This window comes from Trachinotus anak, unplaced genomic scaffold (genome assembly GCF_046630095.1).
Source record: "Trachinotus anak isolate AG129_WGS33_773 ecotype Australia unplaced genomic scaffold, CSIRO_AGI_Tana_v1 ptg000039l, whole genome shotgun sequence".
Classification (NCBI taxonomy): Eukaryota; Metazoa; Chordata; class Actinopteri; order Carangiformes; family Carangidae; genus Trachinotus; species Trachinotus anak.
This window is the reverse complement of record NW_027273890.1, coordinates 1398864-1469088: the sequence shown is the minus strand read 5'-3', so window position 1 is coordinate 1469088 and position 70225 is coordinate 1398864. Positions and strand designations below refer to the sequence as shown.

At 44.0% G+C, this 70225-nt stretch overlaps 4 protein-coding genes and 2 long non-coding RNA genes across 9 annotated transcripts; 3 read left to right on the top strand and 3 right to left on the bottom strand.

The window, feature by feature from the left end:
* Positions 1-745: 745 nt before the first annotated feature.
* On the bottom strand, positions 746-17826 carry LOC139614851 (integral membrane protein 2B-like). Of its 2 annotated transcripts, none has more exons than XM_071472493.1 (7): positions 17606-17826; positions 5227-5409; positions 4039-4107; positions 3420-3569; positions 2478-2588; positions 1824-1974; positions 746-1573 (listed from the first exon to the last, which is right to left on the bottom strand). In XM_071472493.1, exons 1-7 carry the CDS (start codon positions 17687-17689, stop codon positions 1485-1487), a joined length of 837 nt encoding a protein of 278 aa, XP_071328594.1. In that variant the 5' UTR covers positions 17690-17826; the 3' UTR covers positions 746-1484. The 2 variants fall into 2 exon arrangements, with proteins under 2 accessions (XP_071328594.1, XP_071328595.1); XM_071472494.1 differs by having other exon boundaries at positions 5278-5409; positions 17606-17825.
* Positions 17827-19117: 1291 nt separating this feature from the next.
* Positions 19118-25968, bottom strand: LOC139614849 (uncharacterized). Of its 3 annotated transcripts, XR_011687150.1 has the most exons (8): positions 25855-25968; positions 25418-25578; positions 23577-23771; positions 23143-23305; positions 22194-22694; positions 20554-21699; positions 20055-20098; positions 19118-19430 (listed from the first exon to the last, which is right to left on the bottom strand). XR_011687150.1 is itself a non-coding variant. In XM_071472490.1 (7 exons), exons 2-7 carry the CDS (start codon positions 23769-23771, stop codon positions 19379-19381), a joined length of 1023 nt encoding a protein of 340 aa, XP_071328591.1. In that variant the 5' UTR covers positions 25418-25578; the 3' UTR covers positions 19118-19378. The 3 variants fall into 3 exon arrangements, 2 of the variants coding, with proteins under 2 accessions (XP_071328591.1, XP_071328592.1); XM_071472490.1 differs by lacking the exon at positions 25855-25968 and having other exon boundaries at positions 20554-20621; XM_071472491.1 differs by lacking the exons at positions 20554-21699; positions 25855-25968.
* On the top strand, positions 25886-29277 carry med4 (mediator complex subunit 4). Its single transcript, XM_071472495.1, has 7 exons — positions 25886-26023; positions 26184-26250; positions 26345-26515; positions 26654-26711; positions 26805-26891; positions 26974-27105; positions 28161-29277. Exons 1-7 carry the CDS (start codon positions 25950-25952, stop codon positions 28331-28333), a joined length of 762 nt encoding a protein of 253 aa, XP_071328596.1. The 5' UTR covers positions 25886-25949; the 3' UTR covers positions 28334-29277.
* A 1549-nt stretch (positions 29278-30826) lies between these two features.
* On the top strand, positions 30827-46341 carry sucla2 (succinate-CoA ligase ADP-forming subunit beta). The gene is made up of 11 exons (XM_071472570.1): positions 30827-30943; positions 34305-34497; positions 35315-35414; positions 35993-36155; positions 37232-37360; positions 39128-39266; positions 40340-40501; positions 41516-41658; positions 41770-41890; positions 42920-43008; positions 43956-46341. Exons 1-11 carry the CDS (start codon positions 30827-30829, stop codon positions 44028-44030), a joined length of 1431 nt encoding a protein of 476 aa, XP_071328671.1. The 3' UTR covers positions 44031-46341.
* Positions 46342-50534: 4193 nt separating this feature from the next.
* On the top strand, positions 50535-68043 carry LOC139614854 (uncharacterized). Its single transcript, XR_011687154.1, has 3 exons — positions 50535-51299; positions 52354-52463; positions 65643-68043. It is a non-coding gene; the product is annotated as an uncharacterized lncRNA (long non-coding RNA).
* LOC139614959 (uncharacterized) lies at positions 53816-56925 on the bottom strand. Its single transcript, XR_011687188.1, has 3 exons — positions 55171-56925; positions 54632-55039; positions 53816-54456 (listed from the first exon to the last, which is right to left on the bottom strand). It is a non-coding gene; the product is annotated as an uncharacterized lncRNA (long non-coding RNA).
* Positions 68044-70225: the final 2182 nt, after the last annotated feature.

Sequence of the window (70225 nt, the reverse complement as noted above, 5' to 3'; positions counted from 1 at the left end):
ACAGATGTTTTCACTTTTTTATCAGTGTGTTTCTCCTCCATGTTAATTTAAGTTGATGTTCATTTGGCAGATTGATCCATCACAAGAGCCACGTCATCAAAACATGCACTGCATTTTACAAGAGTCAGTTTTTAACATGTAACCTTTGTGAAATTTTGACTCTGCTGCTTCCTGCTCAGCGAACGCCTCACAGGAAGGCAAACGTCAAAGTAAAATCTAAAATCTCAAACCCTCATCGTGAGCAGTGAAGTCTATTTTGGGGGGAACAAGTGCCTGCAGCCGTGCTAGCAGCTCTGAGACAAATGCTAGCGTGCACGCTAACTGCTGATAATACAGCTGCACAGAAACTCATTTAATATTTCTGCTCAGCACATTTCAGAGGGACAGGTTTTTACTCCCCACACTAATCTGACAGCTGTAGCTGCAGTCACTTTGACTTCACACACAGGGGATCAGCTTCTAAAATATGATCCATTATACCATCCACGCACACGCACACACACACACACACAGGTGTGTTTCAGTTATTGTGGCTGATCAGACCTCAGGCTGGAGTTATGTTAAGAACCACTGGATTTATATAAATAAAAATGATTTCATGTGTTTTTCATACTTAATATCTCAAAACACTGATTGAATATATTAACTGTCACTGCACGAAAATGAAAGAAAATGTGTCACAAAAAAAAAAAAAATCCAAGTCCTTCCTTTTACCGAGTTCTTGGATGAATGACGAGTCAGCAGCTGTTTTTTCTGTTTTGTTTATTGTGTTGGTCTGGTCATATCTTTAAAGAGATTATATACACAAATTAGTACAACAAGAAGAGTTATCCAAAAAATTACACATTCAAAAAAAGACAGACAACCCCCAAGAAAAAGATTTTAACACAAGTGTGTGTTTGCAGTGAACTCTCTCTGCTGTGACTTTTCATTTCCTGTTTTCTTACTCAGCTCTTCTATAAACTTATTTTTAAAGCTGAACAAGAGAGACACATGTCCACACTCTTATTTTAAGACCATTTTCCAGTTAAGCACAGGTGCAGTGTATTATTAGCTACAGCAGACAAAATACAAAAAAACAAGTCTCCCTGGAAAAACCAGGACGAGTGGTACAAAAGTCACCCTTCTCTTCAAATTTATGTTGAAGCAAACTGTAAATTTACCCATGTCTATTAAAATATATGTTCATGCTCTAACTGCAGTTATTTTGATTATAATAATTTACTCTTTTATACTCAGCTTGTTATTTTCTAAAAAGCTTCTGAGAAGACCCCCGAACAGAAAGTGGAAAAATACATGACTCTTCACCTTTTTATTTCACAATCAATGAATATTTACCAAACAGCTTCACATTTCACTCCTCTCACTCACTCAAACTACCTGAAGTAAAGGACAGAGGAAAAAAATACAGGTGAGGATTAAAGACACAATCTCACTGCACGCCAGTGACTTTAAGAGCAGTTGTGAGGCGGTGACGCGGCGTCTTAAGGCTCACAGATCAGAGTCTCCACCACGAAACTGCTCTCGAAGTGACGGATCTTGTGGCAGTTCAGAGCTTCACGTTTCTGCATGCCTGTAGGACGACCACAGAAAAACCAAGTCAACTACAAGCTGGGAGGCAGCTGCACAAAAAACAGCTCAAATTAAGATTTTCCTTTGAGTCTGAGTTAAGGATTCTTACCAAATGCGACTAATTACACATCTCAGAGGAAAAATAATCTTTCAAATGCAAAAAGTTTTACTTGAACTCAGTGACTCCAGCCATTTGTGACATGTCACAATAATGAAGATAATTAAAGGACTGAGTGGTCTGAGGTCCCTACCCAGAATCCTGTCTCTGCGCTGCAGCTTGAAGGTTTCTTTGCCGCGGCACAGGTTGTAGATGAAGTAGCCGAGCTGGTCGACGTGCTCCAGGCGCTCGGTCACTATCATCTCCTCGTGGACCAGGTAAGACTGAGGCAGGTAGGTGCCGGCCTGGACAGAGGGGGGAGCACAGCACCAACATGTAATCACCACTGATACCTGGCTACCCTGCTGCGTTCAGGGCAGGTACGGACTCCTCAGGTCCAGGTTAATGTCCTAACATCTCAGTCTTATCTGCTGGGTCTTATCTGTTGTAACCATAAGTTTCTCACTGCTTTTATTGTTATCGTGCGTTTCTTTACTCTCAGTTTCACTTTCTCTCAGTGGAAGCAGATTCTGATTCATCCTCACCACCACAGGAGCCTGTTTACTGTAAACTGAGCTCAACAGGATCTTTTTCTGATTCTCAGAAAACCAAAAATAAAAAAAATTAAAAAAAACTGTGAGAAAATGAAACCAGGTCCACAACAGAAGTTACAATACAGACTCTAAGTGATGACAGACCTGAGCTGTCAGAGAACCACAGTTGAAGCTGTGCAGGTGAAGCTCTTCTGTTTTCAGTCTGGACTGAAGCTGAGACGTTGGTCTGACAGGTGGAGGGAAGCTGCTGTTACCTTGATGTTGATGAGCAGCTCCAGGAAGTCTTTGGGGGGCATGACGATGGAGGTGTTGAGGGGGATGACGTAGCACTTGTTCAGACTCAGATCCAGGTAGGCGGTCAACCTCTGAGACAGAAGACAAGAAAACAACCCGTCTTCACAAAGCAGCACTTTGTTTCATTGTAAATCCTGTAAAACACTGTAAATCCTACAACAGTGGCTTCACTATCATGTATGTTTCCCCAGAACAGAGTCATGTTAGTCACCACTGCTCACTTAGTAGCTGTACTGCAGTAGCTGTACTAGACTTCAGACAAAAAAAAAAAAAAAAGACTGAACCAGTGGTTCCTCCTTTCTGGTTTGTGGCCCCGCACAAAGAAGCCGTGTCTGCTTTGGGCCCTTCATCCTCGTTGGTTTCATTTAAGTAACTGTTCAATACTTAACAGAATCTGAATCCAGATCAGTGAATCTGAACATAGTTTCTTCTTCTTTCCTCTCTCATGAATCATCTGATGACCCCTCACATTTATCTGGTGACCCTTTGGAGGGGCCCGACCCCTACATTGGGAACCACTGGTCTAAACTACCTAACTGTAGTAATATAAAGAGGTTAAAACCAGCTCCACCTGGAGCAGCTACAGCTAATCTGTACTTATCCAATAAAAAGCTAATCAGAGCATCATGGTTATCTGTACTTTAACTGAAGGAGGATTTTAAATGAAGTGTTTATTAGCGACCACCTTTGTTAGCGCTGGCTGTTGTTTTAGACTCGTTATTTGACTGTTGGCCTTTATGAGAATTCAGAATCTGACTGTAATCTTTCATACAGACTAAACATAATCTACCTGCTGTATTTACATTAAAATACAGTTCACATGAATGTGGTCAGCTGACAGCATCAAATCAACACAGAAACTTCTGACTTCTTCTGAAAAGTTATGAAAACTGCATCCTTACCCGCTGGAAGTCATGGACGATGTCAGCCGGGTCTCCATCATCGAACTCTGGCACGGGGACGTTGATGAGCTCCACCTGCTCTCTCTCCAGCACCCGGATCCTCTCCTCCAGCTGCCGCAGGTGGAACTGGCTGGGCAGCTCCACCTCCACCTGTAAACCCGTTAACCAGTTAATCATTTGATGCTGTGATGTTACGGCTCAGTCCCAGGTTTTAACCGTTCAAATACAGATCACATGCTGTGTGGCGGTTGTGGTTGTGTGTGCAGCATGAAGTCAGACAGAGGTTGTGATGATCTTTGACGAGTTTGTTTGGCTGCACTGGAAACAGAAACGTAGCCGTTGGTTTCCATTCATTTTCACATGATATAGGAACATATTGACAGACTCTCCAGGCTTGTTTGAGGTGTGTCAGTCCCCACAGGGAACAACACATGTAAATGTAGTGATGTGTTCGACTGACACTGAGGGTCAGTCAGTCAGTCAGTCAGTAACTGGGGTCAATCAATCAGTGACTCAGTCGGTAATGACTCGTTATGCTGGAGTTCATGTCACATGTACTGAACACACAGTTCACTGGTGTCAGTGTGAACGTAGGTGACGGGGTTGTGTCGTGTCCTACCTCCTCTTCCTCCCGGATCATGAAGTCTTCCTCACGGTAGTTCACCCCGCACACGAACACCCGACCCTCCTGCAGGGACGAGGAAGAGGAAGAGGAAGAGGAAGAGGAAGAGACAGGTAAGAGAAAGGACACAGCCTGTTGGAACTCAGGAAAACAACTGACAGCAGCAGGGACACAGATAAGGAGACGATCACAGTGGGCTTCTTCATTGTTCAGTCAAATCTCAACACACAGACATTTTAGACTCAGTGTGACTTTAACTCTCTGAGGATATAATTATAAACATCCATAAAACTCTTCTTTTAACATCAGAATTCATCTGAGAATTGTTAAATCTTTAAGTTTCCTTCAGTATGTGAGTATTGCAGTGACAGCTGTCAGAACATCCACAGGTACAGATCAAACAGCAGCTGCTAACAGTGAACTCAGTTCTTCATTTCCCAACATGTAAACAGATTTAAGCTAAAAAAACAAACAGGGCTCATGTTGTAGCCCAGAGTGTAACTCACTTAATCCATGTCAACATCCTTCCAGTTTACAGTAAAAGTTTAGATTAGATCTGTTCATACGTGAAGACTTTTAAAGCTCCATGTTTTATCTGAAGTGTTGATCTCCATCAGAAGATATATCTGTGGTTTAAGAACAAAAACCATCTCAGTGTAGTTTTACATCTCCTCTCTCAGGCTTCTCTCTGGAGCTCTAGTAACAACAGGTCAGTCATCCAATCGGAAGAGAGGATCTGAGTCTCTCCTCTGATTGGCTCAGACTTGATTGACTACCTCAGTCGCTTCCTTATAACCTACAGTGAAGCTTTAGTGTCTGGATGTTTTAACACAACCATTTAATACAAAACTATAAATCCGGCTTTAGACTGAAGGTTAATCAGATAACGAGGTGACCTTTCCTCTGGCAACACGTCACGTCTGTTACAAAGATCCACACTCAGACAAGTTGTCCTCACATTTTTCACCTATTCATGTTTTGTTCTCCAGAGTGTGATGAACATGGAGCTGGTGAGGCCTCAGACTTGTTCATGCCTCAAAACAGATATAAGATAAGATATATTTTGTTCAGTTCTAGGTCGACCTGGCTAAGACTAACAGTCTAAATCTTCTTCATGACGGTTTTAATGTTCAGTTTGTGTTGAAAATGTTTCAGCTTCACAGTTACTGTTATCTCTCATTTTACCTCACTGCTGTCGGGGATACTTTCCCACCCTTGTCGGGGCTGGCTGCTCACCTCCAGGATGTAGTAGCGGTACAGGTAGGCTCCTCCCACCACCACTCCAGACAGCATGAGGGCCAGACCCAGGCACATGCACCAGCACCAGGCCCGGGACTGATGACGCATGGGGAGAGCCGCCTCTGCATCCTGCAGCAGAGAAGAAGAAGGCGGTTAGACGGGAAGGTTCGAACAGTTCCACCATATTCATTCATTCAGAGAGGATGTTCTTCAGCCACATGGTGAAAATTAAACCCTGATCAACAGGAGACAATTTATTTATTATTATTATTACATTCACTATTATTATCATCACTATTACTTCCTGGTATTTCTCTACTTTGACTCATTTAGCTGCAGAAAACAAACACCTCTTCACAGCCCATATTTCAGCTGATCGTTTCCTAAACTCCTCATACAAAATGACACAGAGTGGTGCTTCCTCTCTCACGTGAACATCTTTGGCAGAGCTCCCTCAGCGCTAACTCCAGTCTGCAGAGAGCATAGTTGACCAGACATCCGTCAGGACGCAGAATGAATGTTCATTAGCTCAAATGTTTTGATGCAGTTGCTGAGGTCAACAGTTCTGACTCAAACTGTCTCTGGACACTGATCAGCACAGCTCATTAATTATTCAGCCCTAAAATTAATCACTGGCAGCTTCATTTGCTTCTTCTTACACTACAGACGTCTGCAAAGAAAAAAACATGGTGACGCACAGGGCTGCGGCTAACAATTATTTTCCAGATCAATTAACCTGACAAGAATTTTCTTGCTCAATTAATTAGTGGTTTTGTCTGTAAAGCCAAAGCTGACGTCTTGGTTTGTGCAGCACTCAAAGATTCAGTGGGACTTGATGCACAAAGAAAATCACTGAATCTGCACGTTAAAGCTGGAACTAGCAGATGTTTGGTTTCACTTGAATAACACAACACACAACAAGTTTAACAATTAAACAATTAAGTTCATTATCAAAATAGCTGCAGATGAATGTGTTTCAGCTTTAATATTTACTGAATGACTCATATTATTTCCTTTTATTTCTGCAGCTGCTCTGTGGCTCAAGTGCCGTACAAAGGGAAATAAGGACAGTCCATATTTTTAGACGAAGACGTTTTCATTCCTCATCAAACAAACTACCTGAGAAGACTTGAATAGTGGATCCAGACCTGAATTCAGCTGTGATAAAATACTATCAAACCTCTTCCCAGAGGAGAACAACATGAACCCAGAGCCACAGCAGCCAGACCTGCCAGGAGCCTGGAAACTCTCCAGAGCCACCACAACCAGAGGCCAGGGTGTGACGTGTGTGTCTGTGTGTGTGTGTCTGTGAAAACAAAGGCTTGTTTGGATCAGATGAAGGAGGCTCCACATCTCTTTTCAGACAGACAGAGTAAGAGGGTGACTCATCACGATGCAGAGCACAGAGGGAAAACAGGGACAGACTGAAAATGTGAAAAACATTGAACAGGAAAAGAGAAAGTGAAGGTGTGTGAAGTGAAGAAATCTGGACAGTGCTAACAATCAGCTTCTCCTCATGGTAGCTGCTGAAATATGACGTGTGATATGAAAACATTAAGGTGACAGGATGAGAGACAGCAGGTCAACTACAGTTGTCTTTTTGTTTTTATCAGATTTTACTGGAGTCAGGTTTCACTCTGCTTTTTATCATTGTTGTGTTTCATGTGTTTTCTGGAGTGAGAGGTGCTCTACTGATACGGCTGCAGTGACTAATTAAAAGAAAGTTAATCAGCAACTATTCTGATAATTGATTCATAGTTTGTGGTGTGTGTGTGTGTGTGTGTGTGTCTAAACCTGGTCTTTAGAGACTTTAGAGCTCACTGTGTGATATTTGAAGAGCACAGAGGAAACTGGCTCTTATCAGCCGTGGACTCTGGCCCGGTGCAGAACAACGCAGCGTCTCTGAACAAGCCCCGACACGTCCACACTTTCATCTCCTCCTGTTAGAAACCAAAGAGCTTTTCTCAGAGCGGGAGAGACTCCGTCTGAGGTCGACCTGAAGGTAAACAGCCAGGAATCATTAAAGTGAGACTCTGCTGTGTTGTTGGTTTCCATCAACGACTGCCACGTCTTTACTGGTGACAGGTCTGAACACAGAACCTGTGGCTTCCTCACAAACTGACAACACACACACTGCTGGATTTACTTCAGCTGCTTCAGTTTAAGCATTGATCACTGCTGCAAGACGACATCTTCTCCTGGTTGAAGTCAGTGAAACAGAGCTGCAACTATTGATTATTTCTCTTCAACTAAACAATTTTTCAGTAAAAGGATCAACAGAAAAAAACTCTCAGAGCTCCAGTTAGAGAAAAGAAAACAACCTTTTGGAGGAATAAAGAGATTTGATCAGACTAGACTGTCCCACTTCAAAGGCTCCTTTTAATGAGTCGTGGCCCAACTTATCCCAAGATTCATTGGAAACAACACCGACCGAGAGCCTGAGGATCACACTTTTAAATCTAAGTATTGTGTTTCAGCTCAGTTCAACAGCCAACTGTGCAACTGGTAAAACCAACGGCCTCTGAGCCTCAAGTTCTTGTGGAAAAGTTAGGTGTTGTCACGGTTGCTAGGTAACAGGAGCCACTCTTTACAATGGAACCGAAGGGCGGGAACAGCTGGTGATGCAAGGCGAAAATCCTCCATAGACCAGAACGTCTCATTTGAGTTTTGCCTCCGTGGTCTACGACGGCTGCGAAGGGCCACAACTTCATAGACCACGTCCCCTGAAGGATGTGGCCCCTGAACAGGACACAGCTCAGGTGATTTAAGACATGAAGCCAAACCCAATGAGCACGTGTTGTCATTTCTGCTGACTGAATTCAAGACAATGAACATGATAAAGAACATGTTTTAAAGTCTTGTTTGTGTCTCTGTGATTTTGTGTTTCATCACAGAGAAAAGGAAGGTACTCCTGACATCAGCAGACAGGTGACCCCTGAGTTTAACGTCCATATCTAAATGTCCTGGTTGGTAAAGAAATACCATCTGTCTCAGTTTGTCTTGACCAAAGTGGGCTGTGAGTCAAACAAGCACCTTGTGTACAGGAGGAAACCTTTTTCAGCTGGGCAGCTCTTTCTCACTTCTACAGAACACAGAACAAAACTCCCTCCGTGTTGTGTAACGGCTGTGTAGAGGGCAACATGGCGGCCGAGCGAGAAGGAACGCTAAGACAAGAGGAACCAAACAGTTCATGTTTTAGCTGCTGAGACTAAAATATGAGAAAACCCAGAGGGAGTGAAGCTTCACAGAGGCAGAGGTGGGTATGGGCTGAAACACTCCTGGTGTTAGATGTGGAGTCTCTGACAGGGACAAACTAAAAGGGAACATTTCCTGAGGCTTTTCTCCATCAGCTGTGAAGCTCGACTTCAGTCAGGCAGACGTTTGTTCCAGTGTCTCCGGGTCTTTTGACTTCAAGGGAAGAAAGGAGGAAGTGAAGGCCAAACAAGGCAGAAAGCAGAAGAGGATGTTTCCATTGACTGAACATCTTCAGCTCACCATGGACACGAGAATATTAAACAGCTGAGTTCAGAGACTGTCGGCCCTGAACTGCGTCTGTCAGATCCACAATCTGAATTACGAGTCTCTCCACAGATTGAGCTGAACTCATGAAGAGTAAAATATTAACCTTTCAGGGTTAATTCATCATTAAAATAATTTCCTTATCATCTTCCTTCAACTGATTGTTCTGTGACCCTCCTTAGTTCTTGGCTCATTGGAGCCTTCACACTCAGTCAGATGGTTTTCAGTGTTGCTTCCTTTGTCCTGTCTGACACCTGTGATGGAACATGAAACAAGCGTCCAGGTTACTTGTCTGGTATATGCGCAGTCTGTGTGCTCACACTGCAGACAGTCTGCGCAGACTCATTACTGGGTTGAAAGTGACTTTCACGTAAAGCACTTTGAGTTTTCTCTGTTTGCTCTATGAATAAAGCTGCCTCCCTTTAAAAGTGCCAGAGGGAACCTGTCCTGCAGGTCATTGGACAGGTTTGACCCTGAGTCCTGGATCATCTCCAGTTGTGTCAGAAACTCTCTAGAATCGGGATCTTAGTGCACAGATCTTCCTGTTTTACAACACTCAGCAACCAAGACCCAACAGGCCTTTACACGAGCGTTTCATAACTGCTACACACACACACACACACAGTCTGTCAACACGGTGAGGTATGCCGACGTCAGGCAGAGCAGGAACAATATGTACAGTCAGAAAGGCAAACACCAAGAGTTAAAGATTTTCATTGTGATTTGATCAGTTTGGATCAGTTTTTGTATGATGAGGTTTTTATTTTAATGTTTCTATTCAAATGTGAAAAAATGTGTTAAAAAAAACGCAAAAATATCAAGTTTCCAGAAACAAAGATCACATCCTCAAACGTTTTCTCTGACCAACAGAATCTACTTAGGGCTTCAACAAACACTGACATTCATTATTGCTTATTCAGCTGATTATTTTCTTGTTTAATCAATTATTTTTTGATAAATTAATCAAATGTTTTAGACATTGCACCTAAAAATGTTCCTTTAGTTTCCCAGAGACCAATGTCACTGATTAATATTAGACCTGGGACAACCTGTTATTTCTCTTATCAATTAATCTGATGATTATTTTCTTGATTAATCGATTAATCGTTGAGTCTATAGAACATTGACAACACTGACGGCCATGGTAACATCCTCATCGTCTTCTCTCGATCTGCCTAAAGACACAAAACTGATCTGATCCTCATGAAGGATAAAATGGAACCAGCAGATTAATCGTTAGTCTAATTAGTTGCAGATACATTTTTTGCCGATCAGCTGTTCTGCAGATATTAAAGTTTATCAACTGAGGAAGTTACAATTTCTTCTTCTGCAGCCTTATATAAACGTTTTATGCACTGGTCACTTCCTGTTTCAGCCTCGTTTCTTATTTTTTATCAAACAGTCGCAGCTGTGTCGAGTCTCTTCCCGTTTCGTTCTCACGTCACTTCTGCTTCGCTCTCTGAGCTTTTGCTTCTTTTCTTCCATGGGAAATTATTCTGAGTGGGGTTTATTAAAACTGTGGCGGTTGGTGGCAGAAATCTCAGGGTGGGCTGCTGAGGAGAGGATGGAGGGTTAGGGGAAGATGAGTGAGCTCAGCAAATCCACACCTGACAAACCAAGTGAACCAGTGAAAGTTTGATTCCTGATTAAAAAACAATTAATAATCGAACTGATCAGCTGACTAGTTGTGCTGAGTTTCAGGGGAATCACATCATTATTATGTGATTTTATTTTTATTATTCTACAAAATTTCCTGATGATTTCAGTCATCATCAGCCCAGCCAACATTAAACAAGGCTTTAGTGCAGTAATAAATGTCATTAAATCAAAATCATTACACCTTAATATCACCTGTCACTCAGACTCTACACCATTAAATATTAATTACATCCTGTGTTTTGACATATTTTAGTTCTTCATCTCTGCACTTTCCACTGTGAGCAACGATTATTTTAATTATGGATTATTCTGCAGATTATTTCTTCAATTAATTATTTGGTCTCTTAAAAAAACAGCAGAAATATTTAATTTTTTTATATTCTAAGAAGAAATTTCTCCCATCTGAAAACATGGAGACATCAGGTTTGACATTTTTCCTTATCTTGAGTGCAGATTAATTCTTTTTTCAATCGACTAATTGATTTATTGACTGATCATCACAGCTCTAACTGAATTCTGCTCCCACCCTCACCAGTATTAATCAGTTGTGTTTCAGTATTTTGTGTTGTCAGATGTTTGTTAAAAGCTTTTTTGACTGAACAAACAAGTTTCTTCTTCTTTGTTTAGATTTTAACTGAAGCTCATTTCATTTTTCAGAGTCCTGTTCTCCACGTCCCCTGATCCTGAACACGGCCCAGTCTTCCAGTGACGGTCTTTAAGCGGATCAGTCCTGAACGTCAGTCCACCTGAGAGCAGCTTGTGTTTGTGTCTCTGTGGAGACAGGTGAGTATCAGTGTCCAGGACAGGTTTAGTTTCAGTCTGCTGAAACTCCATCCTCCGCCCTGAGCCGCACACTGAGACGCTGAAGAGCTGAAACACTGTCAGAGAAAAAGAAAATACTTTGCCCTCTGCTCCATGAATATCTGCCTGCTCCGTTAATCCTCTCTCTTCTTGAGTGTTAGTGGCCGGTGCCCTGTGGGGGGGCAGCTAAAGCTTCCCGACTAAGTCTCTATCTGACTGATTATAGACTATAATCCTGTCCAGGCAGTGTGCACGCCTCAGACGACACACACACACACACACACACACACACACACACACACAGCAGTGTGAAAAGATCTGTTATGCAGTAATAAACCAGTGTATCTGAAGTTAGCAGCTGCTGAACTGTCACCACTGTCACATGACCACTTCTTCACCAACACTTCCTGTATTTATCTCTAAAAGAAATCAGCTGATACAGTTTGGTTGTATGTTTTGGTTTGAACCAAATTTTTTCCAGGCATCAAGCCGAGGTGGAGCTGAGTGATTTCCATAAACAAAGTGTAAACAGAGATAATTTCCATGTATTTCCATGTCAGAATGAATCAGCTGCTAACTGCTGCAGGTACAGGCCCCACACCGTCACACAAGCAACAATATTAAACACCACAGAGACGTGTGCAGCCCAAACACTGTTAAAGCTGCAGTTCACTGCTGTTTTATCATCAATTAACCTGCTAATTATTTTCTCAGTTAATCATTTAATCTGTGAAATATCAGAATTATGAACAAAATCACAACCTGCTGAAGCCCAACAAGCCAAATGTTAATGTTGGGTTAAGAAAAGCAGCAAAGCCTCACAACTAGTTATTAGATGAACTGTTTCAGCTCTAAACTGCGTGTAGCTCGGACTTGTAAAAATATTGTTCCAGTGATGGATTTATAATGTAAAATTGTACATTAGATTGCAAATAAAGGACTTTGTCTCCTTGTCTTTACAAAGACAGTGACAGCTCTCCCGTCCTTAAACACAACTCCGGTTTCTTATCGTCATCCGGATGATCTCATTAGCGAGTAAGGACCTTTTACTGAGTCCTGAGCAATAAAACATGGACTCTAACAGTAATGTGGTGTAGTGTACCAGAGCCTTAGACAAACACAAGGCACGAGACAAAAGACCAAAGACAACTCAGACTAGCTGCTCCAGGATTAACAACTGACCCAAAACTGGCAAATCTTGTTGCTTTAGGGCCTGAAGAAGCTTTGCCTTCACTGCCACCATATGTTTGTATGAGATCTGTTCAGAATGACCCACATGAAGCTGCTGATGAGCTGTGGATCACCAACAGCAACCTGCCAATACAATACTCACAGACAAATGTTTGATTTATAATATCACTGTATCCACAATCTAAATGTCCAGTAACCAATCTGCTGCGTTTTCTGTGGAGAATAAAGATAATCAATCTATCAAAACACACAGTTTTACACCAAATAAATAATTTGGTGACATAAACAACCAACAACCAACTAATTTTCCTTAGACACATACAACACTGTTCTTTCTTTCAGTTCAGACACAGATAAAATGAAAGAGTCCATTTTTATAAATTGATCATCAGAAATTAGTGCAACTGCCGAAAAAAAATATCAATAAATCAACAAATCTATTGTGCTTCCAAACATACAACACAACAGGACATCTGGCTGGATGTTTACGATTCAATGACCCCGTGCTTCAAAACATAAAACTTTATCGATCACAGTCTAATGTAGTCAGCGACACGAGGTTCATGAAGGAAGCATCAAATGCAGCAACACAGCAGCAAGTGTGTGAATGCAGCTCTTAATGCGGACATGTAAAAATAAAGTGTCACTCCAACGCCCTCACATTATCAGCATGGTGACGTGTGAGGTCAGCTACAGCCGGAGCCAGAGCGTCTTAATAAAGCGTCTTTAGCATCTGCGTTCACAGCAGACTGTCTCTGAATATATCCCCCTCCTGCTCCAGTGTTTCAGCTCATTTACATTTATAGTTCAACAGTCTCAACACAAGCTTTAACCACCAGCCACAATTCATCACATCATGTGAGAACTGAGTAGAGAAAATCAACCTTCTAGTGAGCACCACCCACACCTGACCGTCATGTACGGACACAGGCTGAAGGTTGCCCTGCAGCAGGCCGTGATGTGATCCCACTGCACAGAGCTGAGGGCACAGTGTGACATGTTACTGTGCTCAGGTGTTCCTAGGTGCCAACGTTCACCTGAGCTGCCCACATCTGAACTGCCCACGTCTGAATGCCTTCATCCCCTGTGTGCAGCACGTTCAACCTCCCTGGTGAGAGGTCAGTGTCATCAACATCTTTTTTTGTGTACTGCTGAAACAATTAGTGAACAAATAAACCAACTGTCAATCAACACAGAATTGGTCAATCAATCATGTTGCTCAAGTCACTTAAAATTTCCAAACGTTTCCTATTTGCAGCTTCTGAAATGTGAGTATCTGCAGTTTCCCTTCATTTCTTATCGTTGTAAATTAACTTTTTCCAGCTGCTCAGAGTCTGGACTTTAAAAACATCACGTGAGTTCAGTTAACTTTGTTGATGGGAATTTACGCTGGTGAGCTCACAGTGCAAGAGGACAGACACCACAACATTCAGCACAACATACACATAATGAAACCATCAAATAAAAAGACACAAACTACCATAAATGTCAAAGACAAGATGAATATGATACCCAGTGTGTCTGCTCCTCACAGGTTCAATAACCTGAACAAACTAAAAACAAAATGTGTCTCAAAGTTCCTGGAAGACATCACTCCGGGCTATGTTCATTCATTCTCCAGATGTAAGGGAACAAGATTGTTTGGTACAAGATCCAACAATAAAACACATCATCGTCTTTTTGATATTTTTTTTCAGTGAAAATTAAATGTGAAAATGATCATTCTGACTGAAGTCGCTACTCAAATCACAATATCTGCCAAAACAATCAGAATATGATTCAGCTCTACATTCAACACTACATCACTGAACAAATAACAGCAGCAGATGAACTGGTAAAGGTAAAATAAAGCAACACACATTACAAAAAGCCAAACAGAAGATTCTCAGACTTCTTAATGTTTCCTAGCATTAAAACAACCCTGCAGGTTTCTATCTGAGCAGAGTCAGCAGCAGGAAACCAACTGTTAATCTGCAGAAAGTCCAACTGTGTTCAGTGAAGATCAGACACTGATTAAATCTATCTAATCTGATCTGAGTGCACAGCACAGACAGACCTCATGTTATATGAGAAAAATGTGCAAAAGCTAACAAAACCTAAAGTTTGGACAAAGTGAAGTGAAAAAAATGTAATATTCCACCACAAGTCTTAAATTTTTATCGCATGAAATGTGAGGATTTTCTTTATCATGTGTGACAGTGAACTGAGTAACTGTGGACTGAAGATGGAAAAAACAACATTAGAAGGCATCACCTGCAGCCACTTTATTATTTTCTGACATTTTATAGACAAAGGAATAAGAGTTTAATCAAGGGGAATACCGGCAGGTTAATCAGATTAGTTTCATTGGATCTTCCTGTCCAACAGGAAACAACCTACGTCCCTGTTTGTCTCCAGAGCTGCTGGTTAAACACAGCCAATAAAACTAATTCAAGGATAAGCTGAGTATGTGGACATGCTGAGGCTAAGTATTTGGCTTGGTCTATTTTGTGTCTCTATAAATGTCTCAGTGACAGGCTCGGGGTTTAGCTGATTAGTTTCCTCTCTGTTTAACCTGTTAAAAACTACAAACCGCCTGCAGGGCAGCAAAACCATCACAACAGTTCAAAAACAGGAAGCTGTACGTGAGGCAAATAATAATTTCAACAGTTTTAAAGAGGAAACAGAGACATTAGCTTCTCAGCTGTTATTGTTATTTTAACAATTATTTGCCCTTTTGCTGTGTGAGCTAAAACTGGACGTGGGAATTTCCCTGAAAAAACACCAAAGATAAAGAGAAAGAAACACAGAAGAGCGAGACAAAGAGGACGCCAAACTAAAGTGAAACAGAAACTATAAATCGATTGAGTTTCATTTCACTGGGGGTTTTTTACTCAATGTGAAATCGTAGCAGATAATCTCAGGTAGCAGCAGCGCACCTGTGCAGGTGATAAAGTTCAGCATCATCATGACATCTCAAGCTCTGCTCACACAGTGGGCGACAACCTTCCCTCAACGCACCAACAGCACCACAAACTGCATCCTCCGACATGATCTCACAGCTCTCTACAACAGTGTCGACACAAACTGAACATTACAACCTTCGTGAAAGAGGAGTAGTTTCATCCAGCTGTTCCTGATAAAGTGTCAGCTGAGAGGACGCTGCTCTGTGTGACTCTGCTCTGGGTTCAGTGCTGCAGCTGAAACCAGGAGAAATCCCCCAAAACAACACGAGTAAGGAGAGAATCTGCTGCGTTTGAGCCGACTTCAATACCCAGAAGAAAAACATTCGGCTGCGATTATCACGATAAGAGTCAGCCATACTGAAACTCATGGGGGGGGTGTAAACCAACCTAGATAACCACTGCACAGCCACAGCCACAATAACCACACAGATAGACTGTGTTGATGCTGTCAGCAGCGAAGGTATTAATCTCATCACAGATCGAGAAAACAGATACAAGTCAGGACGAGAGATCCCACAAACTTTATAAAATCCTTTTTCATTCAGCTTCTACCTCTCTCACTGTCACAGAGCATGCATCCTCCTCTCCAGAGGTTATTCTACAGAATATAAAACCTACAGCTCAGCTCTCCTGACTCGTATTTATGCAAAGAAAAAAACCTGCCCAACAATCTGCAGACAGAGCTGAAACTTCCTCTGTGGGAAACAGCTTTCACAACAGGGTGGAGACTGAGCGAGCAGAGTCACGGGAGGAGTTTTTACCAGACTTCACCCAGAGAGACACAACACGCCCCAGCAGACTGCCGTTTAACACCCAGAGCTGCTTTACAACACTGAATTATTCCAATAAAAAGCACAGAATAAACTTTAATTGGAAAACTGAGTTTGGCTCTCCAGCACGTTACTACAGCACGAGAGCACAACACATAAAACATATGGAACAGCAGTGGCAGCAGGAAACAACAGAGACAGAGCACTAGTGTACACTGCAGTGTGCAAGCAAGACAACTTCTGATAAGAGCAGAGAGAGAACATCTATAATAAGATTACAGATAAAATAAAACTGTGGAGCAAGAACTCTAGCTCAGTTCAGTTCAGTGCTCTGCTACACAAAACAAGGTTTTTCATCAACCATTGCAGGAACCACAAACCTAGAATTACTGTTCATGTGTAGGTGATTTTCTTTTAAATTACATATTTATATTTTCAACTTCAACAGCTTCTCCAGGAAGCCTCCATGAAGGAAACGTCTTCTAACGCACAGGGGCCGAGGAACTGAGAAACTTCTCTGTCCACTTTAAAGCTCCATGTTTTAACTGTGTTTCATCTGAAGTGTTGATCTCCATCAGAAGATATATTTTATTGTTTTAAGAACCAAAAACCATCTCAGTGTAGTTTCACATCTCCTCTCTCAGGCTTCTCTCTGGAGCTCTGGTAACAACAGGTCAGTCAGCCAATCAGAGGAGAGAATCTGAGTAACAACAGGTCAGTCAGCCAATCAGAGGAGAGAATCTGAGTAACAACAGGTCAGTCAGCCAATCAGAAGAGAGGATCTGAGTAACAACAGGTCAGTCAGCCAATCAGAAGAGAGGATCTGAGTAACAACAGGTCAGTCAGCCAATCAGAGGAGAGAATCTGAGTAACAACAGGTCAGTCAGCCAATCAGAAGAGAGGATCTGAGTAACAACAGGTCAGTCAGCCAATCAGAAGAGAGGATCTTGACTGTTTTCTGAGTGTTGTGACATCACAAAGTCACAGAAGTCCTGACGGCTGGTTTTAAGGCTCAGTGTCTGAATACAGGCTGTGTGCATTTCTCTGTGGACTGAGACTTTGATACTTTCACAGTATTAATATAGAACCTGGACCTGCTCTATGATCAAATAAGACTTTATACAATATGAGACCTTTAAGACCAAACTCTTCACTTCCAGTGGATCAGGATGTCAGGTTAAAATAAATTCAGGTGCAGTTAAACTGAACATGGAGTTTACCTGTGAGCAGCTGATCAATAACTGTAAAACTGAATCAATACACTGTTAATCGAAGGGGGAAACATTAGCGGCAACATGCGGAAGAAGCCAAACGCACACATTAAGTTACACAACTATCAAAAACACTGGTGACCCTTCTTGGTTAACGTGAGCAGCATCAGCGAGCGCTGAGGGCTGAGCCGCGTCCCGCTCGGAGCTGCGTTAGCCATTTTATACTCACTTTGTCCTCCTCGGGAATCAGACTTTCCGCGTCCTTTTTCGCATCTTTCTGGGCCAGGGCCGAGTTAAAAGACACTTTCACCATCCTGGAACAAGCGCTGGCAAACTCCACCGAGGGAAACCAGGCGACACAGCTGTGAAACAGACAGAACAGAGAGAGTTCGCTCCGGAGGAAAGTCGTCGCACTTCTCTCCGGCCAAGTCTGGTCTGTTGTGATCACGGCGCGGCTTCCGGCGGCGGCTTCAAAATAAAAGCATAACGATCAAACCTGGCAACGTATCTGCGGGCAGCGGGGTACACATGTTGATGTTTATCATTCAGCTTCAGTTCATTGATGCAGTGTCAGCTAAGGAGTCTCTGCACACCTGAAATATTAAATAGGAATAACAGACATAGAATTACATTGAAACACACACACACACACACACACAAAACTGACAATCGAGTGACATATAAAAGTAAAAACCTAAGAATAAAAACTATTTATCAGCTCCATTTTATTTAAAGTGCAACATCGCCCAAGCAGTCTCTGCAGACTTTGCAGACCGATGAACAACACAAAAAATGAACAGAATGAAACAACTTACAAAATATAAGTTACACAACAACAACTACATCAAGTCAGTTTTATCTTTACCTGAGCAGTGAATCCAGTTCTGAGTCTGGATTTATTCCACCTCTCTCCCCCCGTGGATTTTTTACTGAATCTAGGAACAATTGGAAAAAAACATCCAGCCCTACCTGTGCACATTAAATATTTTTTCTCCATTATTAATCTTTCTCCAGGCCTTTATTCATTGTGTGGTTAGTGAAATGAATAGTTCCCAGTTTGGCCTGTGAAACTTTGGCAGCTCTAGACTTGAAAGGAAATAAGCCACAAGTGCCAAGGAAAACACAGAAGTAGGAATCACCACAATGAGTATTTCCATTATATTCTAAGCACAGGCCTCTTCTCCACTGGTTCCTAACAGAACCTCTTCTGGCTGTGGAAGAATTATTTCCTACATTCAGTGACAAGTAAAATCATACGTCCCTTCTTAATATGTTCCTGTAAAGTTTTGAAGAGTTGATTTTTGTTCATTCATGATGGTGTCACACAGGGAACATGAGTGTTGACTAACAGGTAAACTTTAGGATAAAAATGTTCTGGTCACATGAAGTTAAATGAGAAATTAAAACTTTGCTTCCACTTTGCTATTCCCGAACAAGCTCTACTTTTATTTTGAAGTTGAACACAGTCAATTTCCGGAACACTCGTCCTTACCTGTATCTACCTTGTTGTCTCTCCACCAAGAGAAAGTCAACACAACTCCCCGACCACTGGGGATGGTTGCCAGGTCCAGGCTGTTATTCCGCGCTCTACCTGGATCCAGTAAACACTGTCCTGTTCGTTAGCAGCAGCTTCCCCGCACTAAACATAACACTACATCTACTGTGTTTCGAACAGGGCCTTTTACTGTAACTGACAAAGTTACTGTGGACAATCACAACAATCAGCCAGTGACAACGCGTTAATTCAAAATGTTTTATTTGATGTATCCAGTTTCCTAAGATGCAGAGAAAGGAAGATGTTCGCTTTAAGAAGCAGTTCCATAAAAGAGCAGAAGAAGTGATGAACATGATTTAAATTATGACATTAAAAGGCATAAATCTGATGTGAAAAGGCACAACCTCAGTCAGTCTTTGTAAATGTCTCAGAACACAACAACAACAACAACAACAACAACAACAACAACAACAACAACAACAAAGCACAGATATCTTGGCGATGACATCAACTTAAAATATTTTCTTTTGGTTCCCAGGTGTTTTTCCAGTTTGCTCCACTGTAAGACACAAAGACGCACAACTATTATCCACTGTCACATTGTTGTGAACGCTGGAATACACACAACTACACTGATGCTGTTTTATTTTATATTTAATACACTAATGAGACTAATAATGTACACATGCGATATTCTGTGCATTTATGTGAAAATATGAGTTATGCAGACAGAACTATTGTGCAGGGCCAAAGTTACCAAATAAAGTAACATTTATTTGCTGCAATCCATGCATTTATTTTAAATTCTCCACCTCACACTAGCATTGTGTCTGACAGGAAGATGCTGTTGTGTTTTACAGCATGAAACTATCTGGACCTTCAGCTATCATCGCGTTCATGGATGTTATCGGTTGATCACAGATTAAAGGTCCAGATTCACACTTCTCCAATGTTTTATTGGAAGTGTTGATATCCATAAGAAGATATTTTTGTGAAGAACCAAAAACCATCTCAGTGTAGTTTTACATCTTTTACGAATTAGAATCTGAACTTCATTTAATTCCAAACCCGACTACAGTGTCAGAACAGAGTCAGTCTCACTGATCAGGCTGCAGTCACAGTTACTGTGAGCTCTCTGCCTCCTGCTCCATCACCTGCTGTGAACTTAGAGGAACACACTCACCATCCAGAGCAAGGATACCACTGCACCAACACCTCAGCACGGCCCTTAGTGAAGACAGAGACACACAGGTCAGATTCATCACATTTTCTCTGAACAAAAGGTGAGAGCAGGCAGACTGATGTGCATGCTTTTCAACTACAGCATTAAATCCTAGTGGAAACAACCAATAATAGTAAAGTAGGACTAACTGAATAAGACATAAAGTGCTCAGAAGTTGCGGTTTATATAAATAAACAATGTTTTGATAATGATGTAGAAACTGAATTTTTAAATTGTGAAGCTTTACATGATAAATCCTCTTCAACCCAAATGTTCTGTATATTCTCGAATGTTTTCATTCAGTCATGTCTCTGGTCAAAAACTAACTAAACCCTCTTTTAACACAAAGCACAATGACTCCACAAGGTTTATTCCTGCTGGACCATGACTCCACAGAGAGAATCTTATCATCACTTTGTGACACTTAAAGTAATTTCAGAAGCTGGTCTGGATTACACACCTCCCTGATTCTTTCCCCTAGTATTTTTTTGTAGGGGAAACTGGTGGACCGTTGATGAATGGGACATTCTGAAACAAATCGAGAGATGTTAATAATTTGTAGGTTCAGCTGATATTGTCTAAACATGGACCATGAAGGTCACAGTTAAAGGAACAAGACAGAAATGAAACTGGAACTTTCCATGTAATCAGGATTACTGCTAACACCAACAGCTTCTGAACAGGACCTTTTCCACTGATGTTACAGGACTAAAGTTTCCCACAGTTCACCACACTGGTGTGTTCTCGAGGATGGGTTCTTCATTTTTGTCAGATCTGTCTTAGAACAGTACTTTAGTACCCATGTTGAATTTACAGAAGCCCTGAGAGGCAAGTGAATGTTATTTTTCTTTAGGGAAGAAATGAAAAAAAGAAAAAAAGAAAAATGTCTCCCAAAATACTTTCTTCACCTGCCCCTCTCGTGGGTTGTTTTCACAGATAAAAACAAACAAAAAAAATCTAAGAAATTGAAAATGACCTAGAAAAGCTGGAATGCTTTTAGTCTGATTTGGATTTCAGACTTGAGTAGTTGTGCACTTCACCCTCTTGTGGCCAAAATCAGTTTTACAAAGACAAACACCCAAAAAAAAAAAGATTGATGAAAATTTTTTTTCATTGTAGAATTGTTTTTTTCTCTTTATTCATCTGAAAAAACAACCAATGTGAGGCAAGAGAAAAAAAACAACTGTCCTTTCAGGGCTTCCGTAAGAATTACTGGTGTCTGTTATGATTTCTTTCTGTAGACACCAGCCACAGATCCCTAACTACACTGGTCCTAACATATAATATCCACATCTCTGTATTTCCCAATGTGTGTTAAACAAGTGATGTAGAAGCTCTTTCAGCTGGAGCTCGGAGCAGAGCTGCTCATCCTTCAATTCAAAAGGAGCCCGTTGAGGTGGTTTGGGCATCTGGTTAGGATGCCTCCAGGGCACCTTTGGAGGTTTTCCAGGCACATCCAACTGGGAGGAGACCCTGAGGTTGACCCAGAACTTGCTGGAGGGATTAAACATCTTATCTGGCCTGGGAACGCCTCTGGATCCTTGGGGGGGGGGGGGGTGTTGCTGAGGAGACGGACGTCTGGAATACCTTGATTCACCTGCTGCCACTGAGACCCCCCCACAGACAAGAAGAAGAAAATGGACGGATGGAAGTGAAAGTATCTGAGTATTTCAGTAGTGACTCACTGGTTCGATTCCCAGCTGGTTAGACCACTTGCTGCATGTCTCTCCCCTCACCTCTGACCCCACATTTCCTGTCTGTCTCCGCCTCCCTATCACTTAAGCTGTAGTCACATTACTGAGGGACAGTTCATGGCCAGTGTGATAACAGCAACAAAACCATCTGTGCATGTAAATACAGGCATGTGAGTATCAAGTGTGTTAAACTGACAAGACTAGATCTACTCCGTTGTGTTACTGCTGTTTCTTAAGTTTTCATTTTTACAAAAACACTCTGTTTAGACGCTACAGTAAACGATCCTCATATTCACAAATGTTATTTTCCAAACACCAGTGAGACAGGTCCTGTTCATGCAGCTGGGAGAAGACTGGGATCAGGCTGCAGTGCTGATTTGAATGCGGTGATAGAACCCACACATACCACTGGGGTCTAGTCTCTGTCTTTCTTGTGTCCTGGTCCATGACGGAGATCCTGAGCCTGGACTGTCCAGCTGAGTGGATGCAGGAGAGAGGGAGGGTTTGGGAGAAGCAGAGAGGGTTGGTGACACAGGAGGAGCCAGAGAGGAGGATGGTGGGGGGGAGAGGGAGGACACAGGACGGGTCAGGGAGGAGGAAACAGGAGGAATCTGGGGGGAGGAGGATGAGGATGAGGAGGAGGAGGAGGAGGAGGAGGAGGAGGAGGAGGGGGGCAGGGCAGAGGCCAGGGACAAGGACCCGGGAGTCACTGCAAAAGTGAAGTGAGTGTCGAGCTGTGGGCCGAGCCGAGGTGTGGACATGGACTCTGATGCTGGATCAGTTGTGCTGTTAGAGGGGGGGGCATGGGGGTCTGGAGGTGGAGTCTGTGTGTGTGGGGCTGAAGGCTCCTCACTGTCTGTTGCTGCACGCTCCCCCGGCCCCCCCGCTGCTCCTGCTGGTAGAGCCACTGCAGGGAAACAACAGGCTGTGTGTAAATACCTCTCCATAAACTACACACAACCCGTGTTTATATTCAAACAATGATCTGATCCTTTTTCTATTGTTTAAGATGCACGTGGTCCACAGCCTCAGCTTCCTGCTCCACCTCTACCTGCAGCATCTTCTTTATTCTTTATTCTGATTTCTTCTTATTTCTTAAACACTTTCTTCTCCACAAAGGTATCCCTCTTTGAATTTTACTGTATTGCTCTTGTTATATATTGATATTATTTGTATATACTAGATATATTAAATTTGAAAACTATGTAGCATTGAACTGTAACAGGTTGCAACTGAGGCGAGACGACAGTAAAGTTGTGTCCTGTATCTGAATGTTGGGCTCTGGGTAAAACCAGTTTGTTGTCATTAAAGAGACTCTTGGGTGAAAATATAACACACGTGTTTGTGTTCATTACCGTTGAGAAGACTTTCATAAATCCTCTTTATCGCGGCGAGGGCGTCTTTACCATCCTCTGCGTTCATCTGCCACGGACAGAAACACTCAGCTAAAAACCCGCGTGTCGTTCTCCGGGCAAGAAGCAGCATCGGGTGTCGCTCCAGAAGTTCCCATTTGTGGAGCTGGAACAAAATCGACACAAAATCATAATGAATCAAATCTGGGTGAACTGCACTGACTGACAAAAGGCTTTAAAACACTCTTTGCTTTGATGTAATGACAGAGCTGCTGTCAAACAGACCTGGATACTGTTTGAATTCAGTGACAGAGAAACAACGAGCTTGTGTGGATCCAGCCGGACAAACATTCGTCACACAAACCGACAAACCAGGATTGAAACAAGGATGAATGTTACAGTGCTTATGAAGTTAATGGACAAAAACAACAACCCACCAGTAGATTTGTTGCGTCATATACTTTGTTGACGCTGCTGTTTTTCTTCTGCCTCTCCTTCCAGCCGTGGGACAGTTTTCTCTTTATGTTCTCCAGCTTCTGCTTGTACGGCTGCTTGGCACCACAGTGAGCACACGTCTTACTGGCTACTCCGATTTTTTTCTTACAAACGTGGCATTCCTTCTGAGTGGGCATCTGAGGAGGAAACGCAAATAATGATTAGAGCATCACATGACGTGTTACCAGGGGTGAGAGGTTTCGCCTGTGGAGGAGGTCTGAGATCAAACACTGTGGGAAGCAGCCTTTATTTGCATGATTGCACTTTTGTTTTTACTCCTGTTTTTCATGACTTGAAATAAAAGATCTAAGATTTTTTCTACACACATTTTTATTTCTCTTAAATTTTCCTCAAACACTGTCTAAATCAGTGTTAGTGAGAATTTCTCCTTTATCAAGATCATGCCTCCACCTGACAGGTGTGGCACATTCAGATGCTGATTACACAGCATGGTTATTGCACAGGTGCGTCTTGGGCTGGATGCAATAAAAGGCCACAATAAAATGTATAGTTTTATTATGAAAAAAGACTTTTACTAGGTACTGAACTGTGGCTTTCACATGACTTGGGCTACAGGTGTGCATTTCCTTTAGGGAGAAGGTTGTGGATCAGGAAAAGAGTCAGTATCTGGGGTGGCCACTATTTGCCTCATGCAGCACGACACGTCTCCTTTGTACAGATTGATCAGGTTGTTGATTGTTGGACTCTGAAGCTCTGGTTATTGGCAGAACCTGGATCACAGATCCAGAGCATCTCATCCGCGGGGGAGAGGCTGGTTGGATGTAGTAACACTCTCAGAAAACGACTTTGATAGTGAAGTTACTCTTCATTTCATGGGCAACAGCTCTGGTGGAGATTCAGCAGCCAAATGTATGCTGTGGCATTGTGTGGTAAAACTTCACATTTTATAGTGATGCATTTCTACTTTTGTTCAGTATATTTAACAAATGCTGAGAATAACATATAGGCGCACACACAGTGTCAGGTGTGGCACCATCTTCTGCAACCCATCTGATTCCAGCATCTACTGACACCGCACTGTGCTTTACTTTGACAGCTGTCACCAAACAGACTTCAGATAAGGTCAGAGGTACTGATGGACGTACAGAGAGGGTCACATGGTTAAATAGGGCTGTCTGTTGAACACTCAGTCCTGCAGTAAATCCCTCCTCATGAAGGTTATAATGTTCAGTTTATGTTCAGCCTGCACAACTGTTCCAGATGTGCTGATTTAACGGGGTCTTTCTTTCTTTTTAGAGGATGGAGTATGTGCTGCTGTTGAGCTATGGACAGGTGTTTCCAGTATTTTGTCCACTCTATTTATTTCAACTAGAGTAGGATAAAAACTGTTATTCAGGAGGCGGGCTGGGCGGCACTGATTCACCCAGCAGAAGGTGAGTGCAGCCGATCAAGAGCTGTTGACTGAGGGGCTTCCTGCTGCTCCACTGGCAGCTTTAAGGTGGAGAGCAGGTAAACCGATACACACTGGGGGTCATTTAAATCCACGTTTTATTCAGTAAACAGTTGAAACAGCCAGTCGTTGACAGTGACAGCGGTCTGTGACAGGACGAGGTCTCCCGGCGGCTAATCCCTGATACTGTGGAGCTGTAACTTTCCCAAAGCTAACTGTTGGCTAGGTTAGCTGCTCATTAACTAAACAAGCCTCCATAGGAGGAAAAAATAACAAGTACATGTGTTTAAACCAGACACTAAACATCCTGACTGCATGTTCTATTAACCATTTTAAATAGGAGCGCTTTACCACTGTTTAATGGAAACTTACCTTTATTATTGAGCAGTCTGTGGTTAAATCCTCCTTTTAATTCTTCTTCTTCTTCTTCTGCTTCGTCTTCTGCTGCTGGCTCTTCTTCTTCTTCGGGGCTTTACAGTAGTTGGCTTCCTGCACTACTGCCTCCCTGGCTTTAATCGCTCATTGCAGTCTTACTACACAGAATGTGGACAGAACAAGAACATCACAGGTCAGAGGGCTCAGATATTCATGAAAATATGTTTTTAATAGTGGAACATTTCACGTATTTTTTCTATAACATTATCTCGTTTACGACATTTATGTGTTTATGTATAAAATGCTAAAAGTATTAAAAGATTATTCCCAAACGCATTTTTTCAGTTTCCCTTTTTGTTTTCCTCTGGGAGCACAACTTCTATACTTTGAAATAAAACGTATAGGACATAGTTTGAAGCAATGACGCTACCTACACGGTCCAATACAGCAGGTGGCGCCGTGGGACTCTTAATTTGGTGACGAACGGGCCGCCACTTCCTGTCTTGCGCAGAAGCGACGGGAGACAACCATGGCGACGGTGGCGGAGAAGTCAACGAAGGAACGGCTGCTGTCTGTGCTGGATGACTTGGAGGTTTTATCCCGGTAAAGTTAAACATTGTGCGGCTGTTTCCCGCCGTGGTGTTCGCTGTTGTTCGACCCGTGAAGCGTTTCCTCGGCTGGTCGGAGCCCATGACCTGCCGCGGGAGCTGCTCTCTTTTCCGGCTGTTAGCTGAACTCCCGCTGCGTGTTGTTGTTGTTTCAGGGAGCTGATAGAGATGCTAGCTCTGTCCAGGAGCCAGAAGCTGCCGCAGCCAGGAGAGGACGTTCAGGTAACCCTACACTACAGCTACAGTGAGACTGGGGTAATTAAACATGCAGGGGATCGTAATGGGGGTGGTTGGTGTTTGTGGTCTTTGTCCTCAGATCCTGGAGCTGCTGGTGCAGAGGGACAGGGAGTTTCAGGAGCTGATGGAGGTGGCTCAGCAACAGGGGAAGGTGCACCAGGAGATGCAGCTGCTGGAGAAGGAGGTGGAAAAGAGAGACAGCGACATCCAGCAGCTCCAGAAACAGCTGAAGGAGGCCGAACACATCCTGGTGGGTGGTGCTGGTCTGTGACCAGGGGCCCTCGGTCTCCTAATCCATGTCTCCTACTGGACGTTTCCCTAAATGATCACCAAGCCATCTTGGTTCTGTGTTCTGTGTTAACCTGGCTCCTCTTCTGTCGTTTTTAAGGCCACTGCTGTTTACCAGGCCAAAGAGAAACTCAAATCCATTGACAAAGCCAGGAAAGGTGAGCTACCACACCTGTCTCTGAGGTTGTTGACTCTGGTCTTGTGTCTGATGGTTTGTCCACTCACTCCAGTTGTTAACTTGTTCTCTGCAGGAAGCATCTCATCAGAGGAAATCATCAAATATGCTCACAGGATCAGTGCCAGTAATGCTGTGTGTGCTCCTCTCAACTGGGTGCCAGGTAGGACCCACACCGTCACTGCTGGTTGTCAGCAGAGGCCAGGTTGTACCTCGCTAACTGTGAATACTAATGTGTGTCTCAGGTGATCCACGCCGACCCTACCCCACCGACCTGGAAATGCGCAGTGGGATGCTGGGTCACATGGCCAACCTGCCGACCAACGGCGTGAACGGACACCTGCCAGGAGACGCTCTGGCTGCTGGGAGGTTGCCAGGTGAGTCCACCTGTAGGCTGAGGGAACTTTTAACCAAAGGCCCATGTATGAGTCTTGGATGGAAAAGGACACGAAGAGGAAGAGATTAGTTTAAAACTAAAACCTAGTGGTGTGGACGTAGATCTGCGAGGGCTCTAGTGGTTTACACAGTATAGTTAAAATACAAAATGTGGGGCTAATTCATTGCAGTGTACTTTCTATACTGTTCGTCCACCTCTACTGGCCCTAATGATTATTTTAAACATCAGTTACTTTGTCATTTTCCCAATTAATCTTTTCATGGTTTGGTCTATAAAATGTTAGAGAAAGGTGAATTTTCAAAGGCAGTTTACAGCCTATCAGAGCAGCAGAGTGTGAATGTGATAAGACGGGAGTTCACATAAAGGTTAAACTAAAGACAGAAAATGTATGATAACTAACAGATGAGACCAATAAGAAAAGAGGTGTAGTAATCAGCAAGTTTAGCCATGAGAGCAGAGCATGTGTGGAGGTGTTGAATGTGCAGAAGCAAAAGATGATACTAAAATAAACTGATGTGAGCAGCTGGAAGGGGGAGAGCAAGAGAGCTTTTATAGTCTGGAAGGCCCAGGTGAACTACATCAGCTGACGACCCCCCATGTGGACCAATTGCCTGCTGAGGCTGGCCAGGACGCAACCTCCAAGACAGTGGGAGGGGCATCACAGGAGTGTTTGAAGTACTTTGTCATGTGGTTCAGCAGAGGACTTTCTGAAAATCCACTGTCAGCTGGACTTATTGCTGCCTGTAGATCTATCAGTAAATTAAGCTAATCAGTAAAAATGGAGGAGACGGTAGCGAGCAAGGCCTCGCTGCCTCACCTGCTCCAGGTGAGTCAGAATCCAGAGGAGCAACATCACCTGTACAGTGATGTGTGATCTGACTAATAACTTTTCACAGTGCTCATCCTCGAGCCAGAAGCTTGTAAGAAGGCGTCACTGATGAGATTTCTGTGACGCGGGTCAGTTGTATGACAAAGCGACAGCCCTGCTGTCTCCATGGTAACTGACTAACCACCACCTCTGCTCTGCCTCCACAGACGTACTGACGCCTCACTACCCCTGGCAGTCCTCAGACGTCTCAGTGGGGATGCTGCCTCCTCACCACGGCAACGACTTTGGCCTGGAGCCTCCGGGTCACAACAAGGAGAACGAGGACGATGTGGAGGCCATGTCGACTGATTCCTCCAGCAGCAGCAGTGATTCAGACTGAAGAGGGAGAGTGTGTGTGTGTGTGTGTGTGTGTGTGTGTGTGTGTGTGTGTGTGTGTGAGGTCACCACTGAGCAACATCCAATCAGATATTTCCACCTTTGGTCATTTAAATTTAGCCCAAGTGAAGACTCAAACATGTGGAAAAGGTTTTTGTGACTCAGCCCATTGAGACCAAATATTTGCTCTACATGTCTGTAGGTAAAACTCTTTATTACAAAGTATCATCATTAATTTTAATCATGTAGAATGAGTTTGTAATAAGAGCATCTAGTTTTCCAAGTGGACTTTTTTCTTATGTAAAGGTCAAAGTTCAGTTTCAGTGACTCCTGCCTGAGCGATGCTTTCTGGAGGCAGTGTCTGAGGAAGTGATTGTTGTTTCATCACTTTGTGGACAGACAGACTCTGTAGTCTCAGAGCTGAAGGCCCGGATGGCTCGATGTTAACGACATTATTATCATTACTCTAAGTGAATGGCTGTTCCTGAGCCTGAGTGAGAGAGGGAGTGAGTCAGGCTTCTCAGGGATCATCTGTTTCTGAGCAAGAAAATGAAGAAATGGGTTTCCCAAAACCTTTCCTCTGTGTTTGTTTCAGTTTGAGACGTGAACAAACCAGACAGCCGATGGATTTAGTTTGTGTGTCTGTGTGTAGTTTAAACAAACTGTGTGAAAATGACAACAAATTAAAGAAAAGCTGAAATTAACAAAGATAAAGTTGTGTTGTCGACGTCTACATGGGCACAGAACGAGTCGAATACTGCTCTGAAAACCACAGACACCAAAACTGTGTGTGTGTGTGTGTGTGTGTGTGTGTGTGTGTGTCTCTCAGTCTCAGCCTGTATGTTTGTAGTGCAGTGTAATAACAACATGGACAGATGCTGTTAATTTACCTCTGTGTAAATAAGCTTGTACATACTCACCCCTGTAAATAAAGACCTTTTGATTATGTGTGTGTGTGTTTTTGTCTGCAGTCTGGCGCTCTTTGTGTTACTTGCTTCACTGAGTCATGATGTTATGAAGAATATGAATATGATATTTTACCTGCAGGTACATTTGGTCACAGCAACAGCAGGAAGTCATATTTAACAAGGAGAAATGTGAACAACGTAACTCTGACATTAAACACAACCTGAAATATTTCAGAGACACAAGTTTAAAAGCCTTGAAAACACTGGATCAGTAACTGTAGATGGATTAATAATTGCCCTATGTTATACAATATGATTGGCAGTACTTATACTTCAGTATTTCCATTTTCGAATACTTAATATTTCAACTCCACTAAATTCCTGCCCTACCTTTATGTGACTTACTTTTTATCTGACATAGGTGGGGCCCACACAGATGTTTGTGAGTTAGTTTTAGAAAAGAGACGTCATCAGTCACAGGCACTTTTCCTTTTGATACATTAAGCCAATTTTGCTGATAATGTTTAATAACATCACTGTACTTTACTGATGTAGCATTTTAAATGCAGGACTTTCACTCTTGCTTTGCTGTGTTGGTGGTTTAACATCAGTGAAGGACCTGAGTGGCTCCTGCTGATTGTGTGAATGTAGGTTAAAGGCCAGAAGGAGGCTATATTTACACTGTGACTGGGCCTTGGCGGTGCTGCATTCAAGGTCTTTTTGTAAACTCCCAGTGTCAGTGATTGTCATAAATACATATCACGTATTAAAATGAGAAAGCGAAGATGGCTTAACTCGAGCAGTGTGACTTTAGTGTTTAAATGTTTTAGTTTTAAAATCATGGCATGGAGAGGTTATAAAGACTCACTCACCTGGCACGTAGCAGAGATTCTAAGGAATAAATTTACCAATAATGATTGTGTTACTTTACAACAAATACCTGGTAATAACTGAGTTTTCTCTTCATGATAAAATTCACATGTCAGCTGTGATGGAAGAAGTATCAATACAACAATGTAGGAATGTATTCAAAATCCTACAATACTGAAGTATTATCAATAAATGATCATGTATGATGTTATCAGATTGTTGATATTGATGCATCAGAGCTTCATCAGCATTTCACTGTTGTAGCTGCTCGTGGTGGAGCTGCTTTTAAATACTTTATTTTACCACTTTTTTTTTTGCAAAATATTAAATACTTCACCCTCTTTGCATCGTGCTTTCAATGTTTTTTGGAAGTGGTTTTGTGTTGCATTTTAAAAGGTTATCATGTTTCTTGATATTAAATAATAATTTGAAAACTGGTAAATGATTAAGTACAATATGTCTACAATATATCTGAGTTGTGGTGGAGTACAAGTATAAAGAAGCAGGGAATAGAAATACTCATGTAAAGTGAAAGCACCTCAAAACCTGTGTTCAAATAGAAGGACTTGAGTAAATGTACATATTTACTTTCACCACTTCATCGAGCTACTCTGATCAGTTTTCTGATCTACTTTGAGCCTTTATTTTTGAAACGATTCTATAATTTCCGACAGCACGGAAGGCAGCACGGGGGAACCCGACTTTGCAGGTCACGACGCATGCGCAGTAATTACTCCGCTCTAGAGGGAGACATGGCGACGTCCCTGATCTGCGGCCGTTTGACGGCTAGCCTGAGAAACTCAGGGGCCAGGAACACGATCAGCTCCGCTTCCAAGGTGAGTGTGAGTCCCGGTTGAAGCGGAGGTCCGCGGCCGTGAGAGGAGGCGCCTGCCGCCGGGCTGCGCCTCCTCTCACGGCCGCGGTGGAGGAAACAGTGACAGGGTCAAATTTGACATTCATTGAGTTTCCGATTGTTTTGGCTAACATGCTAAGTAGCGGGGAGCTAGCGTTAGCGTGGCCGGCCGTCAGTGCTGCTGAGCCGGGCTGACGCAGCAGTAAAACTGGCTCTGGCGTCCTCTCAGCCTCGGGGTACCTGGTCACACCTGCGTGTGGGTTTAAAGGGCGTGTTAGGGCCTGAGTGTGTGCGGCGGGCGCCGGTCGGTGCAGCTCTGTGACCTCCACCCTGAGCCCTGCGCCATCGCACCCGGGACCCCAGCCCTCACTGCAGGCACGGGCCGTGAACACAGCACGGACACCGGGGGATGAGTCCGCAGACAAGTCGATCTGCTGCGGGGCAGAAAATGTGCCATTACTCTACACGTATGTGCACAGGCAGATCAATCACAGCAGGTGGAACAACATGAATCTGCTGCTGTCACACTCAGACTCTCTCACACAAGCTGTGGGCCGATCCTGTAAGGTTCTCTAGATCTTAGACTTCACATAAATCACAAAAACAATGAGGGAGGTGGAAAAACAACACAGATCAAGACTCAATTCTACACAGTAACTAAAGTATAAAAATGTTAGTAATAAAAGTAGAAGTAGCTCGCTTCATAACTATACGATGTTCTGAACATGCACTGCACAATGGTAGTAATATTCTTCAATACATTGCACATTCGTCTAAGTGAACAGATGTAATTGATTATTGTCAGGTGAGTTTAGAAGCTCTTGAGTGGGGGCACAGATTCAAAGACGGGGCCACATTGATTGAATGGTGATTCAGCATCACACAGTGTTTGCATCTGAAATGAAGATGTCGTCACTGCTTACATTTTAAAGTTGCTGCTGCTTTGTTCTTCTGCTCCACCACGTCAGAGAGAAATATTCAACTCGTCACTGCCCTGCAGTTACCTCACAGTGCCTTTACTGATGACAACACACAAAGAGCTTAAAAACATGATGCTTCAGTGTAGATTAGATACTCAGGATATACACAAGTAGAGCTGAAACAGGTGATAAACAACTATTCTGATAATTGTTGAAGTCGTTGAAACACTTCATGGCTCCAGCTTCTCAAATGGGACCGTTTGCTGCTTTTCCTTTAAATTTTGTTTCAACACTGTGAAGGTTTCACTTTCCTTCATGTGATTTGTGGTGATGAGGTTTTCTCAATATTTTCACCACTGCATGAAAATGATCAGAACATAAATCCAGAATAAAAACCATCATTAGTTGCAGTCTTATGTGAAATAGTTAACAATGAGCTCCACCTTAACCAACCACAGCAGTAAAGTGCTCCTTACACTTTGAGCATCAGTAGGAATAATCTAATGGTATAATGGATAACAGTCTAACAGTCACAGGAGACTTTTATTTTGAAGACTTTTCAACATGTTCTGCTGATTTTTGTGACGTTGTTGACGTGATCTCGTCACTGCAGGACTTTTACGTCCAGTATTTTTACAGTGAGCCTTTGAGGAGCAGCAGGTGAAGCAGCAAATGTGTTCAGGTTTTTCCCGCCCTGGGTTTTGCCTCTCAGGCAGCCTGAGAGGAAGACCTGCAGACTGTATGTTCTGGGTGTTGTTTTGTACCATCTGTCTTCACTGGGAGCAGCAGTGTGGCTGTGTCACTCTGTGGGTTGTTTTCTGCTGCTTGTTACTTTGTGCCTTCAAATATCTGACGAGCTCTGTGATGCATCTTTCAGACCTGAGGGAAACAAGGCAACAGTCTCAACTGCTATTTTATTATTCAACTCAGTTTCCTTAAAGGAGCCATTTGGAAGTTTTGCTATTGCTACATAGCCAACGTTAGCATTAGCTTGTCGTGTCACTTTCCAATACAGAGTCACTGTCACTTCTCCACACTTGTATTAGTTAAAGACATGAACATCAGTTCAGTTTTGTTTTAAACAGGTTTATTTTAGTGTAACAGGCTGATAGAATATATGTCACAGAGTTGGGTGGAAAGTTGTTTAATTCATGTTTCACCAACTATTTAAAAAAATATTTAGTCATCGTGACAAATAATGTTAATAACTGAAAAACACATCCACCATCGTTGTGATGAATAAAACGTCAGAGCTCCTGATGTTTTCGCCACAGAGACATGAAGCTGCTGCTGCACAGCTGGTTAAACCAGCTGTAAACTAGTTAACTCTGTAGGTAACTAATCTGTTTTCTGTGCTGGGTGTTTTTGTGTCAGGTCACGTGCTCCCAGTTTATATTTAGTGTGTTTGAGGAGCTCAGGACTGAAGCTGGCGAGAGGAGTGTCCTGCAGCTGAGAGACAGACGCAGAAATGGAACAAGGGATCTGATCTCCACTTTCAGGAATCAATAAAAAACTAATATCTAACTCCACTGACAGCCAGGACCGGTGGTTGTCTTCTTTATTGATTTGTCTCGACTAGTCAGTTAGTCGTTTGGTCCATGAAATGTCAGTGAACAGTGAAAATAATCAGCAAATATTTTGATAATTGATTAATTTTTCAAGGAAACATACTGAGAAAATTCCAAACGTTCTCAGATGATCATTAATCATCTTTTTTTTTTCTTTTTTTTTTTTTTACAGTTTACTGTCTAATGATGAGTCAAAACAATCAGCAGATCAGTCGATGATGAAAATCAGTGTAGCTGCAGCCGGAGATGAGTTGTGTGTCAGTTGTGTAGATTACCTCAGTGTGAGGAGGTGCAGCAGATTAGCAGTCTGTTGTATAAACACTGACGCAGCAGCACACACACCACACCACCGTCCTGTGTGTGTGTGTGTGTGTGTGTGTGTGTGTGTGTGTGTGTGTGTGTGTGTGTGTGTGTGTGTGTGTGTGTGTGTGTGTGTGTGTGACGTGCAGCTGAGTGAGTCTGAGAAACACTGGAACCAGTTTCACATCCACAGTCAAGTTTCCACTGTTGCTGGTTCTCCTGCCGAGTGTACACACTTCTCCTCTGGTGTAAGACACTCACTCAGGATGGTGTGTGTGTGTGTGTGGGTGTGTGGGTGTGGGGCACAGTTTCACTCTGCCTGTGCTGTGTGAACTCTGACCCTGATGCAGATGTTCCAAAGATGAATGAATAAATCCTCTCACCTGTATTGTGTTTCTCATCGTGCACCGTTCAGAAAATAAAACTCATACTTGTTGAAGTTTTTTAGTTTCTTTAAAGTGCAGATTTCAGCCACTTCTGTGTTATGAAGCCACCGGTTGGAGAAATCTGAGCTTTAACAAGTGTTTGAATATTAATGAGCCCCTGTTTCCTCCAGGTGCTTGGTGGGTCTTCAGGCCTGTTTGGAGGCCATGTATCCCAGCTGCAGCCCCCCCACCTGCAGCAACAGAGGAACCTGTCCCTACACGAGTACATGAGCATCGGGCTGCTGAAAGAAGCCGGCATCTCTGTGCCCGCCGGCATGGTGGCAAGCTCCTCGGAGGAGGCCTACACCGTGGCCAAGCAGATCGGTAAGCTGCGACGAGCTCGCAGGGCAACAGTGATCACATGACGTCAGCCCCTCAAACAGAGACTTCCAGAAACGCTGCTGGACCCGTTTCAGTCTAAACCTCCAGGGTTGTGTTGTAGTCTGGCTCCTGATTGGCTCTTATCAGCCTGGACTACCACTATCACTTTATTTTTTATTACTTTTTTTGCTGATATGATTCAAAACTGATTTTTGATTCTTTACTTCGACAAAAATATGTAAGTTTTTCTATAAATAGTTTTTCTTCTCTTTCTTGTTCTCAAAAGTGAAAAGTTGTGTGAAAACAAGCAGCTGAAGTTATAAAGTTTTGTTTTGAATCTGTATCAGTCTCATCAAAGAACAAGTAAACCAACAGGTGCAGATCAAGTCCTGAGTCCGTCGCCCTCATTGACAAACCCAGTGTAGCTGACACAGTTCAGTTGTGTTCAAGGACGTTTGTGTGTTTGTGTGTGTTTGTGTGTGTTTGTGTGTGTAGGTTTTAAATAGCTGAAGGCAGGGCTGTTGAGTGTGTAGACACACACACACACACACACAGTCTAAACATAGCCTCCTCTGCCTCAGTGGTGTCAGTGACAGTAAGAAGTTGGAGCATAAATCCACAGACGGGTGACACGGTTCTGACCCTGATCCTCCAGATCAGAGAGCAGATACTCAGCTGTTGGATCAGGCCTCATGTCTCCATCACATCTGCTCAGTATCTGTCCCCTGACTGACTCATGGTTTCAGCAGTGACACTCAGAGTTTAGGTTCAGTCCTGCAGTTAATGCAGTGTTTTCCTGACATGTGTTTGTGTTTGTCAGGCTCTAAGGACCTGGTGGTGAAAGCTCAGGTTCTGGCCGGGGGCAGAGGGAAGGGGACGTTCGAGGGCGGACTGAAGGGAGGAGTGAGGATCGTCTACTCGTGAGTACTCCGGCCTCTGTCCTCACTCAGACCTCCATAACTGAGCCGCTGTATAATAGTAATGTCAGACCTGGTTGATTTGATGACGTGACACCTGTGGTTACCGTGGTATGAAGACGTCACAGGACCGTCACAGTGCAGCACACACAGCCACAGCAGGACACCGGTGCTGATGATGAGGAGCTGCGGCTCTTCATCAGCAGCTCCTCACTCTTCATTTCAGTGTTTGAAGCTGATCCACTGACGACAGAGTTCACAGTTCACTTTGCTGAAGGCCTGAAAGAACTGAAGTGTCACTGCAGTGAGCTGCAGAGGCTCGAGTCCACAAAGACTTCACTGACCTCAAATAATGAATCATTTTAAATGCGTTAATCCATCCACTCATTCTCTCCTGCTTATCAAAACAATCAGTTCATCAATCAAGAAAACAATATGTGTCAATACTGAAAACAGTTGGCAGCTGGCTGATGTGCCTGTGTTACAAAGTCGTAGATGCAACTTTGTGAGAAACACAGTCTTATTTCCTTCCTCCTCTTCCTCCTCTTCTTCCTCCTCTTCTTCCTCCTCTTCCTCTCCAGTCCAGAGGAGGCCCGTGACATTTCGTCCCAGATGATTGGTCGAAAGCTCTACACCAAGCAGACCGGGGAGGCGGGTCGCATCTGCAACCAGGTGTTCATCTGCGAGCGCAGGTACCCACGCAGAGAGTACTACTTCGCCATCACCATGGAGAGGTCCTACCAGGTGAGGGAACACACACACACACACACACATGCACTTGTACTTCTATCTTTGTGAGGACACTCATTGACATAATGCATTCCCTAGCCCCTTACCCTAACCTTAACCATCACAACTGAGTGCCTAACCCTAACCCTGACCCTAACCTTAACTTAAACCTAATTCTAACCTTAACTCTAAAACCAAGTCTTAACCCTCAACATGTGATTTGAAGGTGTCTCAAAAAGTGAGGACCGGCCAAAATGTCCTCACTTTCCCAAAATGTCCTCACTCTGTTAGTAAAATACTTTTTTTGGTCCTTACTGTGTAGCAAGTGGGTGGCTGTGGCTCAGGAGGTAGAGCGGGCCATCCACTTATCAGAAGGTCGGTGGTTCGATCCCCGGCTCCTCCGGTCCACATGTCGAAGTGTCCTTGGGCAAGGCACTGAACCCCAAACTGCCTCTGGTGGCTGTCCCATCAGTGTATGAGTGTGTGTGAATGTTAGAAGCACTCCACTGTAGATGTAAGTGCTGTATGTATGTGTGTGTGAATGGGTGAATGCGGCTCACATTGTAAAGCGTGAGCCGCAGTGGTCAGTAAGACTAGAAAAGACTAGAAAAGCGCTATATAAGCAGTCCATTTACCATTTTAAGTACAAGTACACACACACACACACACACACACACACACAGAGGTTATGCTGAATTCTGCCAGTAGATGGCAGCGAAGCACCAAAGGTGGAGATGACAGTCAGTTCCTGCTCAGGCTCATTGGTCTAAAATCTGATGTAACTGTAAAGTTGATTTCATGTGTAAAAACCTGCGTCTTCTTCCTCCAACAGTCTGTTTGACCTTCAAACAGCATTTCAGAGAAGGAAAATCTGTAGCTGTGAGCTCTTTTAAACAGATTTTTCTTTTTAAAGTCAAAATCAGACTGAACAGAATCTAGACGCTGAGCTTCTTTTACCACATTTTCATCTCAGCTAAAAATGTCAGGAACAAAAACCTGAAGCTCAAACCAGGATCAAATCAAAGTCTCAGACATTTTCTAATTCAGACAGTAACTGTTAAGTCCTCATCGGCTGCTCCTTCATCCCTCAGGGCCCCGTCCTGATTGGCAGCTCGCAGGGGGGCGTGAACATCGAAGACGTCGCAGCAGAAAATCCAGACGCCATCGTGAAGGAGCCCATCGACATTGTGGAGGGCATCAAGATGGAGCAGGCGATCAAGGTAGGATCAATAGTAGAGGGAAGGAGCCGCAGAGCCAACTGCAGATGTTCCAGATGTGTGGTTTGGGCTGCAGGAGAAATCGAAGAGGAGGGTCGGGGTACTAAACTATTTTCCCAGCAGGACACAGGTTCAGTCTCTGTCTGGTTATCTCTCCCACTAGTTTAATAAGACTGATGATGGTGCTTTTATTCTGATAATACCAACATTTCCTGTTTGACAGCTGTATTTTCTCATGTCTGGAATATGAAACTGACACGTCCTTTGAAAATAATCATCACGTCAACAACAAACCTGTAACAACAGCAAATCTCCACAGTCATCTGTGACAGATTCCAACCTTTTCCAACTCATTGCCACTTGAAAATCTCAAAAATGTTGGCGGCCCACATCCGAGAGCGTACAGAGGCCAAATAATTCCACAGAGCACATTTTATGTTAATGATGATGGAACATTCAGGACTGAACTGAAAACACAGAGGAGAGATCACAGCCCCTCATGTTTCTGGCCTGGTACATTATTTTGATGATCCACTGTTTTTTATTATCCTGCAACATCAGGCTGACAGTCCCACATTTAGCTTTAATGTCCACGCAGATAACCCCCCCCCCACCCAACCTGAAGATGATTATTAAACCTTTATCCATGTTGCGTGAATGACAGACACAGTCACACAGAATCACTTCATCTTTAGCAATTTTGCCTACAAAATAAAGTTGTAGTTTTTTTGTTTTTTTGCAGCAACAGTTTATTTCAAGCTATTGTGAGCTTTTATTCTGAAAGGTTCTGACAGAAAGTTTCAAAGTTCTGTTGTTTGACAAACCTCTGAAATCACAGACGTTCATGTGTGATATGAAAACAATAAATCAGCCATGCGTATAACGTGACTGTGCCACATGTGAACAGTGACATTTTTATGAATCATTTTAATAAATAATTAAATTAACCTTTGATTATGTTCTGGCTGCCACCTAATGGATTATTAAAAACGTGGCCTGAGGCCAAAGCTGCTTCCTGTTTTACAGCGTCTCAGGTCTTGGTGTATATGTTTCATAAAGTCCACAGACACATGTCACAGCCCTGCAGAGTTTCTCTCATAACAAGTGATGTGAATGCACCAAAACGAAAGCCAATTCACTCATGGGTGCAGCACTTATTTGTAGAAACAGAAGCAGAGAGTCAGAGACTGAGATTAAAGCTGCTCTGCTCGGTTTTTAATGTCCAGACGTTTTCTGTGTTTCCGTGTTTGGAGTTTTTTCACCTTCGGTCTGAATCTGGAGGTGAATGTATTGTTTCCTCTGCTCTGTGTGCCCGTCATGTGTGTGGCAGCCTCTGGGCTCTGGATATTGAATGTGTTGCTTGTCATAGTGCGAGCAGAGGCTCAATATATCTGACAGAGGAGCAGCTGATTGCAGGGCTCTCCGCGTAGATGCAGCTTCATCGACGTGCCTTCACTGTTTGTTTGTTCCTGTCTGCTGAGACATCTTTGTAAAACTGAATGAGGTTCATGAAAAGCAGCAGGTTCTCTGTGTTTCCACTGTTTCTGCTGCTTCTTCAGCTTTTTTCTTCATGTTGATTCATTTTCCTAAAAATATTGGAGGGTGGGAGAAAGTTGAAATCTAGATCAAATCACTGTATGATCGATATGATTTAACACTTCACGCCCCTGTAGTTATTTTCACTGCTGCTGACGTTACCCCTCCGTCCAGCTGCAGCTGTGATGAAACCACCACTGCTGTGGACGTGTGATGAAATGTTCTGTGCTGCAGGTGGCGCAGAAGATGGGCTTCCCGCCGGCGCTGATCAACGAGGCGGCGGAGAACATGGTCAAACTGTACAACGTGTTCATCAAATACGACGCCTCCATGGTCGAGATCAACCCCATGGTGGAGGACTCCTCCGGCATCGGTACACGCACGCACACACACACACACACACACACACACACACACACACACACACACACACACACACACGAACGCTAGTTAAAGGGCGGGGTTTCTCATAAATATGATTGACAGGGCTTGAAACTGGATTGGATCATAAAGTTAACTTTACTGTCATAAAGTTGCATTAACTTCACTCTGACTTTAAAATGTGTTTGGGGAAAAATCTGTTAATCACACTGTGATTAAACTACAACAACCGCTGAAGGAAACTGTGTGGTGATGAGGTGTGAGGATGACCACCACAAAATAATCATAAAATATAATTATATAAAATATAATAAATAATACTGTTCTCATACAGGCGAGTGTGTGTTCAGTGAGATCTGGCTCACATTAGAACCTGTGGGTATGAATATGAGACTGTAAATAAAGATGGGCGGAGCCTCTGTGACGTCACCCACAAGTTTCTGACGCTCAGAGTGAGCTGTTACCATGACAGTAACACATGAACGGTTTCTCGTTATAAAGTGAAAGATTTAAATTTTAGTAAAAAATAAATAAAGAAGTGATCTTCTGTCCTGCTGTAGTTGTAATGATGTTGGTTCTGAAAAACCTGAGACATGAAAAAGAGAATTAACTGAGAGTAAAGGAGAAGGTCAGTGAACCGCAGCTGGAAAATGTGATTAACAGGAACTGAATGTGAACATGTTGATGTTTCTGAGCACGTTTAACATGAAGCATTTAAATCAGCTGCTGTTTGACTTAATGTGGTGCAGAGAGGAAGAAGAGGACCCCTCTCTCTCTCTCTCTGTCTCTGTCTCTCTGTCTCTGTCTCTGTCTCTGTCTCTCTCTCTCTGTCTCTGTCTCTCTCTCTCTGTCTCTGTCTCTGTCTCTCTCTCTCTCTCTCTCTCTGTCTCTGTCTCTCTCTGTCTCTCTCTCTGTCCTTCCCCCTCTCTCTCTCTGTCTCTGTCTCTCTCTCTCTGTCTCTGTGTGTCTCTCTCTCTCTCTCTCAGATGGAGTTTGGGACGTGAACAGACGGACTCTGTTAATCTTCCGCTAAATCCAAACTCTCATGTGTCTGCTTGTCGACAGTGATGTGCATGGACGCCAAGATCAACTTTGACTCCAACGCCGCGTACCGCCAGCAGAAGGTGTTCGACATGCAGGACTGGACCCAGGAGGACCCCCGGGACCGGCAGGCCGCCAAGGCCGACCTCAACTACATCGGCCTGGACGGAACCATCGGCTGCCTGGGTTGGTGCACGCTCAGTGTTCCCAGTGTTTGCTTTTTTAGATTAACTGGGATTGAAGAGCATCATCTGATGATCAGATGTTCCCCATCTGTCAGAAATATCTGCTGCTGAGAGAAAACCACACGTTTTACTGAAACAGATTCAAACAGGGACATTTTCATGTTCTCATCCTGAACCTTCCTGTGCTTTGTTCTAAGTTTGGGCCAATATTCAATAATATAGAATATTGTGATGTTTCCCCACAGTTTCAATCTTCTTCATAAGGTTTTGCTGCTCTGCTGCAGAGTTTCACCCTCACTGCTCTGCTCACTGCACTTTGAACCTCAGCATGAACAGCTGATGAGTGGCAGCATCACCGACACCAGACACATCAAATACCATGATATAATTAGATATTATTAAAAGAAGATCTGAAATATAAAATATAATAATATAATGATGTATTATTAAATAAAACAACTGAAACATAAGATAGAATAATAGATAAATATTGTAAAAATATTCCCCTGTGATAATACCTGTCCCTCTGGCTGCGCTTGTACCAGCGTGTTGTTCGAGTCAGAATAAGCAGACTCTCTTTAACGGCTCAAACTTGTTGCAACTGTCTCTGGATGAAGCCTCTGGTTCATGAGTCTGTGAGATTTGATCATTGACATCATCGGTTTCCTTAAATCATGGCAGCATCTCGTGAAGCTTCCTGTTTGACTGTAGATTCAGAGTCAGTCCACAGAGCAGCGGCGGTTTGACAGGATGAAACAGTCAGGAAATGTCAGGACAGCTGCCGCCATCACGTCATCAGAGCAGAGCTGGGCTGTGACGTCTGCTGAAGCAAAGTGAGGAGGGATGTGAGGGTCACAGGGGCTGATGGGAGATGTGGTACAGATATGGTGCAGCAGGTGATGGCGCGCTGTTGGTGGCGACCTGCCTGAATCATCGCCAACACACGGCGTGCTTCACGTTCCCGCCCTCTCGCTCTGCAGGACCTGGCTCTGACCGCAGACTTTGTTCTTTGCAGTGAACGGCGCAGGTCTGGCCATGGCCACCATGGACATCATCAAGCTCCATGGCGGCACTCCGGCCAACTTCCTGGATGTCGGAGGCGGAGCCACGGCTCACCAGGTGACGGAGGCTTTCAAACTCATCACCTCTGACAGGAAGGTAAGAACACGCCTGCTGCTGACCATGCAGCCTGTCAGGACGCTTCCTCTGATGGCGGCGCTTTGTAAATGTAAACGAGGGCTCGGTTTCATGTTTGTGTCTCTGTGGCAGGTTCAGGCCATCCTGGTCAACATCTTCGGAGGCATCATGAGGTGTGATGTCATCGCCCAGGGCATCATTATGGCTGTGAGAGACCTGGACCTCAAGATCCCCATCGTAGTGCGGTTACAAGGTACAACACACAGCGAGCACCATCACACATCCTCACAACACAGCGACGCCGTCAGTGCAGCGGTTCAAACTGACACTGGTCCTCAGCCTCTTCACACGTCAGTGAAACATTAATGAAGACGTTGTGATGATCATGTTCATAAATACATGTGCACATTTACACCTGTGCTGATGAAGTGAATCAGTGTCCTGGAGAACTGAGTCTTTGCTGGAAGAAATTCCTCTGCACATCTGTCTAAGTCTAACCAGAGCTGACGTTTCCCAGGTTTCCTCAGGGTGGAGGTTTCTGTTGTGGAAATGTTTGGTGTTGTGATGTTAAGATTCACACTTTAGTTTAAGCTGTGAATGTGCAGCTTCTTTACACATGTAATTATCATTTCACTGGCAGATTTTATTATATTTTAAAATACCAAAGGGATTCTTCTGTAACTGCCTGTTTACACGTTTTATGAAACTTCAAACTGCAGGTGTTTTTCCTCCTCACACGTCTGATGTTGAAGTTTTTCCTCCTCACACGTCTGAGGAGGTGTTGGTGTTCAGGTCGTCCTGCCTGGTGTCTCTGTGGAGAGAAACTCTCTCTGTGTCACTGTGAAGACACACTGAGCATAAACAGAGACACACACGTTACACTTGATCCAGCTTCACTGGCAGTTTTCATCTGTGTGTGAAAACCAGGCAGAGGACTGGAGAAGGTTAAAAACCTGTCATATCAGAGAATGAAAGGAGGCAGCAGAGACACTTTTACATACTAAGGTTTTGATGTTTTCTGGGTAAAGATGTAATCTGAAGTTTGATAAGAGTCAGTGTCAGATTCATCAGGAAGCAGCACAGAGATCTGTCCTCACCGCCCTGCAGTGTCTGCAGCCACCGGTTCAAGACCTCATATTAATATATATTTCCTTCAACAAGGGAAGTGATTTGAAATAATGACACAGGTGCACACCCTGAAGTTTAACAGTTGTGATGCGTTTGTTGCAGAGTGGAAAATAAAATGTTTCTAATCCTGAATCTTTTCTGCTTTGTTTCGCAGGGACGAGAGTGGACGATGCTAAAGCTCTGATCGCTGCCAGTCCACTGAAAATCCTGGCCTGTGACGACCTGGACGAGGCCGCCAAAATGGTACACACACACACACACACACACACACACACACACACACACACACACACACAGGACGCAGAAGCCTGGAACAGATGTGACATGTTCATCAGATTTAGAGGGTTTTGTTTGGCTGGCTGGTTGTTTCCAGTCTTTATGCTAAGCTAAGCTAATTAGCTGCAACCGTGCTGAACAAACATAAGACTGGTCTCGTTCATCTCGTCTAACCCTCATTAAGAAAGCAAATATGTGATTATTCCAAAATGTCAGCTGCATCCTGACAAGGTGAGTCTACCTGTGCAGCACCTGTCGACAACAAGGCAACACAAAGTGCTTCATGAGACGTTAAAGGCATTAAGGAAAGAACAAAGACTCTATGGGAAGACGAATATAAAGCTTAATAAAGCTGAAAGAAGAAGGCTGATTGAACAGGTTAATGAAAGCAGCGCAGTGCAAGATGTGAATAAATGATCCAAAATGAATTGAATAGAAAGCAATCAAACATCTGAGCCCTGGTTTAAAAGCAGCCTAATGCTGAAGCTGCGTCAGCAGGTGATGTACCTCTGATAGAAGTGGATGCAGACTCCATGTTCAGGGATGGATGAAGTCTGCGACCACAGAGAAACAGATGCAGAGCTGATGTTTGACCGCCTCTGCGTCTACAGCAGCTGCTCTCATCACTCTGATACAAACAGAGGAAGTTGGAACTAAACAGAGGTGCATCGGACAGGGTCACACTGAGAAACTAGAACAGAAATAATACAGGCTGTGTGCATTTCTCTGTGGACTGAGGCTTTGATACTTTCACAGTATTAATATAGAACCTAGACCTGCTTTATAATCACAAACACATGTGGAGCTTTATCTCTCTCTCTTTCTCTCTCTCTCTCTCTCTCTCTCTCTCTCTCTCTCTCTCTCTCTCTCTCTCTCTCTCTCTCTCTCTCTCTCTCTCTCTCTCTCTCTCTCAGGTTGTAAAGCTTTCTGAAATCGTCTCTCTGGCTAAAGAAGCTCAAGTGGACATCACCTTCCAGCTGCCCATCTAAGCAACCTGGTCCTTTGACCTCCATGACCTCCTCACACCCCCCTCCCCCTCCCAAGCACTTCCTCTGTCACTTCCCCCAGACACAACCCATAGCGGCCCACCACTCCTCCCCCACAGTGAGATGAGACAGCAGAGGAGACGAGTGGGGACACATGTAGTTTTGTGTTGGTGACTCTGTGGCGTGATGGCAGCACTGAGAGAGAGAGAGAGAGAGAGGGGTCTCCTTTTTAGTCTCAGTCCTGCGTCTCCCTCCATGTTTCCTCCAGCTTGTGTTGCACAGTCGATACGCACAAACACCCCCCCCCCCAGAGGCACCGGTCTGTTTACTCGGTACTTGTTGGGATAATCTCTCTGTTAATAAACACAGACCTTCACATTCAGATGCTGCGTCCACACTCCTGGTTTCGTGTTTCTGTTGTGAACCAGGAGGCAGAAGCTGCTGTTCCGTCGTTAGGACAAAGTAATGGATCCTGTTATCGTCATTGATACACAGGTAGTTCAGCACGGGCCTCTCCAGTGTGTTGTCTCTGAGCAGGAATGGAGGAGAATAAAGGACTGACTGAGCTGTGGTGGCAGCTTCAGGAAATGGCCTCAGTTTTACAGCATCAGCACCACAGCACTCACTGTGTAATACCAGTGTTCAGACTCAGAGCCTGCCTCAGTGTTATTTCTTCACCTTCTACAAGCAAAGTGTTGTTCAGCTGCTGAGTCCTGGTCGTATGGCAGAGTCAGGGTTGCAGAGATCCTCTGATCATCAAGTCTTTACTGAACCCCGGGTTTATCAGAAGCTGATAAAATACCCACTACTTCTACTACAGACTCTGTTGTCAGGCTGCAGCTAACCATTATTTTTATTGTCTGTATAATCGGTTTTGAGTATGAAACATCACGTTTGCCTTAAACCATCCAACATCGAACATGAGACAAACAAGCAGCAAATCCTCAAATGTGAGAAGCTGGAAGCAGCAAATGACAAATAACTGGAACAGTTCATCAATAATCAGAGTAGCTGCAGAATAATTTTCTTTCCATCGACTGATTGTTGCAGCTTTACTTTGCAGTAAAGCCCCCTGACCCCTGACCCCTGAAGTAATTCATCCATGGATACACCGCTCTCCTGCTGTCCACACTGACTCGTGGGAACTGTTTGCAGGAGCAGTAGTTGTGCCACACGTGTTCCCTGATGCTGTTTGTCTTCAGCTGCTTCTGTCACACAGAGCGACTGGTGCTGATGATGCGATGCAGCCGCTGCTGCTCTCACATCACTGCACAGATTTGATTATCTGTAAATAAAAACACAACAGGCAAAATGAAAGTGATTCAGTGTTTGAATAAAATTTAAGGAAAAAAAGAGAAATGTTCTTGGTTTCACTGAAACCTCGATAGCTGCCATCCAACCTGCTCTGTTCTGAGGTGGTGGGTCCAGGTTCAGGTTGTTAACGCTGAACAGACTGATGCAGGGATCTCTACGGGTCCTGATGAGAGCTCCTGGACTCCCTGTTCTGTCTCGGCTGTGGTGACGCTCTTGTGCTTGTGTTGAACAGATGTGATCGGCTCAGCTAAATGAGTTATTTAGAGGACCTTAACTTTTCCAGGGAGAAGCCCTGAGGGAGGAACAGGGAGACTCAAGTCCGGGTTGACTGGACGTTAAATCAGCGAGCATGCTGTGACTTCCTCTGCATCTCTGGTGACTGTTTTTAAACCACAGCAGCCAGCGAGGTGCAGATGTGCACCACTGTCCTCCTGATGTATGAAAGGTCTGTTGACTCCGTCCTGCTGAAGCGGAGCGTGTTTTATTTCGTTAGCTAAAGGGGGCGGACTGGACGTCTGGAGTTCAGGCTGATGCTCTGGAGACGGGGTCAGAGTTGAGATTGTCCTGAGGCTCAGTCTAAATGAGCTAAAGCAGCACTTCACCCTCTGAGAGTTTATTCTGAGGGTTGGTTAAGAATAAGCAGAAATGGACTGAAGCACTGGAGATGCGCGTTCCTGCTGTTTCCTGCCGGAAGCGGCTGCCATCATGCCACAGATTGGTCGCCCCTGTCTCTCAGCTGTTTGTTTCTGTCTGTGTGACATCAGAGTGGAGGCGGGCCGCGTCCTCTCAGCAGAACGGTAAAATGAGTGTAGTTGTTGCATTTCCCATCCCTCCTCCTCCTCCTCCTCCAGCGCTCTGAACACAAGCCGACATTGTGAGTTGTACGTCATTTATTATATCTTGTAAATAACCAAACTGATGTTCTCGCTCTGTAAAATATTTATGCTCCTCCAGGAGTACGAGAAAAGAAGAAAAAAATAAATACAGAGAACACCAACGACTCTGGGTTCGTGTTTTTTTTTCTGTTTTTGTCTTTGACAACATCATCCATCCATCCATCCACCTGTCCATCCATTCACTCATCCCTGACACTCGTCCAGGTCTAGAGGCTTTGCTTGATACAGTCCTGGCCTGGTTCAGGGGGACGAGGGCCAGCGTGGTGAACAGAGGGTTGGAATCCTGCCCCCTGTCCATGGCGTTTGGGGGCAGGCTCTGACAGGAAGTCTGGTCGTTTGGGAGCGGACTGTGACTGTGGTCTGCAGTGGGTTCTGTTCTGGAGGCTGAGGGAGGGGAACCAGCAGGTGATGGAGAAAGTCGACGCTGTCAGTGAAGGAGCTGTGAAAAGATTGGGACGAACTTTTCCTTTGGCACCAGCATCAGGTCATCGTCATAATTAGTCCCATATTTTAGTTTATTACCAAATAGCTGCAAAACCAATGGCATTTCCATCATTCTAACATTAGCATTGTTAGCATTGTCAGCATGCTAAACTAAGATGACAGGATGGATCAGCACAAATGAGGCCAACAACACATTAACAGTGTCATCTTAGTCTTGAGAGAGAGTGAGACCTGGACCGTGCGGTGTGTGTTTCCACTGTTCGGTCTTCATACCGTCAGCGCCACATTTTCCCTCCACAGGTAAAATAAAGCATAACAACAACAACAACAACACATTAACATCTGAAAAATTCATCATGTAGTTTCATATTTTAATCTAAATGCAACAGAACGTCCATGAAAATCAGCACCAGGCGTAAACAGGACCCCTGCCTTCCTGCTAAATTGGCTTTAGCTGCGACCTTTGTTCAAACACGAGAAAGGTTCATTTATCACGACAACATTTTCTGTCTCAGTGGCCTTTTCATCTGTGAATACCACGGCAGAGAGAGTGGTGAAATAGGTCGAGTACAATTTAAAATCATCCTTCTTCTACCTGCAGGATCAAAGCTGTGGAACCAGAGGCTCAAGCAGAGACTTTACAAGACTTGGCAAGACTTTAATTTAAGAAGAGATCTGAATACAACAGGAAGTCGGAGGCTGTCAGGTCTCAGCAGTTAAACATCGACAGGTGGGAATTCACCTGCAGTCTGTCTCTGGTCCTCAGCAACCTGGACCTGATCAGTCAGTGGTTCTGGTTCTGGTGAGCTTCGCATCTTTTGTGTGTGTGTGTGTAAAGTTTCAGGTAGGCTTACATTTAAATGTAACTTTTGCTGATGGCTCATTAGAAATTGAGAAACCTAAAAGTCAAACTGTAAGTAATGATTCCACCTTAGTAACTCTGCAGTCCCCCAACCTGAACCAGTCTTCCAACCTGAACAGCCAACCACCCTTTCATACGACCCACAGCAGTGTCTCCTGGAACAGCGCCTCTACAGCAGCAGGTACGGACCTTGTCAAGTTTACAATAATAAACACGTGGACGATACTGACGCTGGTGTACCTCTCCTCATCACCATGGTTACTATAATAATGCTCATGGTTTGGTTAGGTTTAGGAAAAGATGGTGATTTGGGTTAAAATAAGTTCTTCCTCAACATTAGACGATCTTTGTTGTCATGGTAACAATAATAACAGTGAATGGTCATGGATAATAGAAACAACATGAACTGCTACTGTCACATGGGAATCGAACACCGCTCTCCTGGGTCATATTCATCCATCCACCCCAACCTCCTCCTGACGTGGACTCTGTCGCTCTATAAACTACGTCACCGCACTTTTCCCTTTGCTCCTGTCATCATCACTACGACCACTAGATGTCGCCTAGCAACAAAACCTAACTGTGGGTCATAGTAACCTGCTGACAGACGACCTCTGACCTCGTTTGTTACAGGACAGTCTCAGGCTCAGTAAGTACATATATGAAATAAATAGAGGTGTGAATGCTGGTAATGGACTATTTTCTTTACATTGTGGTATTGCTACTTTTCCTGGAGCATCAACTTCAAAAGCTTCTTTCGCTGCTGCTGTTTGAAGTGTCCACATGTGTCACATCTGGACTCCCACTTCTTCTTCTCTCCGCAGCAGCAGCTGATGGAGACTCACATGTGAAGCCTAATCTGCTGCTGCTGGCTGGTTAGAGCTGGTTAGAGCTGGTTAGAGCTGGTTAGAGCCGGTTGGAGCCGGTTGGAGCCGGTTGGAGCTGGCCTTGCTGCAGTGATGTGGGAAGAACAGTGAGCAGGCGTAAAGATTTAACAGCAGCGTGTCTGACTGAGCAGAAAACCAGACACAGACATTAAACTCAGTGTGCAGTGAAGAGCAGAGGGCCTCGTCTTATTAACACACATTAAGTTGTCCTCCAGAGACAGACTCATCACTGGACTGGTACTGGTCTTTAGTGTCAGCTCAGCCACTGTTCCTCCACGAGGTCAGCTGAACAGGACGAACCCAGGTCAGGTCCTGGCTGCTGCACTCAGCTGGATTCAGCTTCACAGTCTGAACACAACGGATCAGAAACGATACAGCTCAGCATGTTCTGAGTCACAGACGTCTGGAGCCAGTCTGAGCTGCTCAGCCTGTCGGCTTCCTGACACACAGGTCTGTACAACTGCTGTGACCTACTGCTCCCTAAAGCATCCATGTTGGGGCGACCCAAAAGCTGAGTGGTTGGGGCGTGTACCACATGAGGGGAAATGCTCTAACAGGCAAGTTGCTGGTTCGACTCCCGACTGTCCCAGCTCTTTCCTCCCTCTCTCTCTGCCTCTTTCCTGTCACTGTCCTATCAAATAAAGGCAATCACCTATCTAAAAAAACAAAAAACAAAAAAAAACATCCATGGTCACAGAGGTTGTGGTGTTTCTGACTTTACCAACCCCAAAATAAAACACGCCAAACATAACCCATATTCTTTCCAACCAGCCCCCCTCTCCTCAGTCCTCTTGGTTTGCCCCAACAAGGCTAACTGAACACGCCAGGCCCTCGTCAGCAGCACTCATGGACGCGTCTCCATGACACCGCTGAAAACTAGAAAACATAACAAACAAAAACATCTTGTGGAAATGGATCAAATATTCGGCACCAATCAGCTAAAGAGGATCCATCTTCATCCAAACACATTAAAAAGAATCATTATCATCAAATAATCAAACGTGCATGTGTCTGAGTGCATGTCTGTATCTGGGAATGTGGGTGCAGGAACTGTGCAGCTCCCTCACACTGTTTTCATTCATTATTATTATAAAAGTATAAATTCTGATCCCTAGAACAAACAGGGGAATGAGGTTTCAGGCCTCGTTTGTAGACACTGGATCACAACGCAGGTGTGAGCATTTACGCCTGCATCAGTAAACAGCCTGAAAATCATGAGCCTGCTGTGGAAGTGATAGTGTTATTATTATGTCCATCTTCATCTCTCGTCCTCCTCCTCCCGCTGCAGGCAGGGATGAGGTCCTGCAGTGTTAATCCGGGCAGGAAGCCTCGGCAGCAGTTTGCTCTCAGCGTGCTCACACTGATAAGGTTCAGGTTCTGCTGCTGCTGCCAGGTCATTTATTTAAAGCTCTGATAAGACCGGTCAGCCGAGTGAGAAGCTCCCTGATCGTTCTTGATGAAGAGACGTCCTGGGTAAGTCGAACTCTCTTCACACAGGTTCCTAAAGGTACCAGGTAAATAAACATGAACCACTCAGCTAATGACACGAGGATCTAGATGAGCTGGTGTTGTTTTCTCCATGTGTTCGTCTCATCGTGACAAAATGTGGTTCTGGAGAAACCTACGATGATGGGAACTGGAGGAGGTTGAGTCTCTCTGTCTGAGAACAACCAGAGAGAAACTGACTTATGATTAGTTTTTATTCTCCACAGATTCAACGCACTGAGTTTAATTTATTTATCTTAACTTCTGCAGTGTTTTATCTAAAGTGTTGATCTCCATCAGAAGATATATTTGTGGTTTTAAGAACCAAAAACCATCCCAGTGTAGTTTTACATCTCCTCCTCTCTGGAGTTTGTGGTGACTCTGTCCAGTCAGTGTGACTTCAATGGAAAAACAGTGAAGACCAGTGGAATCAATAGACACCTTGTGATCCATTCATTACACTTGTCCTCTCCTTCCACAGCTCCATGGAGCCTACACTGCTACATGTGGAGAAAATAGGAAATGAATCAGTTTCTGGTGAAAATAAGATGATGCACTAAAAACCCCAAATATTGGGTATTTTTAATTCTACTCTGGAGTAGAATTAAAAAGAAACTGACACAAAAACTAAAAAAATGTTTTGGTTGCTCGTCTTGCAGATCTCATATCTACAGTTCCTCCTCCACATGTGACCAGCTTCCACGATGACTCCATCTCCTGTCAGCGGAGATCTGTGCCGGGCTGCCAGCCTGAGCCCGGTCCCGCTCCCCCTCTCGGACGCTGGTCGGTGGGGAGAGAAACCAGACGCAGCAGCAGATGTTTCCTGGATGATCGGATCGCAAAACCATCTGTCTGACGTCACGTCATCAGATTGTGTCTGATTACATTAGAGTCAGTGCCACATTCATCTGAATTTATCAAAGGCAGAGAGAGAAACTGAGTGAAAGGAAGACAAAGAGATTCCTGTTGTTTAATCAGTGACAGGAGATGAAGCTGCTTATGTTTGAAAATGAAAACACATTTCAATTAAACCATCACACAGAAGACTGAGAAAATACTCAACAATAAAAACACGGTCCCTGCTCATGTCATGAAATATATACAAGAGACAACACACATAACATGCAAAAGGCAGAAAGTGAGTTTAGTAACACATCAGGTCAGTTTTTATTCATTTACATCAAAGCATAAGGACTGAGCCTCAGCCCAGGTGCTCACAGTCAGACTGATGTGAAGCCCCACCCACCAATCACCTGTTACACCTGGGGCCACACACAGAAACCATGTGTCTGTGCTGCAGAGGGACGAAGACAGAACGTGAGACTGGTCACCTGATCCGGCTCCTGACCATGGCTTGCATGGGGATTTATTTAGAGCAGCCGAGGTAGAGTGAAGTGAAAAAATAAAGAGGAGACAACGTCACAGAGCTTCACTCATTATTGTCACAAGTTTTCACAATTCAAAACTCAGTGTTTAATATTTACTGTGAAGATTCTCATTCTGTGAACTGGCTCCAGAATATTTTAATCAAAACAGCATCACTAACTGTTGCTATCGGTTTCATGAATTAATTAAATACCAAAATGTCTGTGCACATTTCATGGTCATCCGTCCAATAGTTGATTAGAATCTTTGAGTCTGGATCAAAGTGATTCACCAGCAACGGACTGAGCCTTAAAACAGACCAACAGCCAGAGGAAATCTTTCACATCAAGGCCAACAACTCTGCTGTCAGTGTGCTGAAACCACCAGGAGGTTTTATTATTGTAACACCCCCCCCCCCCCCCCCCCCCCCCCCCCCCCCCCCCACCACCACCATCCCTCTCTCTCTCTGGTCATCAGGGATGCTCCCTCGTCCTCTCTCTCTCTCTGCAGGTGGAGGAGTGTGTGATGACTCACGCCTCCAGTGTGAAGGAGAAGAAGAAGAAAGAGGCTGGACCCTGTCTTTATAAATATAGATAAATGCAACTGCCTGCTGATGGAGCTGTCACACACACACACACACACACACACACACACACACACACACTCACTCTGAATGGCTGGGTTGAAATGTTGTGCAGACATTCTTGCTCCTCAGTGCCACCATCAGGTTGATCAGTTATAATCAAATTCAGTCAGATTGTAACCAACTGAATACTGAATATTGTTAATACTACATTGTTATTGAAATGTAGTGGTTTGACCTTCAGGGCCACCGTACTCAGTAGATATGAAGGCCTCATTCTGAGATCATGAAAACACCATGATTCTTAGTTACAGGTGATTGTAACTAATGAAAACATGACTATTATAGGAATCTTACACACTGGTCCTTTAAACTACTACAATCACATCTACTTACAACTGTTTAGATCTACAGCAGATCTGCAGAAGTTTATGAAAGGCTTGACACACACACACACACACACACACACACTCTCTCTCTTTGATCTCAGCAGACAGTGAGGAGACAGATGTGACTGGAAAAGCAGAATGACACCTGGAAACAGCTGGACAGACAGATGTTCTCACCTTTGTGCAGCCTGTGAACTACCAGAAGACTGGGGTACACACACACACACACACACACACACAAATGTATGTTGAGATGACATTTGCAAAAACAGACAGCGATGCTCTGTTCACACCTACTGAGGCCCCCAGGGGCCACATGGTGGCACAGCCACATTAATATTTCTTCTTTTCCTCACACATTAATGAACGGAGGGAATGGATTGTAAATCTTATCTTAACTTCCCCTGTGGTTTATCTGAAGTGTTGATCTCCAGCAGAAGATATATCTGTGGTTTAAGAACCAAAAACCATCTCAGTGTAGTTTTACATCTCCTCTCTTAGGCTTCTCTCTGGAGCTCTAGTAACAACAGGTCAGTCAGCCAATCAGAGGAGAGGATCTGATCCTCTCTTCTGATTGGCTGACTGTTTTCTGAGTGATCCAATAAAAATGAATCAGATTTCAGGTAAACACTCAGAGAAACCAAATCCTGCAAGGGGGGGGGGGGGGGGGGGGGGGGATCTGTACCTGTGGTGGGTGTGAGCCACAGTAGAAAAGTTTACCTTTATTTTCTGTTTGAATAACTTTGTCTCATGTGGACGTTCAGTCTAAGGTACAAAAACATCTCTTCGTTTCTTCCCACATGTGACTGTTAGAGGGGAAAAGAGAAGGAAGCCCATCTTTTCATGGCGTGACTCATCCTTCCAAGAATAGTTTTTCTATATCAGTCTCCATCACTCACACGACTGTGAACTTTGTGATTTACTGATCCCAGTCACTTCCCTCCTCCATGCGGTGTCTGTGTCACTGCTCCTCAGCAGGGCAGCACAGCAGATGTTCATGTTAGATCATTTTAAATTCTTGCCTTATTGGAGGGAGAGTTAAAATTAGCTCAGCAGCACCAGCGGCTCTTCATTCAGAACTTATTACACCCTGAAGAGGCTCGGTCCACAGAGCCGGCAGAGAGGAGAGACAGAGAGTCGTCTCTGTAGAGCCGCTGCGTGCAGGGGAGTGATGGTGACACAGAGGATTTGTCTCAGACCTGTTTGGAATAAAAACATCATGAAAACCTGATTCATGATGCGTTTAAGCTCCATATGAAGTGACAGCGGTGGGTGTGTGTGTTTCATCAAGCAAAGCTGCTGTTGCTACGCTGATGGGGGCGTTCGCAGATACACACAAACACTATAAACACACTCAAGCACCAGCAGCCATATTTGTCTCAAGGTTTTCTACAGGGAAAGTGGAAACGTGATCACGGTGTCGGTTCAGGTGGTGTTTGTGATTGGTCCAGGTGGAGCTGCATGTCTCACCTGGTTGAAACAGGTTGTGTGTGTGTGTCAGATGATTAGAGTGAGAAGAACAGAGCTGCACATTAACTCTGCTTCCATCCATGTATTTAATGTTTTACATATTAAAAACCTGGAAACAGAGAAAATTTGACAATAAACTTGAAATATGCAGAAAAAGGTTTTTACACTTGGCAGAGGTAGAAATGTTTGTGTATCGATAAAAGCAAAATGTGACTTAGTGCAACAGGTGAATAAATGCAGATAGCAAAATAAACCAGGACCAACATACACCTGGTCCTCAGCCCGAGTCTGACCCATATACTCCACATCTGGGCAGACTCCAGCTGTTATCCTCCTCTGTTGGCTGACAGCTGGAGGATTTTCTGTTTGTGCACCATTAGTCCAGACGTGTAAATAACATGATAATCATACTGTAAATGGGCCGGATCTGGGCTGTGGAACCAGCTGTGTCCTGGGCCAGAGGATTTATTTTGCTATCATGATGGTGAACATGAAGCGAGAAGAGATGAAAACATCAGATTTGTTTGGAGCGATGATGATGAGGCTGGAACCTTCCTCACGTTAACACATGAAACAAGCAGACGTCAGATTTCCTTCATGTTTCCCATCGTTTGAGCTTCGACTGGATCTTTGATCACCTCATCTGTCTGTCTCCTCTTCTTCTGCACCGACTGGACCATCCAGAGTCTGTGATGACATTTTATTTCTTGAACACTTTGGCTTCCACACCTCAACTGTAAAAAAAGAATGAGATTTTAGCACTTTTACTCAGTGTTTTGTTGTCTTTGACAGAGGAGGGTTAATTAAGTCATTTGAGAATCGGATTCAGATGGAACCAATTATAATTCTGGAGAACAAATTTGACTAATGTTCGTGACTGTAAATAAACTGAGTGAACAAAATAATTACATTGTGCAAACAGATCACCTCGCAGCTTCCCACTCAGCAGCTGCTCTGTGGAAGACGAGTGGAGCTTCTGCATGTGGTCTGGTTCCGTATGAGAAGTGTTAATGTGACCAGGCTTTAGCCAGGACCAGAACCCTCAGGCTGGTCACGGTCAATGAGGGAGGGAAAGTACTTTGGGTAAACACAGTATATGTGGTATAAATACACAGTGAAGTGCTGAGGTCATGAGAGACGTGGGGTCACACACAGAAGAGATGAGAAGCTCTGAGCTGTGAACTCATTTCACTTCCTGACACTGTGGGTTTCTCCCTCTGAGCCTCTTATCTCCCTCCTCTCTGTCGCTGCTGAGTGAGACTCATCGGTGGTGTAATGGTTCTGTCAAAGGTTTGTTGTCTGAGAGGATTCAGGAGGCTGGAATCAGAGAAAACCTCATCACTTGAGGGTTTTTAAAAAATGAGACATGGTCGACCTGCTGTTTTCTTTTTGTTTCTGATTTGTTTCCCAGACAAAACACAGACGAGTCATTTCTGAAATCCACTTACTATCATCTTACTTCCACCGTCCTTCCACTGTGTTTGTTTTATTTCCAATTTCTTTCCTGTGTGTTGTTATTCACTGTTATTTTCAGGCCAGTCACCTCTGTGTGGAAGATTTCTGGTCTCACAGCGGCTCAGTAAAGTTTCTGTTGTCGAGAAAATCTGGATTATTTTTGACAGTTGCTTTGTCTCCTGCATGAATTAGATTTATTACATATACAGCAGCCTGTGTGTAAGATAAGGCAGTAGATCAATGAAATGTAACAGGCTACATCTGTAAATTTCAAAAATGACAAAAATATATTTTGTGGCTTTGTTTTTGTTAGTAAAGCTGCGTGAATCTTTGTGCTGGGTCTGTTTGTAGGAATGTTTAAAAAAAAAAAGACGGGCATTCAAGTGTTAACGGAGCAACTGCAAGATTCTTCACATTATAAAAAATGTATAAAGTCAGTAATGAACATACATATTCATGTGCAGCAGCCTCTGGAAGACAGATAACATCAGACCTGCAGCAGGAACCAAAGACCTGGAGGATATTAAATATGTTCTTCCCTCCCTGTTCACAGATTCAGCAAACCCTCCCAACAAAACTCACACTCCCAGAATCCCCTGGAGCGCTTGTTAGGTGACATTAAGCTCACTTTCTGTGGCCGCCCTCCTCTGCGTTGACCTTTACTTGGTTTCCCTGCTGGATTCTTCTCCTCCCCACACGGCGAAGCCATTTAAATAACATCACCTCCGTGGACACATGATCACGTTTAATGAGGGACTCTGTGCGTGCTTGTAATTTTATAGTTATCTTTAGCATAATTAGATATAATTCAGGTGACATTTACTCTGCAGAGGTTTGTCGTAGAGCTCCACAAACCTGCTGTGAGGAGGGTAAATGAGATGGTCTCTTGAAGAGTTGAACTGAGGACGACGGGACCTGGTTTAGAGGCCTGAACACGTTCCTTGGACAGCTGCTACTGGTTTCAGTGGTTTTTCACAACTCACAAAATCATTGCATTTTATGGTTTATAAAGTGAAATATAGGAGGTATAGTATAGTTTGTTGGAGTCTAGAAAGTAAAGCAATGTTGCTAAATGTAAAGATTTAGTTAACTCTGCAGAATGATGTGAAAGTTTGGACCATCTTCTCACAGTCTGGAGGATTTTTCACAGAGAAAACACAACAGTACGTCTCCACACTGTCAGTGTGTCTGTTCTGTCACGTCTGCTCCAGCAGGAGAGCTCTGAAGCTAACTAGCTGGCTAACAGAAGCTAGCTGCAGTAACAGCAAAATGAAACTTCTGGCTCAACATAAACCTGGGTCATCGGCCCGAGCCCGGCCCGTTAACATTACGATTATCAGATGCTGCTTCCACATCTGGACCAACTCTGGCTCATGCTCAGACAGTCTTCCAGCTGTGAGTCCATTCTGGAGGAAACCTGTCGGAGTCATTCATAAAAATATGTTTTTATGTTCAAATAAGAAATGAAGGTAAAAACAGGTGGAGGGAAAAGAGGTCATCCAGACGCCCTGCTGTATCTGTAGGATCTGTTTCTCCTCCCCTCAGGCAGTGATCCTGCAGGGCTCTCGCTCACTGGCAGATCTCCCTCCCACACTTCTGTCACCAGCTGGACATGTCTTGTCATTTCCAGCAGAGATTTGTGGTGATATTTGCTAAATAAATAAACTGCTGCTGTTACTGTAAAAGCGCTTCATGTCTCTCATTATCTGAAGGCGGATCAGAGAGCGAAGGCTAATGATGTCACTGGGGACATTTAATGTGACATGACCTGAACACTGTCCCCACAGAGGAGGCTTTATCCCTGCTGCTGTGATGTCCTGCAGTGTGTTGACTCTAACAACAGATGATTGTTGGGACTCTAGCGATCGTGCTGCAGCTTCGTTTCAAAGCGGCAGGATGAAGGCAGGAGAGTGCAGCTTGTTTGGAGTGAAAACTTCTGAATGGAGTGTTTAACTGAAGTGGCTGAGTGGGCGCCAGTGAATGTTTCTCAACAAGCAGCACTGAATGATGCTGAGCAAACAACTGAGAGTGGCTGAGGAAAGAGCAGCTCCTCTCTCAGTGGATCAGGGCTCAACAGATCTTTAAAGTCCAAACCACAAATCATATGTCAGCTTTCTTCGTAGATGGTGTTTATTAATAAAGTTTTATTATCTAAAAAGGAAGAAAAAAGGTCTTTATGGTCACATCAGGTCTCCACCTTTATCCCTCATCCTGAATCAGATTTCTAATAAAGGTGAGTGTGTGTGTGTTGGTGTGTGTGTGTGTGTGTCCCTTGAGCCACAATATAGAAGTAAAAACATGACCTTTGACCTTTCTATAGTCCTTGAGTTTCCTGTCAATCAGCTCATTATCAACAGGAGCCCTGAGTGGTTCCCTGTGCTGGGAGGTGGGAGGGAGCATATATAACACATCCTGACGTCTGCAGGAGTTGGAGAGTGCGTCCCATTATACTCACCTGGTTATCTATATCCTCCTCTTCCTCACAGAGCTGTGAGCGGGACTTCATACTCTCTTCAGACTCTTCATAGTAAACGGCTTCTATCGATTTGAGTCAGAGCCAGAGCCAGAGAGTCTGACGCTGAGGAGGGAGACGGCGCAGGTGTCACCATGACAACTTATCCTCCGCTGATCTGCCGAAGTACAAAGTGACGTGTGTGTGTGTCAGTGTGCGTCAGAGGAAGCAAATCTGAGGTTATCGCGTTTGTACCTGAGACACATTAGAGTGTGAGGCGTGAACGTGGAGCCGGAGCATCAGGTCCAGAGTCGTTCTTCTGAGGCTGTGAGAGGATGATGGTGCTGAGGCGGTGAAGCCTCCGGGCGTCAGGCAGCAGCCATCACAGCTGCAGGCGGCTGCCTCCAGGTCCGCTCTGCAAGGGACAAACCCTGACGTCTGATCTGTCACAGTAAAATAATAAGTCGTCTTCACTCCGAGGTGCAGCAGGTACTCACCATTAATGAGAGTCAACTGCACGAGGTGCGATTATTTACTTTGTGCAATTAGGAAAAGAATAAAAAATGAGAGAATGTTAGCGGTGAAAGAAGAAGGTGTTTCACTTTTAACTCAGCTGTTTATGTGTTTGTCTGTGTTTCCAGTCATTTCTGCTCCAAAACACAAGAGTGCTGCAAGAGGATGAAGGTATTTCTCAAAATGGCGGCGTGTTCCTCTCATGGGTTTTCTCTTCTAAACTAAGAGGTATTTCACCGTCTTTGACTCACATTACGATGTGACATGAGTCATACGGGTAATTAACGTGAGTCAGAGTTTGACTTGAATCTATGATCTTCATCATTATAAAAACAGCAAGTACAGTTAATTGAAGTGATTCTACATTTTCTCCTCCAGTGTTTTATCTGAAGTGTTGATCTCCATCAGAAGATATATGTGTGGTTTTATCTCAGTGTAGTTTTACATCTCCTCTCTCAGGTTCTCTCTGGAGCTCTAGTAACAACAGGTCAGTCAGCCAATCAGAGGAGAGGATCTGAGCCTCTCTTCTGATTGGCTGACTGTTTTCTGAATGATTCAATAAAAATATAGCAGCTTTCATGTAAGAGAAACGAAATCCTGTAAGGTTGGATGGTGGGTCCAGGTGGGTGGGGCTTGGGGTGGGGCTGAGGGCGGTGACTGCTTCGTTGTGACATCACAAAGTTCCAGAAGTCCTGACGGCTGGTTTTAAGGCTCAGTGTCTGAATACAGGCTGTGTGCATTTCTCTGTGGACTGAGGCTTTGATACTTTCACAGTATTAATATAGAACCTAGACCTGCTTTATAATCACAAACACATGGACATCTACCTTTAGACTGTGGAGCTTTAATGCCGTCCAGTCTGCTGTCATTTTTATTTTCTGTGGAACAAACGTCCTGCAAATGAAATCCTAATTAAATCTGAAAGTCTTTCCTGAATTTGAGTCGCCCTGTGGACACTGATGTGTACAGTCTTCAGTGTGAGCTCTTAAATGTTTACTTGTATTAAATTGTGTCTCAGAGCTGTTTCCCTTCCATGTAATGACATTAGGTTCTGTTGCAGCTGTAATTGTTTCCACAGTATTAACTGGAGCCCGAGACACAGCAGCTCCTTCAGCTGTGACATCACGGTGAAGATCATTTGTGTTTTCATTTAAAGGAACAAAAAAATCAAAAGAAAGAGGAAGCAGAGCAGGGAGGAGAAATCAGGACTCAACACAAAGTTTGTGCATGTTTTTTCTTCTTCTTTCAGCCCATGTGAGACGGCTGAGCGTCGACCTAATGTATGTAATGTTCCCGCTCTTTTAGCTCCGTGTTTGGTGAACAGGTGGAGGACAGTTTTTTTTTTTTTTACAGTGAACCAAAACAGTAAAAATGTCTGTTGTTAAAACTCAGAGTTGTAGATTCATCCACAAACACACGGACTCCTGCTGAGCGTCAGCGCTCTGTGTTTGACTTGGTTACAGAGATGCAGCACACGCTCAGAATGAAATGTCAGACAACCTTTAGACGGGCACATCGATTAGATGAGTCAGTGACAATTTAGACGAGGCTAACGGGCTCTGGAGGCTCGTCCGCTGCCTGGTGAGTCAGGGCTGCGCAGGCCACGGACAGGAGGTTCATCCCCACAGTTACTCCTTCTGCTTCTCACTGTGTTGAATGCTTTTCTCCATTTGTTTGGTCTTTATTAGACAGTGATGGCGCAGATACAGACAGTTAAATTTAAAAGCTACACAAACAATGAAGGGTCGCTCTGAAAGTAGCAGCTCAGCTCAGCCACCTGATGATTCCACCTCACCTGCCCTGAAGGGATTTCTTTCTGCCTTGCTCTGGATTGGTTTCCTTGTTTTGTTCTTCAGTTTTGATTTGCGGCCTCACCATCCATTAGGTTTTTTTTTTTTATGTATTTATTGTGTGTGTGTGTGTGTGTGTGTGTTTTATTATTTGAATAAATCCTGAACTGTCTGCTGCTCTGTGTCTGCACTTGGCTCCAGAAATCCTTCAAACGTAACAATATGAAGCCGTAGGGAACATCTTGGTGTCAGAAACCCAGGGAACATCTGGAACATCTATCAAACATGACTGTTAAGGATAAAGCTGTAACACTTTCATCTCCAAATTTACAACATGCACACTGCATTAGTTCATCATTGTTTCCTCTCCATCAACACTTTTAATAAAAATCACAGCTCAACCCTCACATGAGTCCTGTGGGTGTGTAAACCTTTCATTTGTGAAACACCGAACACACCCGGAACCTTTGAGCTCACATTGTTTAAAACGTGTTCTGGTGACTGTTCACTCTGTAAGTTTAAATGTGCAGAAGAAACATCACCTCTGCACTTTAAACTGCTCCACTCACAGAGCGTGTGTGTGTGTGTGTGTGTGTGTGTGTGTGTGTAACCTTGAGCTGCTGCCGTCGTTCTCACATTCTCTTCAGACCTGAGTTGTGCTGGAAGTTTGATGGAAATGCCTCTGGGTCCTTGTTCCAACGTGAAGCCAACGCAGTAAAATTGTCAGCGTGTTGACAAAGTGAGGTGTGTGTCTGAAACGCTGCACAACTGTGTGTCCGCTCTGTCCTCTGCTCTTCTTGTCCGTACCGTCCTTATTCTGACATTTACTGCTGGAAGTGAGAGAGAAACGTCCTCTGCAGTTCTTCTGTTTGTCCTGGTGTCTCTGAATCAACAGTGACACTGAAGACACAGATAAAGCGGTGATGGACGGACCCGTCTGGAGTGTTTGCATCGTTCCAGGGCAGATTCATCGCTTTGGGATCAAGTGCTGCATTTTTGATTTATCACGTCCATGAACTGATGTTGTTGTATATTGCCTGACATTCGCTTTGCATCACCAGCTGTTCCCGCCCTTACTGCTGCATCACAAAGCGTGGATCCTGTCGCCTAGCAACCTTGACAACATGCAACTTTTTTCTCACAGACACTTGAGGTTTTAAGGTCCTTGGTTTTAACAGATGTACTGTTACTGTTTAACTGAGCTGAAACACAACACGGACACTTAACAGTGTGATCCTCAGTCTGTGTTGTTTGCTGACATCTTATTTTGATTACTGGTGAACAATGAATCTTGGGATATGTTGGTCCACAAAGGATCCACCTGTTGGAGCCACATTTCTTGGTCACATGAAGGAGCCTTTGAAACGGGACAGTCTCATTGCGCTGCTGTGACAGTCTTTAAATGCAGCCTCTGAACTCACAACCACAGCACAACGTGGTGCATCTGTAGTGGGTGAAATATGTGAACGTGACCTCACTGTCCTGAGCTCTGTGGAGAACCTTTCACCTTTGGAACCTTTGGAACATGAAGAATCTTAACCTGAGGAAAAAAGGACAAAATCAAAGCTGCAAACAGGAAAACAACATGAACCGACAGTGACACACAGAGCGGGGCGTCACAGCATCAGTGAGCCACACTGCACACAGTCCTCATACTGTGTGCTGAGGCCGCCTCTCGACCTTTGGTGAATGTCACACGTCTCTGTCTCTGGCTGTGAACTGGCTGCTAACACAGACAGACAACATGAAACCGTGCTTCAGTCGAAGTCTGGTCCTTCATGTTTAAAAGATGTTTCTGATGTGTCGTCTTCCTCATGTGTAGTTATCTCATAGTCAGGTCTTTTACAGGCTGGATTTGTACTGAGCTGAATCATCTGCAGCTGCAGATAAAATCATGACTTCATCACATTCACACAGCAGAAATGAAAGGTAGAAGTTCCCAGTGACGGGGAACATGAGGACCAGTTAATGAAGAAATGTCGACAAAAGGTTGTTATATTCAAGTGCAGCCACACAACATCTGTTATCGTCCAAATGAGCTGCAGGCGTGTTAAAGAAAAGTCATCAAAACAAGTTGAACCTGTCAGAAAAGAGTCTGCTGGGATGAAGGGTGACCGATGGATCCTGTGCACATTCAGCTGACTGACGCCAACCCAAGTGTCGGAGCTTCACTGGAGGTGAAAGCCCACTGTCAGGTGTGTTTCACTTCATCTAGGTATAAACACATAAACTGGGTGAGGGTTATTATTCATCAGTTCATCGAGTCATCAAGACGACAATGACGACCATGCGAGGGTGACACCTGTAGCCAGAGGCCTGACGGACAGAGACAAAGTCTCTTCTGGCTGCTCAACAACAACAACAGTCGTGTGTTGCTGCGTCATCTCTCTGTGTCGAGCCGTGAAGATGGTTTCAGATTGGCTGCAGTGGATCCAGGCTGTCTGTGAGGTCGCCGCGGCGCTGCGTTGGTAAACACATCCATCAGACTGAGGCTGTGGACACTGAGACCCCCACACACAGCCTCATATGTCACAATGTGAATCTCATGCACTGTGGGGGTCCTGGACTCTGTGGTGGTGGAGAACAGAAGCAGTGACACATGGTGGAGGATGTGTTGCTCTCCACCTGCTGTGATGCACAGAAACATGACGGGTGGAGCTCGGTCACTGAAGATGAACGTAGTGGCTGTTTGGTGTTTGACAATGTCCACCAGACTGAAATATCTCAAACACCATTGGATGGATTGTCAGGAAATTTGGTAGAAATGTTGATGGTTCCCAGAGGATGGATTCATGATCCTCTAGGTTTTCCTGTAGCTCCATCATCAAATGTTTTATTGTTTATGACCAAATACATGCAAAACTAGCCTCCACTGATCATCAGCCTCAGCTGTGCCTTTTTGTTTAGTGATAATTTATTATTAATTATGATTCGACCCAGCATTTAACATCAATCCTTAGCTGAAATTATTATTAAACATTTCCAATAACCTGAGTGAGTGGGCAAATCGCAGACTGTCACATCTGCACTGACACAGCTACGACCTCTGTCACTGCAGGTGTGATGCTGTTAATAAAGGTTAATTGACAGTGTAATTGTGTTTTCCACAGAGAGCTGTGATGGAGACGTCATTGCACCAAGGTCATTTTCCCATTCATCAGTTCTAATGCTTGTCAGAAACAACGCGAGTCTAAAACAACAGCAGCTACACAGGCCATTAAACTCTGCAGGAGCATTGTTGTTTCTTTTATCTTGGAGCTCACAGAAATTTCCTCTCATGTTAATTTGACTTTCAGAGCGTGGTGCTGCTTTGCTCTGGTGACTGAGAGGAGTCTGGATGCCAGCGGCTCTGACTTTAATAGAATACAGAGAACCAGGAAAGTAACTCTGGAGGGAAATGGAGTGTGACACAAGTGCTAAAAACGCCTGCGTAACTTCTCTCAGGAGGCACCTGGAGAGGACGGAGGTCTCACTCTGTTCAGAAAAAGGAGGCTTCTTCAGTGACCTGCAGCTGGGATGACATCAGGGATTAAAGCTGACAGTCTGAAGCTCTTTGCAAAAAAAAACAAAAAAACAAAAAAATACAAGAATCAAAAGCAAAACAAAAAAACAGAATTACCTCATCGTGGTTGTATATGTCCCTGTGTATCCAGAGTCATATAAAATAATCACACTGACCTTTGACCTTTGACCACCAAAATCTAATCAGTTTGACCTTGAGTCCAAGTGGACATTTTTGTCAAATTTGAAGAGGTTCCATGAAGACGTGACTGAGATACTGTGTCCCTGAGACTGGGCCGGACGCCCTGGTGACAGTCACACTGGCTCTAGAGGAACAGTGTGTTCAGATCTGACTGAGCTGCGACTCTGAGCAGAACACGTTTTGAAGACAGATTCTGCTGTAGTTCAGCTTCCTGTTGTTTTCAGAACACCTTCATATTCCTTCATGTCTCCCTCGGGCTCTGAGAACCTGCCCTGGAGTGATGCTGCTGTCTCCGATACCTGCAGACGTGTTGACACCCCTCACCGAGGAATGGCCCCACCCCCCTCTGTGTGATTTACATACAGACGGTTTCACCCTGAGATCAAAGTTGTGTTTGATGCAGGGCCGTGTGTCGTGTCGTGTCAAAGCACGGAGGACGTCGCTCTGTACGTGACAGAAACACGACTAATTGGCAAACAGCTGCCAACTTACACAACCAGGGGACATTTGGAGCCGTGTTCGTTCGCTCTGCTTTTAGCTCTGTTTTGGTCGGTTGTCTTTGATCCATGGAAAAAGAATTACATTTAAAACAACAGCAAATAGGAGGTTTCTCCTCAATAGTGTGTAAACCACAGGATTAGAATGAAGAATGAGAACAAACAAATTTAACTTCATATTTTCTGATGCTCTAAAGATTTAGTTTACATGTGGGTTGTTTGGAAACACTGTAGGAAACACAGGCCTGTCATGGTGGATATAGGAGAGAACACTTAAAGCTCCACACAGTCTAAAGGTAGATGTCCATGTGTTTGTGATTATAAAGCAGGTCTAGGTTCTATATTAATACTGTGAAAGTATCAAAGCCTCAGTCCACAGAGAAATGCACACAGCCTGTATTCAGAAACTGAGCCTTAAAACCAGCTGTCAGGACTTCTGGAACTTTGTGATGTCACAATAAAGCAGCCAGTGTCAGTGTTTACCTGAAATCTGCTATATTTTTATTAGATCACTCAGAAAACAGCCAGCCAATCAGAAGAGAGGCTCAGAGGCAGAGGGTCACATCACAATTGTAAAAGAGTAAGAAAACCAGCAAATAATCACTGTGGAGAAGTTGGAAGACTCTCGGTCTCTCTCTCAAACTGTTGATTCAGTTTTTAATCACCTCCTAACTCCAAGCTAATCCAAATATGGTCAAAGAGGTGGGGCGTGGGTGGAGCAGAGACGTTGCATGTCAGTTTGTGGCAGGCATACACTCACCCACCTGTCACTCAAAGAGGCCACGCCCTCAATTCTCCATCACTTTAGTCCTTAATAAAATGTAAACAGGTGAGTTGTGTAAATTCAGCCGTACAGGTGTCATGAAGGAGGAAATGATCTCTAGAGACCAGAACAGTTTCTGTACCAGGCTGTAAACATGTTTCTTTCTGCTGTAAAGTTGGACATTTGAACATGGGAGTCTGTGGGGACTGACTCACTGCTGGAGCCAGACTCTAGTGGTCGTTAGAGGAACTGCAGCTTTTGCAGGGTTTGTTTCGTGTTTCACACCTGGAGGTTGATGCTGGACTAGTTGGATGTAGCATTGAGCATTTAGCTCCGAGCACAGCTGGGCCTGATACAGTTGCAGAGCAGGAATTGTGGCTTCAGAGTCTTTGTCTAAGTTTCCTCTGCCTCTGTCAAAGAGGTTGTTTGTCACCTCACTGGTTTATCAGCAGGATGAACAGATTAAATTTACCGATGAACAACTGAGGAAAAGAACTAGGTGTTCCTAACAAACTGACAGTATGGTTGTGTATACATGTGTGGGTAAACTGTATGAGTGTACAGGTATATAATAATATTATAGTGTGTGCATCACTAAAGCAAACACACAACATACTAATAGAGCACCTGGGCTCATGTTCCAACCAAGCTCTTCACTCCTGTGTGTGTGTGTGTGTGTGTGTGTGTGTGTGTGTGTGTGTGTTTGCTCTCAGCTGATGTATTGTTTTGATTCTCTTTCATTTGCAGGGCCAATTATCCTGCGTTTCCCAGCAGCAGACTGAAGAACTGAGAGTCGCCATGACAACCTCTCCCTCTCTTTTCTTTCTATAGGACCGGTCACATCAACATTTACAGCAACAAACGTTTACACCACATTCACTTCATTGAAATGACTGGTCACCATCAGTGGACTCGGTCTTCATTCAACCACTCAAACCTTTATTTAAACCGGGACGGCCACGGAGAGCGAACAGTGCTGGAAGCATCACAGCAGCAGAGAACCTGTGTTGGTTTTGTTTTGACTTGAACTCTTCAGATGTGGATTCTGGCTCCTTCAGTTTCACAGTTACTTGTTCTCTGTGGACACTGGAGCCACTTACTCCTCTGAAGACTCTCTGATAAGTTTTGTCACTTATGTGAGCAAAAATCTGATGTTTTCTTTTCCATTGGTTTTTCAGCTTTTCTTGTTTCGCTCCTCTTTGACTTGATTCTGCTGATTCCTTCTAAACCATCTGATTATTCTGTTCATTCAGACTTTTTAAGAATTGTTTGTGCTTTTCTTTCTTTGCCTCTTCTGTCTTCTCCTTTTTATCTTTTTCATTTCTCTCTTTATTTCTCTTCCTTATTTTTCTCTTCCATCTTTTGTTTCCTGTCTCAAACACACAGTGTGATCCAACCTGTCCTCCGACCTGAACAACGTTTTTTCAACCCTCTGACTCGACCAATAGGAGCGTCTCCTGAAATAGTGCCCCTACTCCCCTCGGTCTACCGGACCTTGGTTGTCATGGTTACACAAATAAACACTCATTGCTAGGTTTAGGAAAATATCATGATTTGGGTTCAAATAAATTCTTCCTCAACGTGAGACGATCTTTGTTGTCATGGTTACAATAATAACAGTGAACGGTCATGGATAATAGAAACAACACAGACTGCTACTGTCACATGGGAATCGAACACCGCTCAGTGTGTTGTTGGACTAAAGGCAGGGGAGCATTAAAAGCTGAACCTGCTTTCAAGAACAGCATTTCCTCTGTGTCGGTGGTCAGTGTGGTTACCAAGGTGAGGACAGTGACTGACACCTGCAGGATTTCAACATCATTCTCAGGACCCACATCAGCATTCCCATTAATCTGAAGCCACTGTGCTGCTGCAGCGGGGCTCCTGGGTTCACTGAAGGAGGCACAGATGGAGTTTACTGTGATCACACGTCACTTTGGAACAAAACTTGATTTCAGCCAGAAGCAGCTTCTTGTTAGTTTCCAGTGATTTGCAGGTTAAAAGAATCATCTGGTCTGAAGTGGACTGGTTTTCACAGCATTTCAGTGCCTGTGTTTCAGTGTGTGGTTGACTGCTGCTTCACACTTCACTGTTCAACTTGTAACTGTCAGACAAGTTCAGCCTCATTTAACCAGAACATCTGAAAGGACCCTGTAAGACTCTGAAAGTTAAATCTGTTTTTTCTTTTGAAACTTTTGAAACAAATTCAACCTCTAACAAATGAAAAGTTAAATTCATAACCAACATGACCAGTCATGGCTCATGTTATCTAATATTAGCAAACTTTGGTTTGGTTCCAGCTGCCATGGCGCCGCGGAAGCTGCCTCGGTGTGTTGGTGCGCACTTTTTTGTCTTATTTTCTTTGTAAATTCAGTTTCTGCTTTGGTTTCCGGAGCTCTTTCACCAGAGAAGAGCTCATTAACATCAGAGAAACAACTCCAGAGGATTTTTTCCACCTTTCTCGACTCATCTGTGGAATTATTGGACATTTTGGTCAGAGGTCACTGACCGCTGCTCTCGCAGTGAAACGCCGGAGGAGAGGAAAACGTGCCGGTGCGCTTGCGCGTCTCCGCCGGCGCGGACTCCGCACACCGCTCCCAGGTATCTCTCTCTCCAAGGTGCGTTCACTGCCCAACAAGCTGGATGAACTTCAGCTACTGGTGCAGAAGAACAGAGACTTTTCCTCATCTTCCGTCCTGTGCTTCACGGAGACGTGGCTGTGTGGATCGATCCGGACTCTGTGCTGGAGCTGGCCGGCTTCCAGCTCTTCAGAGCGGATCGCGACACAGAGCTGTCCGGCAGAACGAAAGGTGGAGGAATGTGTTTTTATGCTAACAGTGGCTGGTGCAGAGACGTGACAGTGATCCTGCAGCACTGTTCTCCTGACCTGGAGACTTTCATCATAAACTGCAGGCCCTTCTACTCCCCCCGTGAGTTCACCTCAATCATTCTGGTCGGTGTTTACATCCCACCACAGGCCACAGCAGATACTGTGTGTGGAGCGGACCAACCCGGACTCCGTAGTTATTGTCCTTGGTGACTTTAACAAAGGGAACCTCAGCCACGAACTGCCCAAATACAGACAGTTTGTTAATTGCCCGACCAGAGAGGGGAACACTCTGGACCACTGTTACACCACAATCAGTGGTGCTTATCACGCCGTCCCCCGGGCTGCACTGGGCCACTCTGACCATGTCATGGTCCACCTGATTCCCACATACAGGCAGAAACTAAAACTGTGTAAACCTGTTGTTTACAAGAACCTCCAAGAACCTCCAATTGCACCAATCACCAAAACAAATCCCTTGTATGTGGAAACATACTTGGCAATAAAACTGATTCTGATTCTGATTCTGGTACTTAAACTATTTTTACAGCAAAATGAGCAGTTTTTTTTTAAATGTGGGTAAACCTGCTAAAAAAAGGCAGACAGTGTCTGAGCCTCCGTGACTGTGTGTTTTTGAAACTTATTTCGAGGCAGCAGCTCATTCTGTTTCCCAGAGCAGTGTCTAACAGGTGTGTTTACACTGTCTGTGCTCTGAAAGATGGGAAAGTGGTGAAAATTAGCGAGTTCACCTCAATGCTGATCAGAGCCGGAGTCGATAAATACCTGTGTCTACTGCAGAGTCATGTGACCTGGGTGGGAATGCTGATTCCATTGCTGACAAAAGCCCAATGTTCGCAGGACTTAGCAGGTTTTTTTGCCCAAAGGAAAAGGGGCTTTATGACTCTTCCCAACTCTACATTTTGCAACATTTCAATAAATTTAGCACAAATAAAAAATATGTGTTGAGTGTCAGTGTTTGACCACATGAAGCAGCTATTAGCAGCTATTAGCCAGTACAGCACTATCTTCTAGTGTTGACTGTTTCCTGCAGATCGTCTTCTGGACGGTGGTGTCACCGATCACAGCTGAAATAAAAGCAGCTTCATAAATCAGCATATTTCTGCTCATCTTCAGATTTCTACAGGTGGATACAGTGTCTTCCCTCCTCCCCGAGAAGCAAGCAAACACAGTAACATAGCTGCATGGGTCTGGGTCTGTAATAATTAAATACATGAATAAAATAAACAGATTTAATACATGTAACTCAGAGTGTGGAGAAATGAAGGGAAATGTTAACATGAAAGAACTGATGCTGGTCCTCCTTCATCAGGGCTGCTCAGGTTGTGTGGTTGTGGGACAGATGTGCTGATGTTTTGGAGGATGTGGTTTGTGCTGTTGAGCTGTTTTGTGTGACACTGACTTTTTCTATTATTTTGTTTAATAAAAAAACTGTTTAATCAAATCAGCAGCTGATGCAACTAAAGGAGCAGCATGTTCTCGCAGAGGGAAAGTCAAGGAAAGTCTCACACACACACACACACACACACACACACACAGTGAAACTTTCGTTCCGGTTGTGTGTGTGTGTGTGTGTGTGTTTGCTTGTGGGTGTGTGAATGTGGGGGTGAGAGATTCGATTTAGCTCGTCTTTTATTATTTCGTGTTTATGAGCTATTTTATTAAAGCACATGTCAGTCGTCTTCCTCCTCCTCCTCCTCCTCTTCCTCCTCCTCGTCCTCGGATAATAAGAGTCGGGCTGTGTGAAGAGGAGTTCTCTCTGGGGAAGCCTGATCACATGAGGAGATGTTCTGATATAAAAATGTGATAATCAACACTTGAAAATGTCCCCGAGCTTCTTCCAGAAATCTGATTTAGTGAGGATCGAATTAGATTTTATCATTAAACACATCAGAAGACTCTCATTCAGTCCAGCAGAAGTGACACAGTGACAGGGGGCTGTGGGGGTGGGGTTGGTCTGCTTGCAGCTGCAGGAGAGGTGGAGTGAGGAGAGGGCTGATGGGAGCAGAGCCAGGTGAGATGATTGATCAGCTGCTGCTCGTTGTCTCATCACACTCGCCCTTAAACCTGTGAAAACAACCCCTGAGAAACAACAGAAAGGAATTCTGTCCTGCTGGATGATGGACGCCTCTGTCACAGGTCACAAATCTGCCTGAAGTCACATGATTCACTAACATTCATGTACACATTTTGCTTTTATTGGTTCACAAATTTTCAACCTCAGCCAAACATAAAAACTTTAGTTTAATTTATAAATTGACAGTGGTGATAAAACAGGGATGAAAACAGTCAGAGATGGGTGTATTTACACCTGTTTAACTGGTGAGAACGAATCAGGTTTCAGTCTGTACTGATGTTTTTGAGACGTGACACCTACCGGATATTTTCCAAAACACATCAGTGACCAAGTGAAAATTGGGTCTAAGCTTTATTCCAGAAATTACAGCAAAAGATGAATTTCTAAAATGCTGAACCTTAAACATGA

Coding starts and splice junctions, on each gene's coding strand:
- LOC139614851 (XM_071472493.1), bottom strand. CDS start 17,689: ATGGTGAAAGTGTCTTTTAACTCGGCCCTGGCCCAGAAAGATGCGAAA. Junction 4,108..5,226: donor GTATCCCCGACAGCAGTGAG/GTAAAATGAGAG, acceptor TCGTCCCTGCAG/GAGGGTCGGGTGTTCGTGTG. Junction 1,975..2,477: donor AGCTGCTCATCAACATCAAG/GTAACAGCAGCT, acceptor CCCTCTGTCCAG/GCCGGCACCTACCTGCCTCA.
- LOC139614849 (XM_071472490.1), bottom strand. CDS start 23,771: ATGCCCACTCAGAAGGAATGCCACGTTTGTAAGAAAAAAATCGGAGTA. Junction 23,306..23,576: donor ATGACGCAACAAATCTACTG/GTGGGTTGTTGT, acceptor ATTTTGTTCCAG/CTCCACAAATGGGAACTTCT. Junction 19,431..20,054: donor TGGTATCCTTGCTCTGGATG/GTGAGTGTGTTC, acceptor TGTGTCTTACAG/TGGAGCAAACTGGAAAAACA.
- med4 (XM_071472495.1), top strand. CDS start 25,950: ATGGCGACGGTGGCGGAGAAGTCAACGAAGGAACGGCTGCTGTCTGTG. Junction 26,024..26,183: donor GACTTGGAGGTTTTATCCCG/GTAAAGTTAAAC, acceptor TTGTTGTTTCAG/GGAGCTGATAGAGATGCTAG. Junction 27,106..28,160: donor GGCTGCTGGGAGGTTGCCAG/GTGAGTCCACCT, acceptor CTGCCTCCACAG/ACGTACTGACGCCTCACTAC.
- sucla2 (XM_071472570.1), top strand. CDS start 30,827: ATGCGCAGTAATTACTCCGCTCTAGAGGGAGACATGGCGACGTCCCTG. Junction 36,156..37,231: donor CCATGGAGAGGTCCTACCAG/GTGAGGGAACAC, acceptor TTCATCCCTCAG/GGCCCCGTCCTGATTGGCAG. Junction 40,502..41,515: donor CGGAACCATCGGCTGCCTGG/GTTGGTGCACGC, acceptor TGTTCTTTGCAG/TGAACGGCGCAGGTCTGGCC.